Below are 72,089 nucleotides of genomic sequence, written 5' to 3' on the forward strand. Positions count from 1 at the left end.
CAGGATGCCTCTAAATCATCATAGCAGTGAGGATGTCCCTAAGGGCTAGGCTTGGGAGGACCTTTTCAAAGATCAGAAGGCAAAGTGTTATGTAGGCATAGAGCAGCAATTCCCCTCAGGACCTTGCAAAGGAGCAAGGTTTAGATAACAAACAAACGGAGCATTTTAGGTCTGTAAGAAAATGTGAAAAGTCAAAGAAGCAGGAGCCCAGCTTTACCTGTGTTGGACGAGTTGATGTTGTCATCTGTAACCTTTCCAGAGACAGCTTATTTCAAACCTTCCCTTACAGATGCTGTTCCACAGCTACCTAGTCCCTGTATTTGTTTTCCATTTGTTATACAAAGTGCAGTAGCAAATTACACATGAAGTGTATTAAACCTGGCCTCTTTCCTATCAATTGTAGGACTTGTCGATTTCAGCCAGAGAGGGACTTGGCTCAACTTTCAAAATGAAAAATCACTTTATTAAAAAAAGGGAAAGCATCTGAGTTTCTTAAAAACACAGAAATGTTGTGGGAAATGCTGCAATTTCTATGAATGGCCGAGTTTCTAATACCAAATGTCCAAAGTTAGTTGATATTTAGAAACTATTTGCAAGGCAGGCAAATGAAATCTAGGTACATTTTTAATCCACAGAAGTTCTTATAGTATATTTTAAGTACCAACATTGGTTTTATTAATAGCATAGACTGTAATGAGGAGTTCTGGCTAACATGGAGAGTTATTTACTTTGCAGAGTAACTAAACCTAATGATAGCGCAGAGCAAAAAGAAGATGTTTACATATGGGAATGACCGCCCTGTAGAGAAAGGAAAAGATGAGGGAAAGTGCTATTAAAGCACATTTCTGTGCTTTGAAAACTAGCAACAGGAAAGATGTGCACTTCTGATGTGGGGCCCGTATGTAAGAGGGTGCATATCAAAGACACCCCATGTCCTGAAAGTTATGGTCTGCATGTGACCAAAGTGAATACATTTAGGAAATTCAGAGGAATATTTGTGGGAAATTTCTTGCCTGTGATCACCTCGCTGACAACTAGAGTAGATGGGCCACTGGCCTGTCCATATGTAATATTTCCCAAACCTCTATTCAACACTGAAAGGAATCCTAGAAGACTGAGTGTGTATTCACACTGTATCTTACATGATGGTCCTGCAGCAGTGTGTATATGTAATCACTGACTAAAGGTGATCTCTGCTGGGCTGAACTAAGATGAAGTGGGGCCCACATCAACCAAAACATTCCAGCCCCCCAACATCTCACACCTCTCACTTCAAGCTACCTCCTCCCTTCCAGTCTCACTCCATTCTGTGTCCTATCGCTCAACATGGGAAGGGGTGGCAGGGCTTTCCTGGTCTACTGCTTTGCGTGGATTAAGTGGCCTCCTTGCAGGTCCTCTTGTTGTCTCTGACCTGCTCTGCTGGCATGCTGGCTCACCCGCCCCTGGCGTGTGCTGTGAGCTCATCAGACAGAAGCAACAAAGAGTTCAACACTCCCCCATCTCCCAGTTTAGCTGGCCTGTAAGTATGTCAGGACAGACACTGTCTTCTGCAGCAGCAAACCGGCTGTCAGCGGGGCTGGATTAGCACAGGCAAAGTAGGCACGTGCCTGGGGCCCAAATTCATGGGGGAGGGCCCCAAACTTTGCATTTTCTTTAACCGATGCACAAACAGAAAGAACTTCACTTCCCTGCGTGAGTAGTGTTGCGACGTGGCGCACGGGGCCGCAGTGCCACTCAGATCTGGTCCGGCTGCCCCTGCGTCATGACTCAGTCTCTGACCACTCATGACGGAGGGGCAGCTGGGCCAGATTTGAGCGGCATTGCAACCCCGGGCGTGCCAGGTCACAATGCCACCCACTCCAGTGAGCGAAGCTCTTTTCGTCGGTGCACAAATCTGCCCCTGTGGATGAGGGAGCGGAGCTAGTCCTCATACACCTGAGATTCACCTTGCCAGTCCCAACAGAGCCAAGGGGAGAAGAGCCCACCCCCCCCACCCCCCAAAGTGTGTGTTTCCCTAGGGCCCAGTGATGGGTTAATCCAGCCCTGGCTATCGGCGCTTCATAAATGCTGATAGCTGGTGAAGAAGCTGTGCTGCGTTGCAGACAGGCAGGTGGGGGGAGTGTGTCGAAGAGTGGCAGGGCCTGCGGTCTGGCTGGGCTGAAGATGGAGGGATCCCTCCAGAGTGAGAGAGGAGGGCTCCAGGCTGTGTGTGTGATGGGGGGGAGGGGATTCTGCAGCCAGCAGCTGGAACTGGCTCGGCTAGAGGCTGTTGGCACCATCCTCTGCATGCGAGAGCCCCCTGCTGCAGTAGGGCCTTGGATCTCTGTGTTTAAGAGGATCCAGTTTTAATCTGCCACTGAGTCTGCTTTATTCGGAAAGCCTGTTAGAGGCAGATGATAGGTTTGTTAGCTAAAGTGCCCGGCTTGTTGCGCTTTGATTGTCATCCCTTAAAAATATATATCGCAAAGCACTGCCTAATGAAAGAGTGGGTAAGGCAGGGGACTAGGACTCCTGGGTTCTCTTCCTGGCCTTGCCACTGACTCACTGTGTGTCCTTGGCTAACTCTCGTAAGACCCCATTTTCAGCAGGTGTGTGTCCAAATCAAGGTACCTAAATAAATGTCCTATCTCTTCCATAGTTGCTGAGCACCAGCAACTCCTAGTCCCTTTGACCTCAATCGAGTTGTTCTTGACCAGGATAAATCCTGTGGCTGATAAGCTGCTTGCTAAAACAGCTTCAGTAGGTTAGCTCTGTTGCCTTAGCTTCCCCCTACATAGAAGAGGAACTTGGTACAGACCGATACCTGTGTCTTTCCCTATGGGACATTATTAGCACTCTTTTCAAGGAAAATAATGTTTATTAATAAATCGTGACATCAGACCAGCAAACTACTAAATAAGGTGCCCTTGGCTGGTGAAGAAAAGGCACCTAATGATGGGAAAAGGGAACTGAGCTTAATGAAAATATTTCATTAGAATTCCTTTTTGGGTTTTAGCAGGGTATGCTGTCTAATATCTCTGTTTCAAGGGAGGTCTTTTCCCTTTTTCTTTGTGATCAGGTCGTTCCTGCTGTGAAGCTGAATACAACATCTTTAAACCTAGTGCACGGCCTAAAACCTTTAGTCTGGAAAGGGGCAGGGGCAAGAGTATTGAAAAGAAGGTCATGTGGCGAGAACATTCCCTTTGTTAACAAGATCCCATTGACGCTGTAACCCTCAAAATAAGGCCGTGGCCCAGATTCAGCTCTCTGGGTAAATCTGAAGTAAACCCACTGACTTCACTAGTTACCCCAGATCTACTCTTGCATAACTGAGGTCTGAATTGGGCCCTCTATATCTGAAGACGTCTATGATACCTGGGTGCGTAGCTGTTTCTGATCCCACATGGCGACGCAATGTCTATTTTAGTTCTGACTGTATCCAGATTTTAAAATAGCCACGATCCCAGAGCGTGTCTGAATGAGATGCTGACAATGCAATGATGTCTCCTCCTCCTCTGAGAGTCGACCGTAGTGTTCTGAAGGCTCCAGCGAGGTTAGTTTGGAGTGTCTTCCCCACGCCCATTTGCTCTCTTGAAGCACAGTCCCACCCCTTTTGGAATGAGTGTGAGCAGACCCGGAAAATGATGTTCTTTCATCACACTGAAACAATCAAGAGGCTCAAAACATATTTACAGCTTGCTCCCGACATTGGCAGCCACGGCACATCGCCGCTTTCAATCCAATTTACTGTCCCCGACGTGACTTGGTGTTTCAGTGAGAACTTTCTCACCTCCCTCTGATCGAATTCATTTAGGAGGCTGGCTGCCTTGCGGGTTCTAGCCGGTTCATGTTCAGCAGAGATGGTGGCATGCTCGTGATGAGATTGGGGAGGGAAGGCCCCACCCTTATTTACACCTCAGGGCAAAGCGTGGATGTATGTCCTACAGACCACACAACACAGAGGTCCAAATTCAGAAGTGGATGAGTGGAAGTTAAACACCAAAGGCACAGACAGAGGCAGATAAAATGAAGGGCTGGGGCTACTTTATTTTCCATCCTCCTGTTAGTTAGGGATGCTGGCACACATTCAATGGATTAAAATCTGGCTAACCGATAGGTCTCCAAATGTAATTGTAAATGAGGAATCAGGATCAAACGGGTGTGTGTCTGTGGGGCCCTGCAGGGATTGGTTCTTGACCCTATGCTATTTAACATTTTCATTAATGACCTGGAAGAAAACATAACATCATCACTGATAAAGTCTACAGGTGACCCAAAAAACAGGGTGTGTGTGTGTCTGGCTAATAATGAAGAAGGCAGGTCACTGACACAGAGCAATCTGGATTGCTTGGTAAACTGGGCACAAGCAAACAATATGCATTCTAATATGGCTAAATGTGAATCTCTACATCTAGAAACAAAGAATGCACGCCATACTTGCAGGAAGAGGGAACTCTGATAAAGATCTGGGGATCATGGGGGATACTCAGATGAATGTGAGCTCCCATTATAAGACTGTGTCGAAATGGCTAATGCAATCCAAGGATGCATAAACCAGGGAATCTCAAGTAGGAGTGGAGAGGATATTTTACATCTGTACTTGGCACTGGTGCGACAGCTGCTGGAATACTGTGTCCAGTTCTGGTGTCTTGTCCATTCAAGAGGGATGTTGATAAATTGGAGTGGGTTCAGAGAAGAGCCCTGAGAATGATTAAAGGATTGGAAAACTTGTCTTATAGTGATAGACTCAAGGAGCTCAATCTATTTAGCTTAACAAAAAGAAGGTTACGGGGTAACTTGATTACAGTCTATAAGAACCTACATGGGGAACAAATATTTAATAATGGACTCTTCAATCTAGCAGAGAAAGGTACAACACAACACAACGGCTGGAAATTGAAGCTAGACAAATTCAGACCAGAAATAAATCATACATTTTTAACAATGAGCATAATTAACCACTAGAACAACTTACCAAAGGTTGTAGTGGATTCTCCATCACTGACAATTTTTAAATCAAGATGGGATGTTTTTCTGAGAGATCTGCTCTAGGAATTATTTTGGAGAAGTTCTCTGGCCTGTGCTATACAGGAGGTCAGACTAGATGATCGCAATGGCCCCTTCTGGCCTTGGAACCGATGAATGGGAACACTGGAGAGAGAAGCTGCTATGAAGAAAAAGGGAAGGGAGATGTTAAGACAAGAGTGAGGCTAGCTCAGGACTATGAAAGGAAAGGAAACCACACAGATGGGTGCCTCAGAGATGGCATCTCATGTGATGTCTTGCAGTAAAGTTACTGAATAAAAGAGCCATTGGCAACATCTCCTGCCATCCTTCTGCCTATTTCAATCTTCCACATCTACCGACTGGGCAAAGGCCTCTCCAGAACTTCTCTCACTCTAGACTTTGGAAAGAAATTAGGACTCCAGCATCCTTGTGGTTGATCAAGAGACTACTACTGTAGCTCAGTGTGTCTTTCCCACTAATCTTGCTACCACAGATGAACCTGATGGGGACTTTTTGTTCTCCTCAGTGTCAATCCAAAACTGGTTGCTAGACCTGTTGACCCAGCAACAATGCTGACATAATCTCCAATAAAGGGACATTCCCCTCCCGCTTCCCTTTGGTGCCTTGCCACAGATTTGAGAACAACCAAAATAAAGACAGGTCCTGAAAAAAACATTCCAGGCAATACATGAGACCCACAGCATGTTGGATCAGGACTCTGAGAGGTTTTTGGTGTATTGCTGACATTCAGCACAAGTGATGGTCCCCAATGAAACTGGGAGCTTTTTTCATTGGTACTTGGCCAAGGCTTAAAAGGCAGCAGAAGGCTCCCAATAGCTGCAGACCTAAGTGACAATTGAGTCTAACCTTTGGTGTCTGGTGTAACGGTGACACAAGTAGCAACTTGGAAATAGAAATGGGACTTGAACAAAACCAGATCCCAAGATCACCAAACTCTGGAGAACTGGGGATCTGCGTCTGAATCCCAACTCTACAAAGGGCTCAGGCTGCAGCTGTGGAAGCTGGCTTGCTTCAAGATTCCAAAGAGCTAAACACTGCAGTCCTAACAGCGCCATTAGGTTGGGATCCACACCAGTGAAGCCACGTGGAGATTCACCCATTTGTGAGGGAACACACAGTCTGCGAGTGGATGGTCTCCACCTCAGGATTGAGGTGCACTAGTCAGCCCAGTTCTGAATGAACATTGAGCAGGTATATCCACCCTTCGTAGAGATTCCTCCAGGGCAGACACAGTGGTATAACAGAAGTTTCATATTGTGCCTGCAGTAGCTGGTATGTGGCCCTTCAGAGAGCTTAAATCTCAGATTCACTGAGTCCATAATCTCCCTAAACACTCAGGGCCAAATCCTGCCCTGATTTGCACCTTCTGCCGCTCCATTGACTTCAGCAGAGTAGCACATGGTATAAGAGCAAAATCTGGCTCCTCCTCTTGAGCTGGCGTTAACTTGTTGGCAAGCTGCTGCATAAATGAATTGGAAGCAGTTTGAAGTCCTTCAGGTACTGGAAGTGGTTCAAGGGAAACCTCATGCAGAGCAGCAGCAGCGAGGAGTTAACTGTGGAACCAGGATGCTTGAAAACTCAGAGTGCTCGAAAGCTGCCTCCAGCCAGGGTGAGAAGAACATGTGTGTGTGCGCCTGCGTGTATTCAAGGGGGCATGGAGAAAATGGTAGAACGTTCTCCGAGAAAGAGGAAGGGGAGAGAGGCAAGGAAGGGAGAGGGTAGAAAAGACAATGAAGAAGGAAGTGATGGGGAGAGTCACAGGTTCCTCCATCATCTTTTCATGTTCCTCCCTTTCCCCAAGTATGGTAATCGGCTCACTGCTTCTATCTCCCAAATCCTCTTACAATCCTCCCATTTCACAGCTCTTATAGGTCCCACCATGTGTGTTAGCAGAGATAAAGCTCCGCTCCCACACTGGGCTCTTTCCCTCAGCATAGTTACTGTGGCAAACAGTCTTATTGGGAGATGCCCTGAATTTGGCTTTCTTCTCTCCCTAGGTGGCTCCTGTCTTTTTTTCGTCTCTTGCTTCCTCTCTGCCCCTTTCCCTCACTCTCTTTCCTGCAGGCTACACGGCAGTCACATGGCTGTGATAAATGAGCTTAATCTGCACTGCAAATTAATCACATTGTCATGCTGGCAGAGGGAGAGGCAGCTGCATGAAATGCCTGAATCTCTGGCTAATTTATCACAAGGCCGAATGCAGAACCACTCCAAGGTTTAACACTTCTTCAGCCACCCTCTGGGTCTGGGCATGCTTAGTAGAGCAAGCTGCAGCAAAAGACACAGAAAAACTAACTCAAGACTGGGCCTTGAGAGTTAAACACCTTGAAATGGGAGTTCCCTCTTGCAAGTGGCCTGGAAGGACCTTTTGTGTCTTGCCATGGTTTGCAACAGGGAGCAACTAGGCATGCTGGGAACCTCTTGCTTAAACCTGAGGATTGGAATTCATGGGCCCTGGTGCATGTCAATGAAATATATTGCCTGAAAACCATGACTGTGGTCTCTTGATGGGGCTATGTATATAAAGGTACTTCGGGTTGTGCCTATCTAGAGGATTAGCACATCCCAGGCATTTAAAAATACAGATAGACGCTTCTGACAATAAAACCTTCCCAGCTGTTAATACGGTCTTCACTGCTGCTTCCAGTATAAGGTCCAAAACCAACCTTGCTGTTTCTACTACTCATCCCACTGCCCAGAAAAGCCTGGGCCAACAGGGGAGGCTTTCAGGGTTAGCCGAGATGTTTGCATGCAGCTCTAGTTATGCTTACCATGAAATCCATCCTGCTGAACCCTGCACTTCACCGCTGTGCAGCAAACGGCCCCCTAAGGTTGTGGGTCTGAAAAGTATTTTCTCTGCAAGGAATATCCCACAGGCAGAACTATCTATGGCACTTGCTGAATTAACTGCTGTGGGGTGTGTAATGGGCTAACGAGAAAAACAGCTGTAGTGACAAGGATTCTAAGACTTCCAAAACTATGGATATCTGCTAATGGTGTAACCTGGCGTTGTCTAGCTAGATTGATGTATCGTAACCTTGCCCCTTAGCTGGGATGCCATTTAGCTGAAGATGTGCTCATTATCCAATATAGTCTTCAGCATACTTGCAAGGCTCTGAGACACTAGATAATTAAACCCTTATGACCAGATCCTCAGCTTATGTAGTTCGGCTGCAGCTCCATTGACTTTACCAGCTGAAGATCTAAGATACTAGAAATTTGAGCTCACAGTTCCTTTGGTTGCTCCTGGAGGTGCATCGAGGCTTGTGCTTAGCTTATAGGTCCAAGTTGTCGGTTCTAAAAATCTAGTTTGTTCAATGCCAACCGTTTCCCTCCTTTTTAACATAGATCTAGTTGGATGGGTCTCCCTATGTTTCCCGTGTGATTTAAATTCCTCATGCCAGATTCTCTGCTTGGGAGTGTGTGCTCACAGGAACAATTGCTTTAGCTTATTTCTTGCTGATGTCTCTCTGTGACAGGAGGATCTAGGATTGCTATCAAGAAGCTTCTCTGTCTGATCAAAAGGATTTGTGCTGATGAATCTGCTGATGAAGCAATTCAGCCCAGCATAGTGATTGGCCAGCCAGTGTAGATGTCTGTTTGATGTGTGTGAATTTCCAAAGATCTAATCTCTGTCTCCTAGAGGTCTGAGTCTCTAGCTAACAAGACTGTAACTGATATTAACCAGATCCTCCCAAAGGTTTGGATTCTTCTGAGGGCTGGCAGCCCATCCTTAGCACCGGCTGCCTTGGAACATGGTCAGTGGAAATGTCAGTCATACACTTAGGCCCACATCCTGAAAGATATTTAGGTGTTTAAGTCCCATTGATTTCAGTGGGAGTTAGGTGTCTAAATACCTCTGTGAATCTGGGCCCTGTAGTCCCCTAAAATAAATACATAAATTTAAATGTTTTAAAAAGTGGTTTGAGAGAGCTCTGTTGTCTGGTCTCTTTCCAGCGAAAGGGTTTGAGTCTCAGGATGTTAAATAGAGCTGGGCAAACAGCAAATAATTAGAGCCTTGCGTGGATACAAGATTTTTTATCCGCATCCTATCTGCAAACGTGGCCTGTGGATATAAAGTGGATATCTGCAGATTTGCAGGGCTCCACAAATAATTTGTTTGACTAATTTAGTCCCTTTCGTTCTTTTCATAGCCTACAAACGGAAGTTAGATAAAACATAAACTTACTCTGTCTGGAAGGTTTCAGCGTAACATTATTTCTTGAAATCCAGAACCTTAGCACAAAAGTATCAAACACAGAGAGAGAAAACAGGCTGCTCACAAAGGCAGAGAGAAACAACTCAACCCACCTTGCTGTGTTAGGCTTGTTCTTTGCAGACTGACTGCTGAAAGAGCCTGATTGCAGACTTTGCTACAGAGCCCCCTAGTTTGCAAGCAGAACCAGGATACCCCTCACATTTAAAGTGACAGCTTGTAATTTTAACACAAGTTTTCAATACACCACACCTTTTCCTCTTTGATCTATCCACCAAGGAGCCATGATTTTCTCAGATTTGTTCATTGTTACTAATTGTTCAGTGAATCATTTTGTCACAAACTAATTGGTTCAAGTAACTCTGTGGTGACCAAGTCATATGATCATTGTTTTCTGATTGGATTGCCCAAGTTTATAAATAGGAGGAGTTTCTGAGGAAATCACTGGGGCTTGATTATCTCAGGGAGAGCATAGATTGTGGAATGGGAATGTTTGCAAATGAGAGAGCAGGAGATAGAAGCCTGATGAATGTTAAGCCACTTGGAATCTTTTCTAGCTCTCTCTTGAAGAGGCAAGGGCATTATATTTGGGTATATGCAGATTGTAAAATGCCTGGGTTCCTTCCTGAGCGAGGACAAGGTGTGTGTGTGTGTGTGTGTAAGCAAGCCAGACTTCTTTGCATGTAAAGACTGCTAGACAGCAATTTCCACTTGTCACAGCTTGCATCATCGATCATGTGTGCACATACATGCATGGTCCTGATGGTAAAGGTTATGACCAGATCCTTGACTGGCTCATTTAATTGTCTCCGCCAGGGCTCTGCCCAAAGGAGTATTTTACCTATGACATGCAACACAATACTGTTTTATGTATATTGTCCAGTTAGGGTGACCAGATGTCCCGATTTTATAGGGACAGTACCGATATTTGTATTATATAGGTGCCTATTACCCCCCAGGCCCTGTCCCGATTTTTCACACTTCCTGTCTGGTCACCCTATGTCCAGTGTATGGATTGAGTATGTTGGCCTCCATTTTGTCACACAACTATCAACTTTTCACCCGGTCATTAATCTTATGTATTTGTACAATGCTATGTGCAAAGGGTGCCTGTGCCTACCTTTGTCAGTCTTATTATCTGCATTATGCCCAGGTCCCTGGACTGGGGTTTTGCAGAACACTGTTTCATTGCTGTGTTTTGTTAAATATGGCTCCATATACGGCGGGACACTTATCTACCAAGTTTCAGAGTAGCAGCCGTGTAAGTCTGTATCCGCAAAAAGAACAGGAGTACTTGTGGCACCTTAGAGACTAACAAATTTATTAGAGCATAAGCTTTCGTGGGCTACAGCCCACTTCTTCGGATGCATATAGAGTGAAACATAAGCTTATGCTCTAATAAATTTGTTAGTCTCTAAGGTGCCACAAGTACTCCTGTTCTTTTTATCTACCAAGTACACTCATTTCACTTACTGGCCTTGCACTTTCTGTCCTCATTCAGTACAGTCACTGTCAGCCACCGAGTAACTGTGTTTGTGCTCAGCCCTAGTCACTTAACATTGTGCATCTTGTCTGCTTGATTGCCAGGATAGTTTTGGAAGAGTCGTCTTAACTGTGTCCCATTCCCAACTTGTGTGTGTGTGTGTGTGTGCTTGTGTAACAGCACCCTGCATGTATTTTCCAAGTGCAGTTATTCAGAATACTGGTGTCCACCTTCTGTCACATGTGCATACTCCTCTGCGAAGACTACTGTCAGATGACTATGTTGACCTGTTCTCCACAAATCACCGACAAGTCCTCTGGACCGCTGCTGGTTCGCAGACTGCAGTTTGGACCAATTGATCTAATGGAACCTTCTTTCCACTCTGTCGTTTCCTGTCCAGAGACTCGTGCCAACTAAATCTGGAAGGAGCTAAAACCATATACTTGGGAGCTTACACGAATTCCACCTACAGTGGGGAGATGGCTTAACTCTCTCTGCGTCATGCAAGAGCTAGCATGATTTCTAGTGAGAGTTTATACCAAACTGTGAGGGCTGCAAGAGGGCATTTCCTGTAGGATGCAAAGTAATGGAAAACCCAAAGTGTTGTGGTGGGTGGTTCAGTATGTGGCATTTCTCTGAGCCATTGCCTCAGCATGGTGCTAAGAGGAAGTGTGCCACTGGAGGCGTCATCTCTTGGAGGAGATGGAAGACTGAGGTTCTGGCAGTTTGTCACTGGCCATCAATAAGTTTAGGCTTGAAATTAGAGGAAGGTTTTTAACCATCAGGAGTGAAATTCTGGAACAGCTGTCCAAGGGGAGCAATAGGAGCCAAAAACCTAACTGGCTTCAAGACTGAGCTTGATGAGTTTCTGGAGGGGATGGCATGATAAGGTTGCCTACAATGCCATATGGCACATCTGTGACTGCTTTTAGTAAATATCTCCAACGCCTGGAGGTGGCACATTTAGATGGGGAGGGCTCTGAGTTACTACACAGAATTCTTTCCCAGGTGTCTGGCTGGTGGGTCTTGCCCATATGCTCAGGGTCTAACTGGTCACCATATTTGGGATTGGGTAGGAATTTTTCCCCAGGTCGAATAAGCAAAAAGTCACCAGGGTGTCTGCTATCCTCTGCAGAGTAGGGTATGGGTCACTTGCTGGTATGAACTAGAATAAATGGTGGATAGGCTGTGACTGGACACCTTTAAATTAAGACTTGAGGACTTTAGTAACACAGCCAGAGGTTACGGGCCTATTACAAGAGAGGACGGGTGAGCTTCTGTGGCCTGCAATGTGCAGGAAGTCAGACTAGATGATCACTATGGTCCCATCTGGCCTTAAAGTCTAAGGGTCTGAGTCACCAAAGAACCCATGGCACTTTTTCAAGATTTATTTGTACTTGATGTGTTTTGTCAGCACCCAGAATTGTGCTAGGTGCTCTGCAGAACCAAGTTAGAACAGCCCTTACTTGGGAGTTTGCAACCTAATGTCTGGTATGACAGAATGAGTGTGTGTAACACCTACAGCTAGTCAAAAACTTTCAGAGGGTAGGTGTTTTTCATCAAAAAATGGGCTTTTTACAAAATGAAGCATTTCATACAAAACAGTCAATTCTTTTGTTTTTCAAAATAAAAAAAAAAACTCAAAACAAACCCAAACCTTATTTTACTTGTTTGTGTTTTTTTTTTATTGAACTTTAACTACATATGGCTACCAAAATCTTGTTTACTCTCAAGCAGCACAGCAAACTGATTTTGGTAAACCGAAAAACGTTAACATGTTTTGGGGGAAAGCTCAAAATTCTAGAAAAACCACAAAGGGTCCATTTTGAACATTTGGAAGCGAAAACAATTTGGAATCTCTGTGAAAAGAGGCTTTCATTTTTGACAGGTTCTAGTTCAGTGGGTCTCAAACTTTTTTACTGGCGACCCCTTTCACACAGCAAGCCTCTGAGTGTGACCCCCCTAATAAGTTAAACACCCTCTCTAATATATTTAACACCATTATAAATGCTGGAAGCAAGCAGGGTTTAGGATGGAGGTTGACAGCTCGCGACCCCCCCATGTAATAACCTCGCGACCCCCTGAGGGGTCCCCACCCCTAGTTTGAGAACCCTTGTTCTAGTTATAACTGAGGAAGGGAGAAGTAAACGTCTGACTTCCAGGGTTCTAGTCCAATTCTAATCTAGATGATTGCATTCTATCTAGGAGTATGCATTTTCCCCATGCAGTCTCAGCTGAATATAGTGTCCTCTTCACTTCCTGACCCTTGTGCTGTGTAGTGCTGCTGCGTGCTATGCAACAGCCACCATGTGCTATTCTGTGGCTTCATTGCTGTGGTGGGTAAAGTGATTCTAATAGATAAAGTGTCATTTTTAAAGTCCTTTGGGATAAAAGACTCTTGACTAAATTTACCATTCAGAGAAACAGGACTAGCTTGATCTATGTTAATGTAAATGGGAGCCCTAGGCACAACATTCTTCAAACTAGACCCATTAAATGCCCCCACCGATAACCTTCCTGCCCAGGGCATTTCTCAAGGATTTACTAATCCAAATGGTGCCCTGGCTCAGAAATCTTTTCCAACAGAGAGGAAAGGGATGAAATGTTAAAGTCCATGGAAGCGTGTGTGTGGGTCAGAAGCAACCTTCATAAATTGCTTTTAATCCATACATTGCACCATCATCTTCCCTTGGACCCTGCAATGTGTCTGTTTAAATAGTGGACTAGTTATATTTCACAGCACCCAGGAGAAAGCTATTGGTGTTGGGAGAGGAAGTCTCTGTATTCTGTGGAGTCCTGTGAACTGTAGTTGACTACTTGAGGGAGACGCTGGGACCAACAAATTAATTTTCATTAAGGTCTCTCCTGGGACTTCAGGCGAACTAGCTGATAGCTCCTTCTTGCATTCCCATGTGCCCTCCACACTGGGTGGAGGTACTTCAGAGCCCCTCATTAACCTTTCTGTGCCACAAGCTATGATGCAGCCTGCAATAATGTAGAATAGTGCAAATACTCAGTTGTAGACCAAGCCTCATTCTAAGATCCAGGTCTCTGTTGCAGAGAGAGCACGACTTCCAGTAGTGTCATTGTCACAGCTGGCACACAAGGGTAGAATATTAATGGGCGCCAGTGTCTACTGGTGTACAGCCTCCTAGGGTAAGTCCCATGTAAGGCCCCCTGTTGTGTTCTATTTAATTTTTGTAATAGCATGTCAGGATCAGAGCTGGTTGAAGTTTTTTTTATTAAAAAAAAAAAAAAATTCTGCAGAAAACTTCAGTGCAAATGAAAGAAAAAATAGATAAAAAATCAAAACCTGAAGCATTTTGATTCTGAGAGGTCACTGCGGTTCCTCATGGGAGTTGTCATTTGGGTGTCTCATATTCCCATTCTCCTCTATGGTCTGGGGCTTCCTGGCTATGCTACATCTCCCAAGATGTATCACAGTCTCATCTCTTCATTAGGGGAACATGGCAGTTGCATGGCTGCAGTGCATCATGGGATATGACATCGATCTGGGGCCACATACCATGAAAAATGTTGTTCAGGTGAACACACAGCTTTCTGTCAAAATTGTTTAAGAACATGAGAACATAAGAACAGCTGTACCGGGTCAGACCAAAGGTCCATCTAGCCCAGTATCCTGTCTACCGACAGTGGCCAATGCCAGGTGCCCCAGAGGGAGTGGACCTAACAAGCAATGATCAAATGATCTCTCTCCTGCCATCCATCTCCATCCTCTGACAAACAGAGGCTAGGGACACCATTCCTTACCCATCCTGGCTAATAGCCATTAATGGACTTAACCATCATGAATTTATCCAGTTCTCTTTTAAACGTTGTTATAGTCCTAGCCTTCACAACCTCCTCAGGTAAGGAGTTCCACAAGTTGACTGTGTCCTGCGTGAAGAAGAACTTCCTTGTATTTGTTTTAAACCTGCTGCTTATTAATTTCATTTGGTGACCCCTAGTTCTTGTATTATGGGAATAAATAAATAACTTTTCCTTATCCACTTTCTCCACATCACTCATGATTTTATATACCTCTATCATATCCCCCCTTAGTCTCCTCTTTTCCAAGCTGAAGAGTCCTAGCCTCTTTAATCTCTCCTCATATGGGACCCGTTCCAAACCCCTAATCATTTTAGTTGCCCTTTTCTGAACCTTTTCTAGTGCCAGTATATCTTTTTTTAGATGAGGAGACCACATCTGTATGCAGTATTCGAGATGTGGGCGTACCATCGATTTATATAAGGGCAATAATATATTCTCAATCTTATTCTCTATCCCCTTTTTAATGATCCCTAACACCTTGTTTGCTTTTTTGACCGCCTCTGCACACTGCGCGGACATCTTCAGAGAACTATCCACGATGACTCCAAGATCTTTTTCCTGACTTGTTGTAGCTAAATTAGCCCCATCATATTGTATGTATAGTTGGGGTTATTTTTTCCAATGTGCATTACTTTACATTTATCCACATTAAATTTCATTTGCCATTTTGTTGCCCAATCACTTAGTTTTGTGAGATCTTTTTGAAGTTCATCACAGTCTGCTTTGGTCTTAACTATATTGAGCAGTTTAGTATCATCTGCAAATTTTGCCACCTCACTGTTTACCCCTTTCTCCAGATCATTTATAAATAAGTTGAATAGGATTGGTCCGAGGACTGACCCTTGGGGAACATCACTAGTTACCCCTCTCCATTCTGAGAATTTACCATTAATTCCTACCCTTTGTTCCCGGTCTTTTAACCAGTTCTCAATCCATGAAAGGGCCTTCCCTTTTATCCCATGACAACTTACTTTACTTAAGAGCCTTTTGTGAGGGACCTTGTCAAAGGCTTTCTGGAAATCTAAGTACACTATGTCCACTGGATCCCCCTTGTCCACATGTTTGTTGACCCCTTCAAAGAACTCTAATAGATTAGTAAGACACGATTTCCCTTTACAGAAACCATGTTGACTATTGCTCAACAGTTTGTTTTTCTATGTGTCTGACAATTTCATTCTTAACTATTGTTTCGACTAATTTGCCCGGTACCGACGTTAGACTTACCGGTCTGTAATTGCCGGGATCACCTCTAGAGCCCTTTTTAAATATTGGCGTTACATTAGCTAACTTCCAGTCATTGGGTACAGAAGCCGATTTAAAGGACAGGTTACAAACCTTAGTTAATAGTTCCGCAACTTCACATTTGAGTTCTTTCAGAACTCTTGGGTGAATGCCATCTGGTCCCGGTGACTTGTTAATGTTAAGTTTATCAATTAATTCCAAAACCTCCTCTAGTGACACTTCAATCTGTGACAGTTCCTCAGATTTGTCACCTACAAAAGCCGGCTCAGGTTTGGGAATCTTCCTAACATCCTCAGCCGTGAAGACTGAAGCAAAGAATCCATTTAGTTTCTCCACAATGACTTTATCGTCTTTAAGCACTCCTTTTGTATCTCGATCATCAAGGGGCTCCACTGGTTGTTTAGCAGGCTTCCTGCTTCTGATATACTTAAAAAACATTTTGTTATTACCTTTGGAGTTTTTGGCTAGCCGTTCTTCAAACTCCTCTTTGTCTTTTCTTATTACATTCTTGCACTTAATTTGGCAGCGTTTATGCTCCTTTCTATTTGCCTCACTAGGATTTTACTTACACTTTTTAAAGGAAGTCTTTTTATCTCTCACTGCTTCTTTTACATGGTTGTTAAGCCACGGTGGCTCTTTTTTAGTTCTTTTACTGTGTTTCTTAATTTGGGGTATACATTGAAGTTGGGCCTCTATTATGGTGTCTTTAAAAAGCGCCCATGCAGCTTGCAGGGATTTCACTTTAGTCACTGTACTTTTTAACTTCTGTTTAACTAACCCCCTCATTTTTGCTTAGTTCCCCCTTTTGAAATTAAATGCCACAGTGTTGGGCTGTTGAGATGTTCTTCCCACCACAGGGATGTTGAATGCTATTGTATTATGGTCACTATTTCCAAGCGGTCCTGTTATAGTTACCTCTTGGACCAGCTCCTGCGCTCCACTCAGGACTAAATCTAGAGTTGCCTCTCCCCTTGTGGGTTCCCGTACCAGCTGCTCCATAAAGCAGTCATTTAAAGTATCGAGAAATTTTATCTCTGCATTTCGTCCTGAAGTGAAATGTTCCCATTTAGCTGGAAAATGTTTGGCCGGCCCCAGTTGCAAGACTGATACTTGCTGGCATGTGTCTTTATGTATGTGCTTCTGCTGAAATATAATGGACTCGTTCATGCTGAAAATTTAGGAGAAGTGCTCCTTCTACTACAGCTGAGTAGGACCAAGCTATGTGGTGAAGCTTAGAGTAGTGTGTCTGTATCATGTGATACTGCCTGTATGGGAAATGATTAGGAAATGATTAGATAACTGTGTCTGAGTAACCACACAAATTGCTACAATGGACACAGAGAGAATAATGAGTGGTGCTACTTTGCGTGATTGCAGGCACAGAAAGTTGTGCTCCTCCCCCCCTTCCCCCAACTCTCTGAGGTGTGTTTGAAACTTGGTTTCACTTTAGGTGGAAGTTTAGATCAATCCTTATTCCGTCCAGAGTAGTTTTTCCAGTCCTATCATGGGAGCAGTTCTGAGACTTGAACTCAAGACAGGAGGCTGACTGCAAAAACTCCATTTGGGTGCCATCTTTTCAAAGCACACAGGAGGGCAGGAGAGTTTGTGTCCATACTTAGCTCCTCTGAGCACTGATACAGCATGGAAATTCCCTGCCAATACAGGCAGAACCAGATCTCAGCTCTATCAAGCTTTCAAATAAAAAGCAGTACATAAAAGTAAATCCCACTCATCAGCTATCTCGTAGTCCCACTCCTCAACCGCCTTTAAGGTTCCCCTGTAATGCTCTCTTCCTTCCACTATTAAAAAAGTTCACAAGCTGGATTTGCCATTCTGGTGTCCAAATGTAAAGCAGGTTCTCCCTTCCATTCTCATGCTCTGTACTGTAATAGATGTGCATGCATGTATCACAATTGCTCCCCACTGCAAGGAACACCAGACCGTTTCATGTTATGCCACTCTGTCATTTTTCATGGCTGGAGGCCCACAGATGATATAAGCTCTAAAATGGAGGAGCGCAAACAAATCCCCCTTTAGCTGAGGTGGTTGATGTTTCTTAAACAGGAGCCGAAGATCACTTAGTTCAAGTTTCCACCATTCACAACAGTGAAGTAAGTGCGGCATGAGGTTTCACTGACAGTCCTGATGTCTGGGCACCATGGGCCTGATTCTCCATCTACTCTGGTGTAAGTCAAGAGTAAACTCCATTGAAAGCAATGGGCTCACACCAATGCAATTGAGGGGAGAATCTGGGGCCATAGATGCAGCATGGCAAGGTGCAAATTCTTCCTGCCTGGGTAACAGAGCATGAACTCCTGCTGTCTTTCCTGACAGTAAGGCCTCAGCCCAGGTTTCAGCCTCCCCGTCACTTCCTGTTCTGTGGAGCTGAGCATGGATTACGTCCCCAGGAAGGCGAGGGCATTGACGATGCCGGTTTCTAGTGGGGGTGTCAAGTGGCTGGGGTCTGTCCCAAGATGTTCTCCCTTGCTGGGTAAGTGCCCTCCAGCGTTAAGGGCTAATGGAGATGGCAGGGGCCGTGCAGTGTGTGCACAGGTGCAGCATGCTGTGAGAGCACTGATTGATCTCTTCAGAGGGCCCAGCAGCCTGCTTACCCCACAGAGAGAGTGTTTTCAAACGTCTGTCAGAGCCTCTCCAGCTGCCGGAGCTTGGGAAAAGCCAGCTAATTGTAGCTATTTTCAGCCACTTTGCTGCAATCTCCTGTGATTGCTGCTGCGGCTCTCAGGCCTTTTAGGATTCAGAATTAAGTTTCCATAAGGACATGCACTCTAGGAATTCATTTGTTTAAATCATCTCTTTGCAGCGGCGTGTAGATATGCATACACTGGGGTACGGAGCAACATGGCATCCTGCTAATATAACAGAGCTTGCAAGCCTGACAGCTAGAAGCCACCTCTTAATCTGCCACTTGTGTTATTCTAGGTGCAAGTAATTGTGGCCACAAATAATGTGATTTTTGATGTTTAACTGCCTATTTGCACATGCACATCAGAGTTCGGGGTCTAAATGATCCCAGTAGAACCTGTAATTATCTGGGTCGATAAAACCAGAGGCCCATTTGAGGCCTTTTGTGTAAATATAGAGTTGAGGGAAATTTAGAATTTCTGTCCCATGGGAAATTTCAACGTTTGTTTCATCCCAGAGAGGACGAACAATTGAAAGGTTTTCGGAACAGGAATTCCCCCCCAAAATCTCGATTTTTTGGAAATATCCAAGTTTCATTTTGTCATTTTCAATCTAAATGAAACGTTTTGACATTTTTGAAATCAAAATATTGTCACCCACTGGCGGTCTCCTGGGCAGTGCATGGGGGGCTGAGAGGTTGACTCAGAAGACTGTATAGCAGCTGCTTTTAAGGTGGCTGCTTTTCTGAACCAAACTCTAAATTCTGAGGCATGTCCATCACTAGCTGTAATATACAGTGAGTTAAACTGTCACTTAAAAAATTTATGAAGAAGCTGTCTTACTAGTCTCCTTTTAAGGTTATACTAAAATTTAAACTCCTTTCCCCCCCCCCAAGGGGAAACTGCAGACTGTCATAGTAAAAAATGTCCCTGTGTATCAAACACCCACATCTATATATATAGCACTGGGATTGAAACGCAGGCCACCACAAATGGCACCACTCACGTAGCTGTTGATCAGAGGGAAGTCTTTATTTCTATGTTTTATTTGTCATAATTTCCTGGTAGCATAAAAGTCAGATAGTTACCCAGGCTGAGAACAGACGTCCTGGTATCAGCCTACAAGCCTGGTGCATGACTTATTTAAGCTGCAGTGAATAAACTGTTCCCCTCTCCCCACATCTCCAGCCATTTTGAAGTATAATTTGATTATGATGCATGACATTCGGGAGAGGGCTTTCCGCCTGCTGCAGGCAGCCTGGCTTCCTGACGGAGGTCTCTGCAGACCAGCTTCTCATCTCGCCTGCATGGTCCAACCTTCCTGTTCTTTCACGTTGTTAGGAGCCTGCTTCTTCACATTGCCCCATTCCAAAAGCTTAGGTCTGGATTTCTCCCACCAGACGAGTGGGGAGAAGCTCAACGTGCTCTGAAGGTTCAGCGTCAGATGAGCATCCAAACATGTACTGGTGAGAGGAGAACACTCGCATCTCCCCCGCCCTTGAAGCTTTGGTTCAGTTTAGTTACACACCCTAATGTCTGGCTGATCATCCAAACTACCTGAACCCCTTGGCTCTGCAAAATGGGCCAGGAAGCCTCCCAAGGAAAGACTTTTTCACAGTACATCCTGCTTCTGATCTGGCCAGATAGATCAAGAGACCTTCCAGTTCTTGGCAGAACCAGTCATTTAGGAGCCTATGGCCCTAAAGAAGTGTTCAGTTTTGGCTGAAGTCTGGAGCACAGGTTCAGGTTGATTCTGACTTTATCCAGAGCTGGATCTTTTCCCTCCCCCCTCCCCTCCCTGAATCCCAGCTATCATGGAAGCTAGAGATGGATCAGAACTATTAAATCGTTCTCCCATCACCTGGGGCCAGCGCAGGACTGTTCCCTGCATAGTCTTGTCCAAGCTAGCGTTAAATGTCCTAAGCAAGCTGTTCTCAACCAGGGGTCCGGGGCCTCCTGGAAGGCCATGAGCAGGTTTCAGGGGGTCTGCCAAGCAGGGCCAGCATTAGACTCACTGGGGCCCAGGGCAGAAAGTTGAACCCCTCCACGCAGGGCTGAAGCCTGGGGCCCTGAGCCCCACCACCCTGGGCTGAAGCAAAAGTCTGAGCAACTTAGCTTTGCAGAGACGCATGGGTGTGGGGCCCGGGCAACTATCCTGCTTGCTACCTCCTAACTCTGGCCCTGGCTTTTATATGCAGAAATACAGTTGTTGTGGTACAGGTGGGCTCTGGAGATTTTATAGCATATTGGGGGGCCTCATAAAGAAAAAGGTTGAGAACCCCTGTCCTAAGCCATAGGGTATCTAGCTCTTCCCTTGGGCAGCTGCCCTGGAGCCTAATGAATCCCATTTTGGGGAAGAGGCTTCCTGGTATTCAGCCTAAACTTCCCCTTTCTTAATTTTTTCACATTACTAGAGCCTTGCATGGATACACAAATGTGTATCCACATCCGATCTGCGATCCGCAAAAATTATCTGCAGATATCCGTGGATTTGCAGGACTCTACACTGGGGGCTGGGCTGAGGCATCCCCTTGCCAGAGCCCGATTGAGGAGAGCTGCAGGCAGCTGTGGGGAGCCCGCGCAGAGTCGTGGACCCTCCACCTGTCCTCGGCCAGACGTGGAGCCTGGGGGGGTGGGGACACAGCTGAGGGCTGCTCTCATACCCCCCCCCACACCAGGGGCAGGAGGAGGGGCCGCCACAGCTCCCCAGGTAGGCTCCACACTGGCCTGGCCGGGGGTGGGTAGAGATCTGTGGGGCTGCCTGGGGGCTGCTCAGGCCCTCCGCCAAGGGCAGGTGGAGGGTCCGCTGTGGCTCCCCACAGCTGCCCGCCCGGCTCTTACCGTGGCCGGGCTGCGGCTCTGAGCCGCCCCCTCCCTGGGGGGCCCGAGCATCCCCCAGCCTGTGTCCCTGCCGCCCCGCCCAGTGTCCCTGCCCCCAGCCCCCTGCCAAATATCTCAGCCCCCTTGCCCAGAGTCCCTGCCCCCCAGACCCTGCGCCCAATGTCCCTGCCCCCAGGGCAGGTGGAGGGACCCAGGCTCCCTACAGCTGCCAGTGTGGCTCTCCCCAAAGCCCAGGCTGTGTGGAGCCACAGCAGACCCTCCACCTGCCCTGGCATGGGACCCAAGCAGCCCCCCGCCCAGTGCTCCTGCCCCCCAGGCCTCCCGCCCAGGGCAGGTGGAGGACCCGTGCCATGGTTCCTCACAGCTGCCCACCCGGCTCTTACCGTCAGAGCCCTGCGCGGATACAAAATTTGTATCTGCATCCGCCTGCTATCTGCAGAAATGGTCCACGGATAGCCACATCTGCGGATATAAAGCGGATACCCGCGGATTTGCAGGGCTCTACCCATTACACCCTCCCTTGCACAGCACCGCCCTAAATAACTCCCCACCATCTTTAAGACTTCCGCTCTTCAGATAGCTGGAGACTTGCGTCACCCTCGCAGATGTCCTTTAGTCCTCAGATTTCCAATCTCCAGTGCTATCTTCCTAGGATGTCCCTGCTATTGTACAGGCAGATGAGATTGCTCTTGGCCCAGGCAGGGGAACTAGGTTATTGTCTGACTATCCTACGGGATCCAGCTGTGGTGTTTTACAGTGATGGATTTAGAGAACTGCTTCCCCAGTCCTCCTGTCCTCTGGGGGCCAGGCTGGGAGGAGCTCAGGTGACATCACTTAGCTCTGTGGGAAGGACAGCTGGTCCCTTATGGAGCCTGAGAGAAGGAATTTGGTATCTCTCTCAAGCCAGGGAAAGATCCTACATGAGCTGTGCCATTACCCTGTGCTGTCGTTGTAACCTCCCCACATCCTGGGAAGTCTCACTATAGGGATGAAGGGAAGGCAGGGAAAGAGGCTTAGCAGAGGGTCCAGCAGCAAGTTCCAGGCATGGTAGCCACTCGATTGGGCTGTGATATGGGGTCTGGGGGTGTTCGCCAGCTCTCGCAGTGTAAATAATGCGATGAAGGGCTTTTCTCACCTTCCACTCATTCCTGTCTTAAGCAGTGCTATCATTTCTGCCTTGCTGAGGTGAGAGCACCTGGACTGTCTTTGTGGGGAAATGGTTTCTCTGAAGGAGACTGGGGAGCCCCAGTGCTGCTGCTGGATTTGACAGTGGCGGGAGGAAGAGAGGCTGGAGGAATAGCCATTGTCTGGTATGTAATGTTATCAACCTGGATGTCTCTTTCCAGGAAAGAGACGGGTTTATGATGGGGATTAAAGAGCTAGTGGAATTGCAATGCCCTGGATGAAATGAGACAGACACAGATTTATATATAGAACAGACATGAAGGAGACTGCACAGCCCATGCCACATTTCTGTCCTGAGTGGGGAAAGCACCAGGTGAACAGAAACCAAGCCCAATCTCTATGTAGCTGTTCCCCCACAGTGTCTTGCCCCTGTCCTGGGCAAGACAGAATGGGTGAAACAGGCCTCAGGAGCCTCCTCACCAAGGCCAAATCCTGGTCCTGACCAAGTCTTGCTATTTGGTCCCATTTAATTAAAAAGACCGCCTATTATCCCACACATGCCGGTAAAATCCCCTCACACACCATGCAGCCCCGCTTGCCTCCGCTGAAAGAGAGGATGTGCGCTACTTACACATGCTCTCAGCTCCAGAGTACTGTACTCTGGTCCATCGCCAACAGACTCCATAACCTTCACTTCACACACACACAACCCCCACCCTGCCCTGCACATACTGCACACAACCCCTTCTCACATACTGCACACAACCCCTTCTCACACGCACACGCAAATCCAGCACACCAGACACTCTGTGTTATCCACCCCCCATCTCTCTCACTCACGCATTTGGTCCTGAAGCTGAAGAGCAGTAAAGGTATCTTTCCCTCAGTGGGATGGTGTCTGTGTGAGGGCAGTTGAAGGTGTAAAGAATAAGGTGTATTAACTAGAGATGGGCCAAAGAGGTCCATGTTCAGATGTGGGTCTGAATAGGTTTTGGTGCGGGTTGAGAGTTTGGATTCAAGGTTGAATGAGACCAAAGGCTAGCATTTATGTTCAGTGGTATCAAAATCTTGCTAGCTGATCTTAGGGTATTTCCACCATCTTGGGCTGGATCCAGACATTGGACACTGGGGTGTTTGTAGCAATTAATTTGCAGTGCCTTTGTTTTCTCTTTCACCAATAAGAACTTCTCTCTGCCATCCCCACTGCATCGCAGCCTCTTCCCAGCAGTCTCTCACTCCCTTGGACAAGCCAGTATCAGGCAATCTTGTAAGAGTGTGCATGAGAGAGGGAGACAGTCTGCAGAGCACGTTATTTGATATCCAGAGATTCCCCTACAGACCCTCTCAAACGGAGCTGGTTGAAAATTGGAATTTCCATCTCATGAGAAATACTGACGTTTTGACGTTTGGTTTTGTCCCAGTTTTGGGATGAAAAGTCAAAATAGCAACATTTTTCATGGAATGGAAAGTTTAAAAACTTTTGCTTGAGAAATGTCAAAGTTTCATTTTGGTTTGACTTTGTCCAACTGAGCTGCCATGATGACTCAGACCCCCATTGTCCTTTATGGTCTGGGCTCCCTGGCCAGACTACATCTCCTATGCGGCACCTTAGTAGGAGGATTCCCATGATGCAGTGCCATGGTTCAACCTGAGAGGAGACTGTGGGGCATCATGGGAAATGTAGTCCTCCTAAAGAACCCAGACCTTACAGGGGAATGCAAATATGAGGCAACACAGCAGCTTGGAGGATGGGGACAGTTCAGTGTCCAGCTGACCCAAAACCAAATGTTGTTGTGATCTGGCCAAACAAAGCAAAGTGTTTTGGGGTGACTCAGCCTAAAACAAAATATTTCATTTAGATTTTTCCCACTGAAAAACCAAATAAATTCAGCAATATTAATTTCCCCCAGAAACTGCATTTTCCATTTAAAAACCATTTCTTTGGAAAATTCCCAACCAGCTCTACCCACAGAGACTTGGAGTCGCGTTTTCCTTGACATTTTATTTGTGGGGGAAGGTAGGTGGGAGTAGAGCATGAATCCCAGCTCACTTCTGTAAGGCCACGATCTCTGACATCTGCCAAGCTAGTGTCATGGTTTGTATACATGCACAATACTGTTAATCACCATGGAAGCTAACCATATTGTACCCTGCAATCAGCCCAGTCTGCCACCTGGCTGCCTGCCTCTTTTCCCCAGGCATAGGGCTGTTGCTCTGCTGTGTGGCCAGGACTCCCTGAGCATGTCGCTTTATCCTCCGTCTTCCCAGCAGTCTGTGTGGTAGAACATGCCAGAATACATTGCAGCATGACTTTGTGACACTTGTGTTGTGACATTGCATCATCATTAATAAAATTTCATGAGCATTTTTAATGGCGCTTCACAATGCAGGATGGACCCATCAAATCAGAACCATCCTTTAAAAACAAAGGAGTTTTTAATGACAAGCACTATCAATTAACAGTCTATTATATCGCTGTCATAACTATAAAGGGAAGGGTAACAGCTCTCTGTGTACAGAGACTCCAAATCCTTTTACCTGTAAAGGGTTAAGAAGCTCGGGTAACCTGGCTGACACCTGACCCAAGGACCAATAAGGAGACAAGATACTTTCAAATCTTGAGGGGGGAAAGGCTTTTGTGTGTGCTCTTTGTTTAAGGGGTGGTTCGCTCTTGGGACTGAGAGGGACCAGACATCAATCCAGGTTCTCCCCATCTTTCTAAACAAGTCTCTCCTATTTCAAACTAGTAAGTAAAAGACAGGCAAGGCGTCTTAGATTTACTTTGTTTTCTCAACTTGTAAATGTACCTTTTTACCAGAGTGTGTATCTTTGTTTGCTGTACTTTGAACCTAAGACAGAGGGGGGTCCTCTGAGCTCTTTAAGTTTGATTACCCTGTAAAGTTATTCTCCATACTGATTTTACAGAGATGATTTTTACCTTTTTCTTTAATTAAAAGCCTTCTTTTTTAAGAACCAGATTGATTTCTCCTTGTTTTAAGATCCAAGGGGGTTTGGATCTGCATTCACCAGGAGTTGGTGAAAGGAGGGTGGGAGCAAGGAAGGGGGATGGTCAATTTCTCCTTGTTTTAAGATCCAAGGGGGTTTGGATCTGTGTTCACCAGGGAATTGGTGAAAGGTTTCTCAAGGCTTCCCAGGGAGGGAATTCTTGTGATGGTGGCAGCGGACCAAAGCTAAGCTGGTAGATAAGCTTAGAAGTTTTCATGCAGGCCCCTACATTTGAACCCTAAAGTTCAAAGTGGGGATCCAGCCTTGACAATCGCACATTAAGTTGTGATATTAACAGTGTAACATAATACTCATTCAGATTTCGCATTAAAATACTAAAACTGGATACTTGCAGACCTTAAACTAACTTAAATTCCCAGCATCCTGTCCCAACATGCACTGGGGAAGGATGGTCTTGTGGATAAAGCACCAGATTAGGACTTCGGAGATGAGTGTTCATTTCCTAACTCTGCTGTGAGGGGAGACCTTGGACAAATCTCCTAGTCTCTGTGCCTCCATTCCCTATCTGTAAAATAGGGATGATACTTCCCAACATCTTGGAGGGGTTATTAGGAATAATTAATTAATGGTTATGAGGTCATCAGATACTATAGTGATGGGAGCCAGAGAAGAAGGGAGAGAGGTGAACCCTAAAACAAGAAATGGGCTTCAGTTTGGATCCAGATCAAGCTATTAAAGCTCTGCAAAGCTTGGATGTGTTTGGTCCAGGGTTTTGGTTCAGCTCTGTATGGAGATAGGAGCTGGCTGTGACATTTGCGTCTAAATCTGGATTGTAAATTCCTTCTCCGTCATCACTGGTGTGGGGTGGATGTAAACAGACCTGGGGCATTGGTTTGGCCCCATGTTTATGTAAAACCTGGGATGGATACTTCAGGGCCTGCCCCTGTTTAATTTCCAGGCCTTAGCCAGGGAAATAGCGTAGGCCTTCCAGGACACCGAAAGAGGCAGGGTGTGTCTGGACATGAGATCTTTTCCCAGGCCACAGCATTGGGCATTCCAGAGAGTCAGACCAAGATGGAAAGTGCATTTGGGCATGGGCAGCAAGAATGGATTGGTGCCTCCTCCATGCTTGGTGCCTTATCTCCAGCAGGGAGAGCAACATACTCTGCAGTTGCCAACAGCAGCACTGGACCAGGCAGCAGCTAGGGCTGACTGCTGTGAGTTGGATGCTTGCTTTGAGCTCCATCCCCAGATGCGGCTCTATCCCAAAGGGGTCCTGAGCATTCTAGCAAATTTGAATCTTCCAGGTGACAACATTCCATTCTGCCCTGTATGGCTGACTGGTGGTCACACAAATTCCAACCCTGACCTGCACCTTTATGGAAAATCCCTATAGAATTTCGCAGAGAACCCTGTCCCTGCTATAGAATTCCCTGAGTGATGGGCATTCAGAAAAGGTTCTAGGCTAATTTCTATAGAACTCGGTCTTAATTCTGTTGGACTCAGTTCAGACTGTCCTGCGAGAATTCAGCCTCCATGTTAATTCAGGTTTGGGCTTCCCGTTACTGCTCCAGCAATTAAATCTAATCAGGGTGTAGAGGGTCTGCCTTCTCTTAACAGAGTAGGTGTGGGAAAGGAAACCCCTATGTGTTCATTCACTTTTGGGCTTTCCAATCAAACTGCTCCACCGGTGGACATAAACCCTACCATGGAAGGACCAGTCTTACCTGGACGAGAAGGGAATTTGGCTGTTATGTTGATTCAATTCTGGATAGTTTCTATCCATATCCTCTCTGGAGAGATTTCCCTCCCCTGAAACTGAAGGGGGATAAGGCTCAATGGTCTTTGTTCTGGATTTCTTGTCATTGCACCAATGCCTTGAATGAGTGATTTTTTTTTTATTGTTTTCCCCTGGGTGAGAGGGAAATTCATTCTTCTTGTTGATTTTCTTCTGGCCTCTTTTCTGCAGGTCATATCCTCAGCTGGTGTAAATCAGTGTAATCGGTGCAGCTGTACAGACTTACATCTGGCTCTGAGAGCATAAACCTATCCACTCCACTTAAAACTGACCATCCTTCAGTTTGTCCTGCAGGCTTCCAAGGTACAGAGAGGCTCCGCTCCAACATTTGCCCTTTTAAAATCAAGTGCTCTCCCCTACCAATCTGCATCCTCGGGCCATGTTGAATAGGGGAGGGAATGGCAACAGGTTGGCTTAATCCCAGCGGTAACAGCCATAGCAAGGCACCGTCTGTTGCCTCCCCGCTTAGCACTTATGTAATGCCTCACACTGCAAATAGCATAAGGCAGGTAGCGAAGGCAAATTGGAAGTAGGAGTCCGTCAGCAGCAGACTGCAGCATCCCCAGCGGGCTCTCTGACCTTACGGAAAGTGGCTGAGGCCTGTGACGCTCAGAGAAACCCAGACACAAACACAGCTGCCTCCTCTCTCGCATGCTTGTTGCCACTTATTTTTCCTCCTCTCTCTGGCTAGTGGCCCAGAGCAAGGATTTTTTTGGTCTTTTTCAGAGGGAATAAATCTTTTATCTGTTGACTACAATATCATATTGGCAGCAACGGCCTATAAATCATGTGCTTTTTCTGGGCACTCCGGGCTCCTTGCTGCAGCCTGCCTCTGCCCCACATGGACCCAGCTCAGCCAGCCAGGCAGGAGTTTAACCCCCAAAGGGAAACCTGGACCCAGAAACACGGTGAGAGACTAGTGCTAACAGCCCCAGGTGTCTGTGGGAGAAGGAAGCACCGGTGGGTTTGCACTTAGTGCTGGAGAATCAGGGAGAATCGTGGAAGCTCTATTGCTCTTGAAGCTTTTCATAAAGCTGGTGTTGAGACCGGTCAGTGGGTGCTGAGTAGAGAGCAGCACAATGTCCAGCAATGTAAGGGGCAGAGCCCTGGAGAGTGGGGGCATGGCAGGAGCTGGAAGCGGCTGACAGAATACTGGGGATACTGGAACAGCTGACAGAACCCTGCAGGGTAGGGATGCTGTAATGGGCATGGTGGAGGTGCTTGCCCAGGGTCCCGTGTGAGGCGATGTCTTGGACCATGAAGGTCCCAGCTTGTGCCAGCTCTGCAGGGAGTGTTGTGGGTGAGAGCAGATCTCTGTTTCAGTCGGGGACCCTGTTAATCATTGCCTGTAGCCTGGCAGGTGGGTTCACGAGACACCCACCCATCTGAGCAGTTCTGAGGCCATGCAGTAGAGGGCAGTGGTGTGCATTGTGGTTGTTAGTTCATATGATGCCGTCGCACCTGAGTTCTGGTGTCTTCTTGGAGTTGCTTGTGATTTTCACACTCTCCCCATAGCCATCTCCCATGTCGAGGGGGAGGGCTGGGAGAGCCACCCTACACCCCTCAAATAATATAGACGCTCTGCAGCAGAAGGGGGCGTCCTGGTGCAGCAGAAGGGAACTTTGTTTGAGAAGGAGGAGAGGAGACTCTGGATGAGCGGACGTAAGGTCAGGGTATGGCATCTCACAGGCAGAGGAGCCAGACAGATGGACATGGGGAGTGGTCTGGCTCTGTGCCTCTGAAAGAGAAGGAGGGAGTGTGTGTGAGGGAGGGGAGGACGTGGCAGCCACGTGTATGGGAAATGTACCCTGTGGTGCTGTAGCATTGCCAAGGCCCAAGCCCACTGCTCAACGCTAATGCCCGCCTGCTAACAATCCATCATGTGGAAAGCCTCCTTGCAATTTATGGCATCTGGCTTTGTTCGGTTTCCTGCGTTAGTTTGGGAGAAGAAGGGAAAAAGCATGGGGGGGGGGAGAGGAAAATGGCTCGCTTTACTTAATTATGACTGATTGTGACAGCTTGCATCTTTAGTCTGAGAAGTATCTATGAGGTGAGGGCTGCTTCTCTCGATCGGGATAATTATGTTAATTAAAATGCTTTCTTTACAGCGGTTCTGATTAATAAAAACAGTTCCAGTGCTCTCTTTAAACACTCTAACCTTCTGCTGCGCAAGAAAAGTGGCTTTTCTCAGCAATTTATGACTTTTAAAACAGATTACAGTGGGACAGCCTGCTGCTTTCACGAGGCAACGCTTCCTACGCCACGGAAAGCACAGCCCTTCTCCGTAGAAAATGGGGGGGAACTCAGCTATCAGAGCTGGAGCGGGTGGGAGCATGTGTGCATGTGGGCTGTACGGAGGGGAGGTGTCGGGGAGTCAGGCATTGCTGCTCTGCTGTGAGATTGCCAGGGAATAAAAATACCACTTATTTCTCTAATTGCTGTTTATTTCCTCTGCAAAGTATTGGGATAATTAACAAGCTCCCAATTAAGAAAAATTACATATGGGGGGAAAAACAGGTATCTGTGCCAAGCGAGCCTGTTCTCCCCGTGCTGGAGTAGGGATAGTGGGAGGAGGCGGCTTCTCTGAAGGCTCGCCTGGTTAGGGCAAATGGAGAACCAAAGCTGCGGTGGGTTGGGTGGGGTTAGTACCTGTAGATCTCCATAGCTTCTTGACTGCTAGAGTCCCCAGAATAACGATACCCTTCATGGGTTATCTCAACAGCTCAGAGGAGTCTATGAAGGTGGATAAGCTTTGTTGTCTCTGGTTTAGAGATGGGGAAACTGAGGCATCACTTTTAAGGGCAGCATTTTCAGCAGTAACCATGAATTTTGAGGGCCTCACCTCTCGGTTGCCTAACCTTGGAGGCCTGGAGCCTGGCTTTCAGAGGGGCTGAGCATCTGCAGCTCTCACCCAAGCCTAGGAATTGTGAGCACTTGGCGTCTCTTTGAATCGGGCCCAGGATGGGCATGCAGAATCCAAGGCACCCAGAATCAGTGACTGTTCTTGGGAAAACTTGCCCCTTCCCACTTTGTCTACACAGTGATTCAGTGGCAGAATGGGGAATCCCAAGCCCTAGTCCCCGGCTCTACAGTGCAGCCTCCCTTGGGGAGAGTGGGGAGTTCTTGACCTGCTTTCCAATTACTGAAACCTCTTCAGTTAGTCTGGGAATTTCCTGGTCATGGGGTTCCTCCTGAGAGTCCAGCACTCCCACTGAACGCCCGAGTGCATACAAACAAGTTAACCAGCCGTGGCTGGATAAGTAAGGAATCAGTCTGATTTGTTCACCTCACCCTAGTTTGCTGCTTGTCACACACAGGGCAGTCCTAGCCCTCACTGACCTATGCTCTCCCACAAGTCTCTCTTTGGCAGAGCAAGGAAGAATCATGTCTGTATTAATGGCCCTATCACCCTAATGCCTTTGGGCCCTGTAACATCTATGCAAGTTAATGCAACACTGACATGGAGGCATCTACACCTCAGCAACTGTCACGGAGGTACCATGCGGTATGAACAGTACAACCCTATTTACGGGAGGAGGAACATCTGCTACCATGAGTGGAGCCAATCGGTGGTAAAGGGATCATGATACAGTCAGAGCTGTAACATCAGTCTCCATCTTGCTGCACTGGACCCTAGAGCTTGTTGGGGAGTTTTTTGATCTCTTTCCCTCCCTCTCTTTCTCTCTCTCTCTCTAGACCGAAAAATGCCGCTTCATCAAAACCAAACCGGTGGTGGGAAATGGTTGGTTTTTATGAATTTCCCATCTAAAAAAAATTAAAAGTTTGAAAATTCTTGAAATGTCTCATTCTGATATTTTTTAATGAGAAATTTCTATTCAAAATGACTTTTCATTTTGAAATTTAACTTAATCTGCACTAAAAAAATGATTTAAAAAAAGAACGAAAAAGATCAAAAATAAAGAAAAAAAATTTTTTTTGACTGACCCGAACTGAATTTGTTGGTTGGTTGGTTGAAATTTTTTGAGATTTCTGTCTTTTTGTCTTGACTCAGGATTGGAAAATTTATGAATTCTTGCTGGACAAGAAAATCATTTCCTGCCCTACTGTGTCCAGAACCAGCCCCTCTCCATGCTGGGAAGCTGGCCTGGCACCATCTGCAGTTGGTGGGTATGGATGGGGCAAGGATTTCTCCTCCCCACCCTCCATGTTTAGGGGATCTGAGGCGTAGTGACTGGCCCAGCCCAGCCCTGAGGAGATGGGCCTGCTTGCCGACTCAGCAGGGTTGTGATGTCTTTGCCCACGGCACGGTGGAAAGGAGAGGCGTGTGTGCCAACCCTGGGGAATGGGAAGAGGGTCCTCACCCAAAACTGCCCAAGATGCATCCCTTTGGAAGCCCCACCCAGATGCAGCCTGGAGAAGCTTGGGGGCTTTACCCCGGTAGCCCCTTTCCTATCACAGCAAAGCCCACTCTGTAATTCCAGGCAGTGCCCCTGCTGGCCTCTACTCCTCTGGTGAAGCAGGGCTCAGTGCCCACTCCTCTGGGCACAGCCTGCAAGACAGGCCTTGGGCCTCTCTTCCCTGCCTCGGTGGACTTTCATCCCTTTGCTGCAGTTAACTGCCTGCTCGCCTGCCCTTATCTCTCTCTCTCCATCTGGTTTGCTGTTTAACCGATCTGTCAGTCTCCTTCCACTATCTCTGCGTTTGCAATTATCGGTTCATATTTTGCACTTGCTTGCTCTCTCCTGCCTGTCTTCTTCTGTCTCTCTCCACTTCCAAGCTGCTGCGTCAGATGCTTCATGGTAGGAATCTAGCTGGTGCAGGGAACTGGCGTGGTCGCTCTGTGCTAGGGCTGGGCAAATAATGGATTCTTCAGCTCTCTGGCAATGTCAAAAAGTGGGGGGGAAACATCAGTTTCTGGTCAAACCAACCGTTTTGCTTGGACACAATCAAAAAGTTTGGTTGGATCTCAAGCATTTGTTTACTGCTTTTAAATTTTTTGTGTGTAAAAAACCAACTTTCTGTGAAAAGTCACTTCGCCCTGAAAAATCGAAACATTTTGGTTTGAAAATGTGACAGTAAAACATTTTGATTTCCCCCTTCCCTGAATTTTTAGGGTTTTTTCAACTCTAACAATTGGGTGGTATCACCATGAATTCGAAACACTGCCGTGTTGTGGTATCTGTAGTGTTCACTGAAAAAGATTGTGTGTGAAAACATCTCTCCCAGCTCTATTGTTCACCTGCAGGGCAAATCAATTATAAGAAGAGGGGAAGGAAGGATGGCCATGAGGGTAAGGAACTCACCCGAGACACAGGAGATCTGAACTTAGCTCCCACCGCTGCTACCGACTCCCTGTGTGACCTTGGTCTAGTCCCTTAATCTGTCTATGTCTCAGGTCCCCATCTGTGAAGTGGGGATTATCCTGGCAATGCCCCAGAGGGATGTTGTGAGGTCACATTTGTCGGTGTTTGGGGGGCTCTTGCTTAGATTGTGTTGTTGGGGTTGTCAGAGTACCTAGATGGTACAGGCCGAAGCCCAGCTACCTCGTCTGAGAACACTCATGTCAGCAGGTGCCAGTGCAAGCCACTGCGGGGCAGGAGAGGTAAGTCAGTCTCCCCTCACTGTCAGGTTTCGCCTGGTTCCCTGCCCCGGCTGCAGGTTAGGTTTCATGCTGGGCATGATGCTTGGTGCCATGTGCATGGATCGCTCAGCAACGCTGCGACTCAGGATGCAGAAAGCCTGCAACAGTGAGGTTGCCCAGGAGAGTGGTGTGCTCTGAAAGCAGCGTGGAGGGCACACAAGTCTGACTCTGGCTGCCTCAGGCAGTGAGTTCAGCCAGTTATTGCCCCCTCCTCTTTCTTTCTCTTCCTGCTGCTTCCCCTCTCCCTCCTTCATCCCATCTTTCTTGTCCTGTATCCCTGATCCCTGCACTGTATTTCTGTCCACCAGCCTCCCTGCAATGTGGACATAACTCAAACGGTGGAAGACACCAGTAATTTATCTTCCCTTAGTGAAACTGAGCACCAGCATCTTTGCCTGAAGGCAGGAGCACTGTGCAATGCTGGTTGCTTCTAATAAAGATACGAGCACCATAGATTTGTCCCCAGACACCGCTCCACAGCCTGCTGTAATGAAAAGACACTTGGAAATGCTGCTGTTGATACAGCCGGTCCCCTCTGCCCACCTAATCCAGGGAAGCAGCTGTGGGTCTCCAGCAGGCTTTCAGTCATACCTTAGCAAACATGCTGTCTCTCCCCTCCTGGTCTCTCCCCTCCCCCGGGATTCTTTATCCATGTCGACCTAGTGAACAGACCTTCCCGAAGATGGATGACCCCAAAGGCAGTTGCAGTCAGATGCCCATGGCGTGTTCTCCATCCTCCCTCTCTGACACGGCTTGTCAAGCAGCATGGTCCGGCAAGCCACGGGATGGCTGTATACAGTGGGCAGAGACAACCAGTGAAGTGTCAGACTCCCTTGTGCTACTTAGACTGCACCTACTCACACCCATTTCCCCATGGGGGGCTGAGGTCTGAGCCAGACAGAGGAGTATGTTAGAGCAGAGTAGAAGCTACCTTCACCTAGGGTATGTCTACACTACGAGAGTAGTTCGATTTTAGTTAAATCGAATATGTGCAATCGATATTAGAAAGTCGAACGTGTGTGTCTACACTAAGGACAGTAATTCGACTTTGTCAGTCCACAGTACCAGGGAAAGCGTCGACATTGGAAGCAGTGCACTGTGGGCAGCTATCCCACAGTTCCCGCAGTCCCCGCTGCCCATTGGAATTCTGGGTCGAGCCCCCAATGCCTTCTGGGTAAAAAAATGTGGCGAGGGTGCTTTTGGGTAACTGTCGTCATCCGTCAGTCACTACCGCCCTGCCTCCCTCCCTGAAAGCGCCGGCGGGAAATCAGTTCGCGCACTTTTTGATCAGTGACAGCGCGGACGCCACAGCACTGCGATCATGGATCCCGCTGCGACCATCGCTGCAGTTGTGGCCGTTCTCAACGCCTCGCACCTTATCATACACCTTACCCTGAGGCAGATGCAGAGTAATCAGGCGAGGAGGCTACGGCACCGCCGTGAGGGCCTGAAGTCGGAGAGTAGCACAGAGCTGTCAGAAACCACGAGCCCCAGCGCCCAGGACATCACGGTGGCAATGGGGCATGTGGATTTTGTTGAACGGCGATTCTGGGCCCGGGAAACAAGCACGGACTGGTGGGACCGCATAGTGCTTCAGGTCTGGGATGAATCCCAGTGGCTGCGAAACTTTCGCATGCGGAAGGGCACTTTCCTGGAACTTTGTGACTTGCTGTCCCCTGCCCTGAAGCGCAAGGACACCCGCATGCGAGCAGCCCTGACTGTCCAGAAGCGAGTGGCCATAGCCCTCTGGAAGCTTGCAACGCCGGACAGCTACCGGTCAGTCGCGAACCACTTTGGCGTGGGCAAATCTACCGTGGGGGTTGTTGTCATGCAAGTAGCCAAGGCAATCGTCAAGGTACTGCTGTCAAAGGTAGTGACCCTGGGAAACGCGCAGGCCATCATAGATGGCTTCGCTGCGATGGGATTCCCAAACTGCGGTGGGGCTATAGATGGGACTCACATCCCTATCCTGGGACCGGGCCACCAGGCCAGCCAGTACATCAATAGAAAGGGCTACTTTTCAATGGTGCTGCAAGCACTGGTGGACCATCGGGGACGGTTTACAAACATCTATGTCGGATGGCCGGGCAAGGTTCATGACGCTCGCGTGTTCAGGAACTCTGGTCTGTTTAGACGGCTGCAGGAAGGTATTTACTTCCCGGACCACAAGATAACTGTTGGGGATGTGGAGATGCCTACAGTGATCCTCGGGGACCCAGCCTACCCACTAATGCCCTGGCTCATGAAGCCCTATACTGGCGCCCTGGACACAGAAAAAGAACTGTTTAACTACCGGCTGAGCAAGTGCAGAATGGTGGTGGAGTGTGCTTTTGGCCGTCTCAAGGGGAGATGGAGAAGCTTACTCACTCGCTGTGATCTCAGCGAAACCAATATCCCCATCATTATTGCAGCTTGCTGTGTGCTCCACAATCTCTGTGAGAGCAAGGGGGAGACCTTTATGGCGGGGTGGGAGGTTGAGGCAAATAGCCTGGCTGCTGATTACGCCCAGCCAGACAGCCGGGCGATTAGAAGAGCCCAGCGGGACGCGCTGTGCATCCGGGAGGCTTTGAAAGCCAGTTTCAAGGCTGAGCAGGGTACCCAGTGACTTTTAAGTTTGTGGACACAGAGGCAGAACTTGCCCCCCTTTCTTTACCCAGTTGCCGTCGACTATCCTCTCCACTTACATACCCCCTTCACCCCCTTCCCAAAAAATAAAGTCTGTTCTGTTTTGTTAATGGACACCGTTGTCTTTATTACTGTTTTCGCGGGAATGTTTTAAACCTGGGACACAGACTGTGGCGGGGGGCGGGTTTAGGGTTGTGATGCAAATGATGCCTCTAAACTCCAGGAATGACAGGCTCCGCGGTGGTGGACTGGTTGTTTCAACGGAGCCTGCCAGCCCTCCTGGCCGGGACTGCGTGTATGTGTCGGCTATGTGACTGTCTTGCAGGGGGAGGAGGGTTACAGATCCCCTGCTGCGCGGCTCTGTGATGCAGGGTAAGGACCGCTGCATAAGATCTGTAACTGCCCTCCCCCGCCACCAAGTCACAGAGCAACACCACCGCCCCCACCACACAAAACATGAAAACCACCTCCCAGACTGACCAGGATAACTAGTCACTGCACTGTATATGTGCCCTGCTGCTGCACCTGCCCCCTGCTAAAGATGACTGTCCTGTCCAATGACCAAGCCCCTTCCCCCCCCCTTCAGACAGACTCCCCTCCAAAAGAAGAGGATGGAAACAGAAATGAACAGAAACGTATTCTTTATTAACAACCGCACATGGAACGGGGGGGTGAAACTTGGACGGGGTCTTGTGTGAGGCGGGTAGGAAAGGACTTTTCAAATTTTGGGGAATGAGAGCCTTCTAGTGGTAGAGCAGTCCGCAGGGGTGGAGTGAAATTTTTCACGGCCCCTTCCACCCCTCCGTGTTTGGACTTTGGGTGAGGGGGGTATGGGACTTGGTGGCGGGGCAGGGCAGTTACAGAGAGACTGCAGCGGGGCTCTCTCCTCCTGCCTCCGGTCCTGCAGAACATCCACAAGGCGGCGGAGCGTGTCCGTTTGCTCCCTCATTAGTCCAAGCAGCGTTTGAGTATCCTGCCTGTCCTCCTGTCGCCACCTCTCCTCCCGTTCCATGTTTGCCCGGTGCATTTGGGACAAGTTCTCCCTCCACTGTGTCTGCTGGGCTGCCTGTGCTCGGGAGCATCCCATTAGTTCAGCAAACATGTCTTCCCGTGTCCTCTTCTTCCTCCTCCTAATGTGCGCTAGCCTCTGGGCAGATGTGGCTGTGGGAATTGGAAAAAGGGAGTGAATTCCTGAGACAGAGCAATGTATCTGTGAACAGAGAACATAGTCTTTCTCTGTGAACAAGACCATGCAGAGCACCTATCACACGCGCACTGAGGACAAGGTCGAATTTTCGGCCCTCGCCTACAGTGCCTGCGGTCTTGCTGTGGCGAGCTGAGGAGCAGGGCAGGACACCGGACTTTGTCTAGATGGCAAACATGGTAAGCCGTAGACTTGTGGCCGCTTAAAACTTTAAGAGTGGCACTGGCCTCCTTTCAAATAGAAAGCAATGCGAGTCTCTGCTGGCAGCAATCCTGCAAGCATGAACTCTGCCCCTGTCCCACCCCCTCGCGGCTGTAAACCGCGTGGCTGTAAACCGGCGGTTGCAGTTCTATAAAGGGACGGGCAAGCAGTCCCAATACTAACTTTCCCATACCTAATTCACAGCAGGGAGCCATGCCAGACATCACCCTCCTGAAGGTCTCCGAGAGCCAGAAGGAGAAGATGCTCCGGGACAGCCTGCAGAAACCGGGGCCATTTGCTGCACTGCTCTGCAAGGCCATGATCCCGGAGTACCTGCTGGCGTTGTGGCAGGGAAACGTGTCCTACCACGGGGGGCCTAATAAGCTCTCCCTGCCCAGGAACCTGCTGATGAGGCTGGAAAAACACCTGCAGGAGGTGTATGAGGAGTTCTCCCCGGAGGATCTCGCCTCTATCCCCGGTTACATTGACCAGTTCCTGGCTTAGGTGCCCTTGGAGGGACAAATGACTGCAGGGTTTTGGGCATTATAATCATGAAGCGGACATTGTGCAATTTTTTGAAAATGGTTCGGACTATATATTGAGGCGCCCAAAAAAAGACAAATCATGATACACTTTGCACTGATTCCCCTTTTGTTTGACTTTACTGTTTACATGTTTTGAAGCACTTTACCCACTGTTCATATTTTCAATCTTCCTGTTTTGTTGCAAATAAATGTTTACATGTTTTAAAGCACTTTAGCTAATGTTAATATTTTAAATACGCCAGTTATGTTGTAAATAAATGTTTAGATATTTAAAACACTTACTGCTTGATCCGTCCCCTGAATCTGTGTCTGGGGTAACGGCTGGGGAGGGTTGGTAGGGGATCTCTGTCAGGGTGATGAAGAGCTCCTGGCTGTCGGGCAAATCAGCGTTGTAAGCGCTGTCTACTGCCTCGTCCTCCTCATCTCCTTCCTCCTCTTCCCCGTCCGCTGAGGAACCGGCCGCGGACAATATCCCATCCTCAGAGTCCACGGTCAGGGGTGGGGTGGTGGTGGCGGCCGCACCTAGGATGGAATGCAGTGCCTCGTAGAAACGGGATGTGTGGGGCTGGGATCCAGAGCGTCCGTTTGCCTCTTTGGTCTTCTGGTAGCCTTGTCTCAGCTCCTTGATTTTCACGCGGCACTGCGTTGCATCCCGGCTGTAGCCTCTCTCTGCCATGGCTTTAGAGATCTTCTCATAGATCTTTGCATTCCGTCTTTTGGAGCGCAGCTCCGAAAGCACGGACTCATCGCCCCACACTGCGATGAGATCCAAGACTTCCCGATCCGTCCATGCTGGGGCCCTCTTTCTATTGGATTGCACGGCCATCTCTGCTGGAGAGCTCTGCATCGTTGCCACTGCTGCTGAGCTCACCACGGTGTCCAAACAGAAACTGCGATTCAAACTGCCCAGACAGGAAAAGGAATTCAAATTTTCCCGGGGGAGTGGCTGGTCAGAGCATCCGAGCTCGGACTGCTGTCCAGAGCGTCAACAGAGTGGTGCACTGTGGGATAGCTCCCGGAGCTATTAGCGTCGATTTCCATCCACACCTAGCCTAATTCGACATGGCCATGTCGAATTTAGCGCTACTCCTCTCGTTGGGGAGGATTACAGAAATCGATTTAAAGAGAGCTCTATGTCGAACTAAATGGCTTCCTGGTGTGGACGGGTGCAGGGTTAATTCGATATAACGGCGCTAAATTCGACATAAAAGCCTAGTGTAGACCAGGCCCTAGCTCCTTGGGATTAAATGTACCCATTCCCTGGGGAACCAAAGCACTGGGATTTTTCTCTTGGCTCTTGATTCCCACGTGCCACCCTTAACCCGGAGTTCCAGCATAGAGACCATCTGGCCAGTTCTGTGTGCCTCTCTCAGATACCAGTCCTGTTCCCGTGCGTGTGGACAGCAGCCCGCAGAGGAAGCCGCTTGGCTGAAGAAATGAACTCACTCATTAAAGGTGAAAGATCTCAGGCAGCAGAGTGGAAGTCCCCAATGCCCGAGGGCTGGATCTCAGATGGTTTGGGGGAGATTGATGTGGTTTTACCTCCACTTGTTTTCATCAGAGTTGAGCCATGAACTCACCCCCAACCCCAATCTGGCCACTCTCAAACTTTGGATCCGGGTCCAGACTTGGCAGCTGTCCCCTTCTGTGTAAAGGGCCAAAGCAGATCCCTGGCTGCACACGGGCTGAGACTCAGACTTGGAGCGCTGTCCCTCAGGCCCATTTCTAGCAGAGCTGGGTGAAACCCGGAAACACTCTATTGCAAAACACACAGGCCATTTGTGTCCTGCAGCATTTGGAAAAGACAGTTTTCATGGACTCAGAATATTTCACACACTTCTACTGAAAGCGCCTAGAGGCTTTTCTTCCTCCTTGGCCGCTGGAAAAAGGGAGGGGGAAAAAGGAAAAACAATCAACCCCAAATGGACTAATCTTTGTTTCTCAATCTTGTCAAACAGAACCTTAAAAACTCTGTAATGTTTGAGTTTGGAAAAAGGTGGGGTTTTTATAATTATTTGTTGCTTGAAATTTTTTTGACCAGTTTTAATTTCTGATTTTAATCAGAGGAAAGTTACCAGAACCCCTGCCAGGAACTGAGAGAGCTACCAGGCAATGTGTCTTCCAGGTGCTTAAACTGAGCCTCTGTTGGTAATGACTTTCCAATGGAGCTGGATCTGACCCCACATGCCAGTCTGAGCCTTTCTGAACTTTGGGGTTGTTTCAACTCCAGATCTAGATCCCAGTTTTTGCGATTTGCCCCCTACTTTATGACGGGCCAAGTCAAACCTGGGCTCCAAACACCCCTGAACTCTGAGCTGTTTGGAAGAAGCTGGAGCCCCCTCTGCTTTCCACTCTCCTGTTGCTGTCTCTTATTCCCTGCTGCGTTCCTTGTTGCATCTGTGTGTTTCTTCCTCCATCATTTGATTCCTGCTGCCCTTTCTGTCTACTCTGCCTGTTCTGTGACGTGTGCTTAGGGTCACTTGAGGCTGAACGAAGCTCAGCACAGCTCCTGCTGGCTCAATGGAGGAGAAGATGGCATCTCTGGAGCTCGCCCGCAAACCATAGGCGCTGTGCGTATGTAGCGGAAGGGAACTAGTGACTGTGATGTTGGGGCTCATTGATGCATACAGGTCAAACAGTGGGTCCAGTTCAGGTCTGGTGTGAGTGAGTGGACTTCTCCACACTCTGGATTTGACCCACCACTTGCAGCTACAGCTGCTAGAGGATCCTCCAGCTGTTCATGTCCACTCGGAAAGCTTGTGCATCAGTTTCTCTCTTTCTCTGACTTCCTTCATCCTCTTTCATTCCTCTTTCTCCTTGCTCAGTCAACACCTCTCTTCTTCCCTTTGATGCCTCTCCGGCACTTCAGTTGTAAACCCAAGGGATGCTCCCCATCCCTGGCTTAGTCAGGAGGCTCCAGTTGCTCTGAGAAGCTACTTATAGCTTCTCCTCAGCCCCCTAGTGAGATGCGAGGTCCACGTCACCATTCTCCTGCTGCCTGGAGCTGCCACCCATCCGGCCCTGTAGCCAGGTTCCAGCCCTGTAATGCACTGCCGTCTTCATGTCCTGCAAGCCCGGCTGCGATTGGCTGGCTCCCTCTTTTCTCCTCGCTACCCCACTTGCCTCCACTGTATTTACATGTCTATTTTATAATTTCAATTTTTAATGCTTCTGCTCTTTGAAAACGCTGAGTGCTTTGGAGTGGAACACCAAGTCCTGAGCGCCGATTGAGGACAGAGCAATAAATCAACTAATAACTGGAACCTCGTTTTCTGCTCCTGTGGTTCAGAGTTAACCCTCCCCGTGCTGCCTGGCTTCTCCCATGTGCTCAGCCAGTATCCACAAGCAGGAGTGGGTCCCAGTTAATGCTGGGGAAAGCACTGACCGTAGTTGGAATTGCCAGGTGGGAGGATTTGATTAAAACATGTGTGTAATGGAATCCTAGAAGTCAGTGTCCCAGGATTTGTATTCAACCTGCTGTAAAAACGGGACATTTGCAAACTTCCCTTCCAGGTTTTGAGCAACCCCAGAGCCTCCAGAGGTGGGTTTGGGGGTCGATGGTCTTTAATCTGGATCCCCTTCTAATCTATGTGGGTACAGCACAGGGCAGGGTACTCCGAACTTTTTCATGTGGGGGTGGGGATCCGCATCTTAATAGAGAGATGATCTCCTGAGCCATCTCCCCTCTTGGCACAATCACAGGACCCACCTGCCCTCCATACTGCCACTTTCCACCTTCCTTCCCAGACTAATGGCCCTGTGGCAACTACACCAATTGCTGACATGGAGAAATAATACTAGGAGAGTAGTATCAGGTGGGAACAAGGAGGAGGAGCCAGCACCTTGTGACCAGCTAGCTCTTTCTAGGCCACCAACAAGTTGTCCATGGACCAGAGATGGAGACTCCTGGTGAGGCAGGGTCACATAGCCTGGTTCTGCACTACTGCCCTGCTTGGACAGGCAGTAGTTTGTAAGCTGTTGGCTGGTTGTCACCTGGCTGAGACATGGTCTCTTCTGGCTTTGCGAGGAGCATGGAAAGCTTTGGCTGCATGCGCCATGTCTGGCTCCCCGAGGCCCTCCTGCTGTTAGTAAAAGCACTCAAATGTCCCAATATGGCAGCACTGCAAACACAGCGTAGCTGCATTTGAAACTCTCTCTCAAATACTCACTTGTCACATGGAGCCTTTGCTGACAAAGCAGGAGATCTTCCTCTGGGGCATTTCCCTTTGACTGACACCGAAAGAAAGCACAGGAATTGCCATCTTGCAGCAGATCGCTGGGCCAGCCAGTCTTTGTCAGTGGTCAGTCCTAGGTTTTAATACCCAACGGGACCACAGTGACCATGTAGTCTCACCTGCAGAACACAGCCCACAGAACATCGCCCAGTGAAGGGAACTCCACTTCCTGCTGTGTACGTGAACGCTACTGAGTCCCAACCTGTGGTTGAACTAGAGCCAATCTTTTAGAAATGCCTCTAGCCTCGATTTAAAGATTAAGAGTTGGCCCAGGGGGGATTCTATACCCTGTGCCTCCATTGCGGGATGGTATACTATGGTGGAGGTGCCAGGCATCGAGATTATTTCGTTCTGCCCACCAGCTGGCACTTTGCTTTTGTTGTGAAATGTGAGGACTAAGAACCCTCAGTGCTGACCTTCTCTTTTGTGTGGCGGCGTGTGCCATTCTTATTCAGATGTGTCTAATCCTTTAACAAAAAATACCTGCCTCAAATACATTTTGTGGCAGGGAGTTCCACAGACCAGTCATGTTGCATGAGTGTTTCCTTTCATTGCCTTTTAGTTTTATCAAGTGTCCAGGCACAACTCATTTAAGCACGCGGACAGCACTCCTGCTGCTATATTCCTTTCTTAAGGGTTCCCCAAGGTGCACAGTAGGTAGACTGCTGGTTTTAAGTTACAATGGAAATCCATTGCCCCTTGAATTGTAAAAGTAACCCTTATATTAGCTTCCAATAATGCCCACAGTCTACATCACAGTTGCTTTTCGACTAGCAGGTGGCAATGATTTTCATCTATTAGCCTCCGCTCCATTAAACAAAGAATATAAATCCATGCCACCTTGGGCTGTGATCTTGTCTCCGAACAGGTCTAGCAAGCTAAGCCGGGTTAGGCATGGTTGTTTTTGTGAGGCCTACAAGAAAATCCACATGCTGTAGAAAAGGATGCTAGTGATTACAGTTTCAGTTACCTAGGCTGTCCTCCACTCCCTGCCTTACATAGTGGTGCTGTGTGCCGCTAAACAGCTGCAGCATTCCAAGCCAGCGGTGGCTGCAGTTTGATGGTGAATAAAGCAATTCGTGTATATAAGGCCCTTTGTCATGAAAGATGCTATGTAAATGTACGATGATGATGATATTCATACTCATGACACGAACACAACAGACGGCCAAAACCACACAGACATCGGCCTGTGCTCATATTCTCACACACAGCCGTCTAGTGGCCCGTCAGACTCCTGACACTATCCAGTGTGCATACCCTCTTAGGGGCAACTAGAAGAGAATAGACCATTTTGCTGTGTAGATGTCCATTGGGCAGCTAGAACTGTAGAGAGAGCAGCTGGAGGAGGTATGGCATGCAAGCGGTGTGTGCAAAAGGGCAATGCATGTACACTGGACTGAACACAGATCACATGGTCCATTCTTTGACACTGGGCCTTCAGTGCTACTCACCCCTGTGCAGAAGGCCAGCAAAAACCTGTTCACTGGGACTTTTGGGGGTTTATGTGGTACATGAGCTTTGTGCAGGCCCTCTGCATGAAGTGAATTTAACCCCTTGCGCCTCCATTTTCCCCCACCTTAGGATAGCAATTCACACTGGCCTTTGCAAAGTGCTTTGGGATCTGCAAGGAATGATGCTGCTGTCTTATTTTTTAGCACTACCACCACATTCGGGAGAGAAAGTATGTTTGTGAATCTCAGAGAGTATTGAATGCAGTGCTGAGGCTTCATTAAATGGTCCCTGAGACAGACCCGTGCTCCCCTGATACCGTTCTGCTGCTATGAAAATACCAGGCCGCAGAATAATAATAGGAGTCCACTGCAAGATTTTTTTTGTATGCTCATCTGAAGGCTGTATTTTGTACGTCGATGCGATAGAGACTGGAGCCCTATAAATATTTCTGGATCGATAGAGACTAATGAGGCAGGTAGTGCCATTGCTTCAGGTACTTTTCCCTATTGGGTCACTTAGTTCAATCAGTGCTGGTTTCACACCTTGGCGGTCAGAAAGAATTACACGTTGCTCTCCTTCTCTGGGCTCCAGCCCGCTAGGTGTTGAGCATTCGGGTCCTGACCCCACAACACATGCAGAAGTTTGAGCATGCACATAGTCCCTTTGTCTTCAGTGGAACTGCTCTTGGGCTTAAAAGCTAAGCAAGTGCTTGGGTGCTTTGCTGGATCAGGGGCTGGAGTGCTCAGCACCTTGCAGGGTGAAGCCCGCTGGCTGAAATGTCGCCACCATTTCGCTAAGAGCTGGAGGAGGAAGGGTGAGCTGAGTCCACTCTTCTTCACAGCCTCCTTCCTCCTGCTTCAGTGCGCTCCAATGGGCCGCGTTGCGTTTATCCATAATTATAATGGGGCGACTTGGTTATGCTTACTGAGCCTGTACACAAATGCTTAATAACCCACAGTAATGCTTTCCCACTCATTAAGTGACACAGACGGGAGCTTCCCTGCCTCCGTCTTGCCCCTTGACAAACCAACTAGCAGCAGAGCTAGCGCTTCACGGTGCTCATCTGAGTCTCTCTATTGGCATCTTAAATTTCACTGGAGGAATGAGCTACCGCTCACACATCTGACCTCCAGGGCCATCACCTCTTTCCACAGAGAACACTCTGTTACAAGGCAAGGGAGTGTCCCCAACATTCAAACAGCATATTTAACTAGTAATTGTTTAGTTATTCCAAAGTGGTATAACACCAACCAGAGCCAGCTGCAGTCTGCCATTCCCCAGTCTATCCCAGCTGTCCTGCCTTCCAAGACAGGATAACTTTTGGTCTCTCCGGCTACATCCTGGCAACAACCGGTGCTCCACACACTCCTTTCTTCCCTGGGAATCTGGGCTAGAGGAACTTGGTATCGGATCAAAAAGGAGCTGATTGAAAAAGTGTCAGTGGAACAGTTTTCCACTGGAAAATGCAGCTTTGTCACAATCAGAATGTTGCACGGGAACATAGCAATGATGGTGAAAGTTTTCAGGGAAAAGTGTTAGAACAAATCATTTCAGCTTTCCCGGTATTTGTTTTGATGATGTCAAAATGTTTCAATTTTTTTGTTTTGGTTCATTTTGTTTAGACTTATGTTATATTAATTTGAATATATTTATCTAGATAAATGTATATTTTGACCATATCACTGTGAAATGTTGCAATGTTTCCTAACTGAAATTTTTTTGGAATTTCTTTTCTCCAACAAATTTCTTCTTTTTGTTCCGATTCACAATGAAAACAATTTTCAGAATGCCAGAATTTCTCCTGGAACGAGAAGTCCAGTTTCTGAGCAGCTCTTTTGAGGATCTTGCTCTTTGATTATGCCAGCTACGTAGAGAGTTGCCATACATCTCCAGTCATCAGACATAATCTTAGCCAGTGTGGAGCCAGGCTAACTCTGAGAACTATGAATGGGGTACAAAACCTTCCCCCTCTAGGCCAGTGTCAGAGGGGTCAATCCAATGCCCATTGGAGTCAATAGGAGTCTTTCCATTGGGCATCAGTGCTCAATGGATCAGGCCCTAGGTGCATGAATACACAACAGGATGATAATGATGTCATATGAACGGACCCCTTGGTGCAGTAATGCAGAGGGGGGTTCATGGCGCTGGTCTTCTCACCATGCAAGGCTACTGGACTTCACGGTGTGTAGCTACACTGTCCCACACACTGCAGTCATTGCAGGTTGTCGAGTGTGTTCTCGGACTCATTACACCAAGCCCCCAAATCCGCCTCACACAGTCCGATAGCTCCACTCAAGCCAAATAAAAGGAAGCGAAATAAACCCAAACTGCGGGGCCATTATTCCCGGAGGGACACAGTTCAAAGGAGTGACCCTTCCTCCCACAGCCACTCAGCTCAGCATCTGAGCTTGGAGAATTATAGGCCATCAAATTCCTCCTATAAAAACAACAAGAGCCATAGAAACCTTGAAACCCAGTAAAAATACATGAGAGCAGTAGCAATAAAAGTACCACTGGGGGCTGCCACAGCCCAGGCCTGTGCAAACCAAAGCAGCAAGGAGAATGTGTGTGTGAAGGTGAGTCCCTGGCCAAGGGAGGGGGAGTTCCAGCTTTGGTACCATTCATTCCAAACCTCCGGAGTGGAGCAGGACTACCCTGCCTCCAGGGGCAAACTCTGAACCAGGGATGGGCAGCTCCAAAGGCCTGAAGGCTGAGCAGTGGGCCTGATTCTTCTCTCACACCATTGTCACTGCTGTCATGCCATTGACTCCAGGAAGCTATTCCTGATTTACACGAGTCTGGATGAGATCAGAGGGAGCCCCCTGCTGCATCTGAGTCTGCTCAGCTGAGCTGGGAATGGCACAAGAATCTGCGTTGTTGTTAAACGTACGGCCCCAGATCCTTAGCTGGTATGCGTTGGCATCGCTCCATTGACTCCAATACCTATGGTGTTTGTTCTTCTGTTGGGGCTGGGAATAGCACAGAGATGACTCTCCCCCAGTATTTCTGGGAGGTGCTTGGAGGAGCAGTTAGCCAGGTCTTTCCTTGGCAGACATAGCACCAATAGACAATGTAGCTATGTCCTAGTAGCTGTTGTATATTGCAGAGTGTACACAGGAGTTCAGAGCCAGGGATTTGGCTCTTCTTCAGTATTATAACCAGCTTCTTGGAGCAGCCACTGTAGCTAAAGATTCAAATGTAGTTTAAATTGCATCCTCTTTTCACACAGTCAGAGCTCGACTTATCAATCAAATTTGGGACTGAAATTTTCCGTCGGTGAAAAGGTGATTACTTTGATAGAGTTTCAGCAAAAGCTCTGAAACTCTTGAGTAATACTAACGTGAAATTACTGGCAGAACTGGTAGTGACACCTTTCGTTAAGGTTGCCTAATGCTTTCTGTTAGAAGACCCTGTTTTTGGTGGTGTGGAGGTGAGAGAAACAACACACCAAATTCCTAACTCCAAGAATGCAGCGAAATCTGGCAGGGTCTGAGGAGTAGAAGTTCTGCTTGAGGTATGGAGGATGCAGAGAGTGAAAAACCTAATAAATACATTGCTAACAGTATAAATCCATCGTGTTTTCCAGCTTCCTCTTGCAGGTGGGGAAAGAGGCATCTTACTGTATGTATGTATGTTTCAGCCCCAATTATCCAAGCCTTATTTACACTAGATTCCCAAGACCATGTCCCATGAGATCTATTAATTACATTAAAAATTCTCTCATTATCCCAAACCTCCGGGACAGGATATGGGTCAATCCCAGATTTACAGAAGTGTGTGTGCATACAGCCATCCCTCCCTACAGGTTGTCAGTGGGACCTGAACCCAGGGCCTGTAGCACCAAAGTAGGGTTACCATACATCCAGGTTTTCCCGAACATGACCTCTTTTTTGGTCCTCGAATCTCTGTCTGGGCGGATTTTTTAAATAAGAACAAATTCCGTGATTTTGAGCTGGGCATCTGGAGAGTAGCCCTAGCTGCTGGCCAGGTGCCCATCTCTGAAGGCCTGGTATGGTATTGCCACCCTCACTTGTGTGCTGCTTTTGGCAATGGCGCTGCCTTCAGAGATGGGTGGCTGAATACTGCCCTTCTGGCAGCTTCCTTCCCCCCATCTCCTCCTCTCCTCGGCAGTGTCCTCTGTCTGGGAACTTGAGATATGGTAACTCTAAAACCCAGCAGCGGAGTCTAGTGCTAAACTAGTTGAGATTCCTGCCCATTTTCTAGAGTAGGTCTCGGTGTATTCCCTATATGTGGGAGTAATCGGGGTCCTACTGTCCTCTTACCATGGATACATGCTTTCAGTGGCCCCACTGCAGGTTAATATGAAGAGCCAGGGGAGAAGGGGTTTCAGGAGGCTGGAGGTCAGAAACAAGCGGAGTGTGTTGGATTTCGGCACGTTGCTCTCCAGGGCTGGTTTACAGCAGGCTCTGTGCTAGAGAACTCCGGGCCCTGGTGGTTCCAGCAGATTGCAGTAGGGTGGGGAGCTCGTACTGAAGCAGCCAAGGAGGAGGGGTAGCGGTGGGGGGGCCCTGCAGGGACAGGAAGAGGGGAGCTCTGCCTCTGTGTTTTGCTATGCCCCTCCCCCCCCCTTCCTTTAATTCCTGAGCCTTTCCCAGGTGCCAAGGCCCAGTTCATTCAGGACAGGGCAGCATGGAATAACCAGAAATTAGCCCATTCTGCACTTGCTCAGCCAGGCAGGTCTCTTCCCACAACCTCCTACTGGGCACAATGTGACCCAGCTGCTCTCTGCCTGGGCCCACACCCTGTGAACACAGCCCAGCGGTGGAGGCAGCTGTGCCTGGGTAACCCCTTCTGGCAGCTTCCTTCCCCCACACCTTTGCTAGCACGGCCAGTGACAAGGGCAGGGTACCTTTAGTGCCTTCCCAAAGGGCCTGCACCCCCATCATCAGGGTCCTGTGGGGGTGGCTCCCTCGCTCTCCCTGACGGTCTGATTCTGCTCCCAGTGAAGCTAGTGGCAAAACTTCAGTTGGCTTTAATGGAGCAGGATCAGGTCCTTGCAGGGGCAATGCCCTCTTGCTGGCTAAATAATGAGAGACCTGATATGTGCTCAGAGATTCTGGTCCCTATGGGCCTGGGCAGCAGGGGGACTTGCCGAGCTTGCTGGCGGAGCTGGTGTTCCTGTCTGAGGCAGTGAGCTCTGGTTTACATCCTTCCTGGAAGTAGCCCTGTGCTTCTCGGGACAGGCTCTCTGGCCTCCAAACGCAAGGTGGCAGGTGCTGTGCCCTACAAGGGCTGCTGTATATTTCTCTGCCCCTTTTCCAGAGGCCGCACTAGCAGTCAGGACTCCTGGGTTCTATTCCTGACTGTCACTAAATAGCTCTGTGACCACTGGGGCAGGACGCATCACCATCTCTGTATCCTCCCCATTCTCACAACGGCAGCGTGGTAGCATTCTTTATCCCGCAAGGGGCATCCTGACGCTCGATTCACCCGATCTCCGCAAAGCGCTTTGAGATCTTGGCTGGAAGGCACCAGCAGCGGACGCAGTCTGACCCTTTCTGCAGCGAAGCAAGCCGGTCGCACCCGGCACCAACACTTCCGGAGTTACCTGTGGCAGCCTGTCTTTGTCACAGACCTCTCTGCCCCTCTTCCAGCTGCTCAGCATTAGCAAGCATGCACAGCACACTTTGTGTAGGCAGGGAAGATGGAAGGGGGGGGAGATACAAGCAAAGTCCCTCTCCCTCTCCCAGCAGCAAAGTGAACCACATCAATTACAAATGCAGCTGCACACGTAGCTAATGTGTATTTAAAATCCCCCGGGTAGCTGAATGAAAAGCAGGCCGTGTGCTGGGCAAGAGCTTTTCTCCCAGTGCTCTCCGCCTGCCTGTCACCCTGGCACGGCAATGTCAGGCCGGCAAGCTCCCCTCGTTAATGTCAGGCTGTTAATTGTGAGTGAGGCTGTCACCGCAGCATGTCATATTCCACTGAGCGGGTCATTTGCATTCTCCCCGCCAAACTCTCGTTGTTACAGCTTTGAACTTTCCAAAGGAGCTATTTGTCCCAACCCAGACATGAATCTTTAATTATTTCCTGATTATTTTTTTAATGGGGAGTGCGGGGGAAGAGTGAGTGAGATCTTGGTGCAGCAGAAGTAAGGTGTATCCAGAGCTGTTTCACCTTCATTTGTCAGGAAGGTGTGGCGGGCAGCGTGCTTTCCACATGCTTTCCGCGCAGAGAATAGAGTGCGTAATGACTTCCGGACTGATTTTCACTGCTGCCGTGGTGTTCCTGTGCATAGGTGTTATGAGACATCATGTGCTGCTGAGAAGGTGGTAGCCAGAGTTTGTTCCAGATGGGCATGGAAATCCAGCACTGGGTTTTACTCTTCCCAGGTAGCATCCCCATATTAATAACATGACCTAGCTCTTTCATAGCACTTTTCATCTGTCAATCTCAATGCACTTTACCAAGGAGGGCAGTATCATTATCCCCATTCTACAGATGGGGAAACTGAGGAACAGAGTGGGGTCGCAACTTGTCCAAGGTCGCCTAGCAGATCAGTTGGCAGACCCTACTTCTCCTATCTCCCACTCCAGTGCTTATCCACTAGGGCAAACTGCCTCCATCTAGCAGCAAAAGGCCGCCATTGGGGGCAAAGCCTCATTTTGTGCTAGGTGCTGTACATCCACATATAACAAAACAAAGAGCTTACAATCCATAACATTAATAACCCCTTAACCAGGTGTTGCTAGCCAGGTAGTTCCTATCCACCCCATCATGGCTACGGATGACACATGCTCTGCTAAAAGCCTCACTTCACCCCTAGGAACTGTGTAACACAGAGCAGCTCCTGAACTGCTGAAGCTTCACCAAAATGGCTCTGGTTCTGCTGAACAATGGAATGTAATTCCCAGGGGCTCCCCCTACAGCCCTGCACTCAAACTGCATTCCCATCAAACTCTTCTCTCTTCATTTAGATGCTCTCCCAATGCTCCCCACCTCTTTTGTGTTCCTAGCTACTGTACATAGGTTGCCCTGTGCCAGTGGTCCATCTCCTCAGGTATCCTCAGCATTGCCAGCTCTGGCGCTCTTTGGTGCTGTTTTAAAAGTCCTGACTCCTGGAGTCAAGTGATTCCATGAGACTCTCCACTTCCATTTAAACATAAATACAGAGGCAGAATCTAGATGGCAAATAAAAGGACCCCCAAATGTATAATATTTAAAGAATCTCATTACTTTTAAGCCAATTTCAGGAGGGCTGGGGTTGGCAATACTCTTGTCTCTGTCTGTGACCTTTCTGGAGATGTCAGAGCAGGACAATCCCAGTCCCTGCCCCAGGATTTTGCAGTGGGCCAGTTGTGAGTGCTTATTAGAGGGGTGGAGGGAGGTGCCATTCTGTCCCTGAGAGTGATCAGCTGACTTCTAAGGTTTGCTTTCCTTTACAATCAGTCTGAGCTTGGCCAGCCAGATCCTCAGCGGTGTAAATCAGTAAAGCTCCATTGACTTTGCACTAGCTGAAGGATCTGTCCCACAACACCTTCTAGCTGTGTGTAACAGTGCTGCATCTCTGTCTTCTGTGTGTGTGTGTTCACGCATGCACGCACATCTCTCTGTCTGCTCCCTTGGGTATGAGAAACATAGAGGCACGGGGCTGGCAGGATCAGCATATGCATGTTAATGAAGTTATGATTTATTTAAATAGCATATGCCATGTTAGTCCAACTAGAGCCCCAATCAAGGTGAATTAATGAAAATAATGAACACAGCTGGGAAGACTCCATAGCAGCCTGCGAGGAGCAGAGTGGAGGCACACCAGGGCATGGCCCCACAGTACCTGCCAGTCGTACCTGTCCTTGTGAAGGAGCCCAGCATCACCAAATGGAATTGTGTGGGGCACTGGTGGGTCTCTACTAGGAACCCCCAAAGCATGTTGGGAGAGAAGCTGGCCACTTCTCCTGTGTGTCGCTGCGCCCCCTGCAGGAGGAAGGCAATCCAACATGAGCATAGAAAGTCTCTTTGCTGACTGAGCTACACTCCTGCACTTCATGGGGAGCTGTGGGTCTTTAATCCAGATCCCAGTCGGGTAGTTGAATCCAGGCAGCATGTGAAGGGCTAACAGTAGGACCTTTATACAAAAGGGTTACAGTATCCTCGGGTTTAAAACTGTAGAGCTTCCAATAGTGCTCCTGGGGCAACTGCTCGGGTAGCCTTTTAATAAGGTGATTGTATTAAGAACACTGCTACTGCTTAGCACCTCTCCTGAGTTTGTACCAGCCAGACTTGCCAATGTCCTGTGCCTCATGCGGTCGTTTACACTGGAGCAAAGTGGGCATCACCACTCTGACCTGCACAGACAGACTCAAGGTGGCAGGCGAGAGCACCCCTCCAGATCAACCCTTTGCACTGCCTCCAGCTCCAGCCATTCCCTCCCTCTATGCCCTGTCTCTTAGCTCTGGATATTGTTTATCCAGGAGCCACTTGTCAGCACAGCCAAGAGCAGTAGGTTTTAGCAGGCTGCTCAGCTCAACACCGTGTGCACCGGGGGGGAGGAGTGTGTGTGTGTGTGCAGGGGAGGATGGTTCCAGCCATGAGGAAATGGTGCACTGCTCAGACACTCCCTGGGAAGACAGACAGCAGCCATGTAACCCCTGATGCAAGGACTCTGGGTACCGGCGAAGATGAGAAGGAGCAATACTACAGTGTTACTGAGCCGTGGTGCACCTGCAAGTGGTGGAAGGTGACCCCAGTTTACACCCCTTCCCTCCCTCTCCCTGCACAGATGCTGGATGTGTGTTTCCAGTCATACCCACAAGATAACACAGGCCACCCCCCAAAGAGCAGTAGGGCTACCGTGCACTAGGAAGGGTCTGCTATGTCCCAAGTGCGTCTTCAGGAGGGCACACATGGATTTCAAGTTGATCAAAGAAACTCTGGAAAGCAAAAGTTAAACTTTGAATTGGATCCATTTGGAACAAATTGTCTAGCGGCATGGTGGGGCCTCCATCACTTGAAGTCTTGAAATCATGACCAGATATCTTCTGTAAGACCTGCTCTAGCCCGGCCAGAACTTACAGTGGTAAATCTCTTGGTGAGGATGCAGGAGGTCAGACTATGGTCTCTTCTGGCCTTAAAATTCACAACACTTCTGGGGAGGGAATCCAACATGGCCACCGGCATGGAGGCTGGGCTGCAAGCGGAGGTGCCAGGGACTCTCTGCCTCCAGCAGACAAAGAGCCAGATTCTGGTACTTCACTCATGTGCACTGGAACTGTTCAAAGAGTAAGGCAGTACTCTGGTGTGGGGCAGGGGGGCAGGCTGGCTGGCCCATTAGCCCAGATTCTGCCCATGTAGTCCTGCTGAGAGGTACCTTCTAGAGGGAGGAATAAACTACCTCCCATTTCATGGAGCCACCAACTCCTGCCTGGGCCGTTGGCTGGCTATTCTGCCCAGAGAGTAGGAGGGATGGAACCAGGGCTCCTACCGCTTACCTGCAGTGGGCAGGATCAGGTGAGTAGCCCCCCTGTGGTCCTCACTGCAGCTGGAGTACAATCGGAGCAGGGCCGAGCCGGGGAGTAATGGGGGTCAGGGCTCACACCCCTGCACAGAGGGCCAGTGAGCCCAGAGTGAGCACAATTCAGCATGAATAAGCACCCACAGTTCCCATGGACTTCAGTGGGAGTTCGAGGCACTCAGCCCCTCTGCAAGCCAAGCCCTTCGTTGTTAGCACTTGGCATTTGTACTTTCTCGCTCCCTTTTTTTTACTAACTTGTTCTTTATTGACATTTTTCTTCAGAACACAGGAAAAAATGCCAGTACAGTAATTGCAGTGCATGTAAAGCAAAGCACTGTGCCGTGTCGGTCAAATCATCTCCTTCCCTTTCTGGAGCTTGTACGGAACTATCTCAAGTGACAAACGGATCATGCCAGGTTTCATTCGGTGTCAGGGGAAGGGTGGGGGTTGGGACGTCATAAAGCCATTCCCATTTATACGGTGGGGAAACTGAAGCCCAGAGCAGTTTAATGGCTTGATTTTTACAGCAGATGCCACGCACCCGGATCTCACATTGACTGCATTGAGAACTGTAGGTGCTGAGCCTCTGAATATCAATAACTTGCTTAACGTTACCCAGAAAGATGGTGGCAGAGTTGGGAATAGAACCCAGGTCTAATTGCTACTTTACCCACTAGACACGCTGCCTCCAAGAATACTTATATCTGTGACTATCTTAGGGTTTCTAATACCGTCAAAAATCCATCTTGCTCTCATGTCTAGCAGCATGCAATCACAACCCCTTGATGTCGGCATAACAGCCTTCTGTCTCCCCGGTTCCCTGTGAAGAACGACACAGCTATAGCAAGCTTGAAACCGGCAAACAAGCAAAACACACTGCATTCCAGGGGATAATCTGGATTCCACAAGATGCAGATCAGTCATAAAAAATTGAACATCCCCCCCAAAGTACCCAATAAACAGATAATGTCAGAGATTTATAATTTTGCAAGGCCATAGCATCCACCTTTCATCAGGCAGTAAACCAGAAAATGTTTACTACGTGTGCAAGGCAGAAAGTGTAATGCTGCAAAACGATAATACTGTAATAGAGAGGAATAGTCTGTTTATTGGCTAATGGCTGGAGGAATGTGTGTGTACACTATAGTAGAAAGTATGTACATGTGCATGTATTTGTGTCTGTAATATATACTGCATTTTGTGTGTGTGTGTGTGTGTGCGCGCGCGTAAAACCAGATTGACAATCTTACACACACTGAGCAGTGCCTCCAATGGGACTGCTTGTGGAGTAAGGTGCTACTCAACATAAGGACAACAAATCTGGCCCACTGCCACACACAAAACTTTGGTGCACCCATTGGGCTCTTCTTGTGACTAGCTTTTCACCATTGTGAGTACAGGGTTCACAATCCGACCCTTTGTTAATGTAGGTCTAGTGTGTGCAACCCTTACTCATGTTGGTGAGCACTTACACAGGTAGTCCTACCGACGTCATCAGGGCCACTCGTGTGCGTAACTACTACTCAGGGTGAGTAGGGGTTGCAGAATCTGCCTCCTAGAGGTTAGGCTGCAAGACTGCAGAGCTCACCAATGCAAATGCTAGAAAGCAAATGGAGTAAGCTGTTAATTCATTCATCACCTCTTCTATGCTTCACTCATCAGTTCTCCTTCCCAACCTCAGCTGCCTCTCAGTCCCGCATATTTCCACTCTCACCTGGACTAATTAACTCAAACCCTTGAGCTCTGCCCAGGTTTGTTGTTTATTTCTGTCTTTTGATTATTAATAGAGGAATGTTGTGGCTCTCGTAAATTATATCATGTGTAATTCTGTGCGGGGCTTTGGCTTGGGGGGGGGGGTGTAAGTGACCAGGAGGCAGTGTGAGATTGCAAATGCTGATGAGAGTGTTTTTCTGTAATGTTTAGGAAAACATGTCCGGATGGGCAATCTATGCCGTTAGCGATCATTCTAAATTCAGCACAACTGATATCTGCATATGTTTGTGCATTACCGTCTTGTGTTTAATGACTGGAGTTAAGGCTGCACATTGGTTGGAGATATGTGGGCTATGGATGAGAGGTAGCTGAGGTCAAACAGTTGCATTTTTTTTCTCTGCCTCAGAGTCGTAGCAGGTACAAGGACTGCTGGTTTTACAGGAAATGGACCCAATAAAACATAAATATCCTAAACCATTCTTTATATAGATTTTCAGTAACATGCAGCATGAGCAGAAGTCTTGCTGGTATGGTGAGATATAAAGATATTATCAATGTGACACTCACATGATCTGCTTAACCCATTCATGGGTTTGCTGCTTGTGCAACCATCCCAAACGCCTTCAGATGAAATCTGTACAACACATCCGAGTGCATACTCCTGTATTTAATTTGGGGATTATGTATGTATGAATGGTTGGCTCTGAACTCCTAAACTCTTCAGATCAGTTTCTGCCCTGGAGTATGTGGGCATGAGTCTTATTGAGGTCAATGGGATTTGTGGCTGCTTACCACAGGGCTGAAGCTGCCTGTTCTCCTCTTGCTGAAGGTCATGCCAGTGTCTCTGGATCAGTAGCATTCCCTAGTAGAGTTTCAGTAAAATCTTGGATTTAACCAACGGTCTCAGTGCTAAAATAATCTAGCTGGTCTCAGGATACCTATTCATAGATACTCATATATCTCTCTCTAGTTGTGAGTCTTATTCACCACTGCACTCCTGGTTCATATTGCTGTACCTCCATTGAAATTAATGGTATTTAACAGGAGTAAGAACAACAGTGAATCAGGACCTAGGTACATATACATCAGTGTTGAAAGCGCAGCTCCATAGAAATCAATTTGTGTATTTCCATTGCAGCGAATTTTGTCCATAGTACAGCTTTTGTTTTGATGACAGAAGTGGTAAAATATCACCCAGGAGTTAGAAACGATACCAAAATTATGATAGTGCCCTTTGGAATTGTTTCATAGTCAAGGTGGCTGTTCGGTCCTCTTGGTGATATTTTACCCAGGCGGCGCTAAAAGCATCAGTGTCTTGAATTTACCCATTTCCATTGATGCATTGAGTAAAATGCTATATTCCCCCTAGCACTGGTGCTGACCATTTAGTTTCCAAGCAGCATGCTGCCTCTGATCATGGGTAGCAATCTGTCTGCCTGCTGCTGTGAATTATAGCCTGATATTGCAGAATATGAATGGTCACATGGGGCAGTTTCAATCAATCATCCGCTGTCACAGACCTATTATTATTTCATGATTGATAATCCAAAGGGAAATTATTATTATATATATAAATATTCTGTGTATAAATAGAATTTGAATTTAATATTATGATTACTATGAAATTCAGCTCTGGCTTATTCTTGTCATTATTATTATTAGCACTTAGAAGTCCCGGCTGAGATTGGGTTCCCATTGTGCTAGGCGCTGCATAAACCTATAGTAAGAGGCAGTCTCTGTCTCAGAAATGCTCACGCTCTGGATCCATATCAGAAGGGTGGAATTTGGGCCCAACTCCAGATAACAGACAGGCTGTGGCTGCCAATCTTATCCCCCTGGGCGTGCGTGTGTCTATCATATACGATACGCGGAATGTGTACGTATATGATCAATGCCACACAAACACATGCACACACAGGACTTTGGCTTGTCTCCCTTGTCTTCAGACAAGCTGCACTGTTTATACTTGCTAAAAGGGGCACGGCAAGTCTGAGCACCTGATGAAGTTGTGTGGAGCTGTCAGGATGTGACTGAAACACAGTGTCCCTGGGTGTGGTTATTTATTCATTATAAGTCAAGCAAAGACTTGGGCTGGTTACTGCAGCAGTTAGAGGCTGCTGTTTGGTTTCTGAAGATGTGTGTGTGTGAAGGAAGGGAGGCAGAGAACAAGGCAGGATCTGTCTGTGAACTGACACGTAGAACAAAATGCCTGACTCAGTTCCTCACCTTTGAGACCTCTCCCTGTCTGATTTTGTCTTTGAATCACAGTGCGTAGCTCTCGCTCACTCTCTCTGCTTGTCTGCACCCATCCTGCATGCTCTCTCCTCCCCTCCCTTCCTCTCTGTTCCTTTTTGACCACACTTGTAGAATTCCAGATGCTAGCCCCGTTTGGGCAGAGATGCCAGGGCATCACATTTCAGAGGGGTCACCTAATGATGGATTGTGCTTATTCTGGCTTGTTGAGTGCAGTAAACACTAGACGGGTTGTGGCTATTCAGGATGGTCATGTACAATGGACAGCCATGATTTTCAAAGCTGGGGGCCTCGGTTTTGATACCTTTAAAATAGTCCTGATTTTCAGAAAGTGGTTGCTCAGCACTTTGCGCTTGATCCCGCACAAGTTGATGTCCATGACAAAGCTTCTATGGATTTTAACGGTGCACAAATAGAGTCTTTTTGAAAATCAAGCCCCTTAAGGTGTCTTATCAAACTGTGAGTCTCCCAAAATCACTAGTCACTTTTGGTCAGACATTGTGACTTTGCAGATTGCAGGGTGCATTGGTAGGCATCTCTCCAAGGCATTTTCAGAGATTCCAGCTGAGCCTATAAGAAGAGTCCTGAGAAGGGGCAATAGGGAAAAATGCCTGTTCTCTGTTTATTTTAGATTTAAAATAAAAAATTATATAATAATTTTCAGAGTTTAGATCCTGAACGAGTGTATTCCACAAATTGCCAGAGCAATTAAATTAACATAACTTCACAGCCAGCTCTTCTAAACACGTTGAAAAATATGTACCCATTAGACAGGTTAATAATAGAGTTCACAGATTGAATAGATTTTAGCCTATGATCATCTAGACTGAGCTCCTCCATAACAGCCCATCACATTTCATCCTACACTGAGCCCAACAAGTTGTGGTTGAGCTGTAGTGGTCATTGAGAAAGACTAGGAATATGACCAACTTTTATGCCAGCACATACACATTTTACACACACTATAGAACTAAGTCAAAAATACATTTTTAATCAATCTTATTTCCAGTTCAATTGGAGACTTAGGGACAGATTTTTAAAGGTATTTAGGCACCTAAAGGGGCCGTGGGAGTTCAGCATCTGGGCACTTTTGAAAATCTCACTAAACACCTATCCGCATCTTTAAGCATCTAAATACCTTTAAATATTTGGCTTTCAGAGTCCAAACCCTCCAAGAGACACAGGAGTAACATTACTTGTGTGTGTGATCCCATGGACTTCAAAGTTACTCCTGTAAGTGTTTGCAGGATCAAGCCCCTAGTTATTCAGTATGAAAAGCTGACAATAAGGAAATACAGATTGGTCTTCAGACCATAGCAATTTAATACCCCCCAAACTCAATAAAGAGCTAAACCAAAACTGCTTTTTAGATTCAACAGATTATTCACTAAAAAGCCAAAGACAATTAGGCCTCTCTTGGCATGATAATAAGTAAACATAAATGTATTGCTTTTCAGATCACAAAGTCTCAATACAAAAGATCAGTAGAAAACTAAGTAGAAACTGCTTTTTATAGGATTCAAATTCCAATTAAATTATAGCAGATTATTCAACAAGTAAAGCCTACAGAAGGAAGCCTTGCTTATGTATTAGAATGTAAAATGCAAATATGTTGCTTTCCAGGTCACAGAGTTTCAAACCAAAAGACAAACTTACCATAAGTAAAAGTGATTTCATTCAAATTCTAGGCAAATCGATTAAAGTAACTGATCCTCAGCTGAATTATTCATTTTTTCATCAACAGACTTATTTCTTCCTTTCTTTTTCCGTAATTTGTGTATTTGGAAATATCACTGCTTTGTCAGTCATGAGAAATACTTTTTAGTATCCTTGACGAAGCAAAATTTATCAGGGAAAAGAACTAACAGAGAAACTCTGAGCAGAGAAATATTTTCTTGCAATGTTAGATTTTTTTTTCCATCATAAAATAATATATTTTAAAGCCAGAAGGGACCTTTGTGATAATCTAATCTGACATCCTGCATCAAACCCATTTTTTGCATCAAGCCTGTTAACTTGTGGTAGAGCTAGAACATATCTTTTAGAAAGACACCCAATTTTGATGTAAAGATTTCAAGTAATGGAGAATCCACCACATCCCTCCATTGCTTAATTACCCTTGATGTTAATTGGCATCTTACTTCATTTGAATTTGTCTAGCTTCAATTTCTAGCCACTGGATCTGATTGTGCCAGCCCATGTAGGTCTGGAGATTTCTGGGCAAAAGACCCTTATAATAAATCTTTCCTTTTGATGTCTCAGCATCTATCTTTACTGATCTAAAGAAGACTCAAAGGTCATGAAAATAATTCGAGTCGGTGGATTTGAACTAGCTAGAAATACTGATACTGAAATTTTGTGATGAATCTTGAAATGTTTTAATAGTAGGATTAAATACCTATAGATACAGAACTTAAAAAGAGAGGACTCTGTTCAGTCTACACACAAATTATAGTACCTTGGAAATTATAGTACCTTGGAAACAATTTGTAAAACCTCAACGTTTAAAAAAAGTGGTTCCATGAATTCATCCATCCTTCTGTACTAATGAATTTTAACTTTCTTCCTTAGGTTGTAATTGGAGGATATTTTCTCTTGCAGCTGTTAAATAACCACCTCCAATTACAACCTTTTCTACCTTAGATTAGGGACATTGGACCCAATCCTGCAAACATTACCAGATTGTGATGCCAGGAGTTGTCCAATCTACTTCAGGGAGCCTACACATAGCAAGAGGCACTATAGGCAGTAGTAAAGGTTTGCAGAATTGAGCCCCTTCATTTGTAACTGAACCTATCTCAGGATCAAACTAGTCAAATGTCCCACCTAGTGAGTGAGCTGCTGCTAGAGCAGCCTTTGGTAACCCAATAACATGAGATGGGCGGAGGAGGGAAAGAGATTCATTAGCTAGTGGTGGGGATTACGATGGGGATGGGAGAGAAGAGGTTTTCTTCTTGTCAGACCTCCCTGCCCTATCAACGTTGCTGGAGTGGTCACTGCTACATATCTCCAGTGCTTCTTGCTCTTTCATTGTCTCTTTGGAGACAACCTGAAAAAACATGAGAGAAAGTTATGTTATCCCGTTCTTCCTTATCTAGAGCACGAGTCTGGGGAAGAGGAAGGTCAGAAGAATGATGGTGCTACAGTCGTGGGGATAAAGGGGATATGGGGAAGAAAAGAGGTCTAGGAGTAGATCTGCTTGGGACCACACTGTGAATGGGGACTAGCTTGGGGGTAAAAGTGTGCTGGAGACACTAGGCAGCTTAGTCTTTAAGGAGTCATGAATCATGCCAGCCACAGCATTATCTGGGAGATAACCCCACTGCAAGAAACACAGCAGCAATGGAATGAAATGCAAGGAGCCTGTAACCCTGGGAGCATCTCCGACCTCAGCAGAGAGACTTTGACTTGAACCATTCTGGGTCTGGACTGGACAATGAAACTCAGGTTGGCTGTGTGTGAGCGAGGGCTAATCTCCTTCCAATCTGCCTGCTCTACCCCAGAGGTCTCCTAGTGATTGATGCTTTGTGACTAAGGGCTAAACTCTTTGAAATGTACCCACCTGTCCTTCTGAAATTCCTATCCTGTCTTGTTGTAACTGTGAGTGTGACAGGGAGGCTATATTGGGCCTGAAACCTGCCCTTTCCACCCTCTGATGCTGTCATTCTGGGGCAGGATGGTCCATTATTAGTTTTCACTCTCTCCCGAATCCACCTCTACTTTTGCACCACCCGTGTGCCCTGTCAGACCCTCTGGCGTAGCATGTGCATTCAGGAAAGAAGTTTGATCCTTACTTCCACGTGCCAGGCTAATGCACCTTGTCATTTCACATCAGAGCCAGGTTGCAGGAGACCAGCTCACACAGCCCCAAACCTTCCCCCTCTACCTTCCTTCCCCCTGCCACCCATCAGAAAACGCCAAAGCCATCAGGCTTTATGGAGAAGGTCAAGCATAATTCTTGCTTTAATAGCCTTCTTTGCCGGAGCATGCTGAATCTTAAAAGGATGGTCCACCAGGGAGGCTAAATATGTCACTGAGATGCTGGAATCATAGGCTGTCACGCTGTTAAATGGCATGTTAGGCACAGCAGATTCGGACAGTTTCTGTGTGTTGCTATTTCTTCGTGGCTGTTCTGATCAGTCGCAACAGTGCAGCCGAGTGTTGGCAAGATCAGACCCAAGGGAGACGAGGAGAAACATGCTGAATAGGGCTGTCCCCCCTCGACACACACACACATTTTGCAGCTCAGTTACTGCACATTAACCAGAGTCAGATTACGGGAACATGTTCAGTCCGGTTATACCCAAGGCCCCGTGTTCAGTGCAGTGCATTAGACCCAAATTAGGCAGGAGGGATCCTATATTTATGTACTGCAGACCCTTATGGGGAGGCCCTGCCACAGCTGTCAATCTCAGCCTTGTCCCCTGTCCTAGCACACTGCAATCAGGACACACACCCCGTTTTGTTGGTTATTTGGATATTCTTTCAGTTTGTGCTATGCGGGCCCCAAATGGTCCGTGTGCTGGAGATTTTTGTATAACTGCTTCCGGGGAGTAGTCGGGGGAAGCTGGAAGTTTTGGCAACTGCCTGAAGAACAGCTGGGGTTTCTATCACCCAGGAAGATATTGGACATGGCTTTGGTGTTTAGGAGACTGCTGCAGCTTTTGTGCCAGGGAGGAAATGCATCTTGTCTTTCCTCCCCTCGTTCTTCCCATGGGCAGAGTCATTACTGTGTATTATTTGTACGGCAGTTCAAGGGTTTCTTGTGCCCTGGTGCAGGGAGGTTATATCTATGCTGCCAAAAACAAAACCAAACCCAAGATGTGGGTTTAACGCAGGTTAAAATAGTGAAGACACAGCAACGCGGCTTTTTTTGGCAGTGTAGTTACACCCTCAGATCTGCTGGTGGGATGTGCCCTGTTCTGCTTTTCCAGCTACTATTCTGCCTTGTCACACTGTGCCCTTCTCTCCATCCTGCTGTGAGACGATGCTCGGTCTTCCCTCATCTCCAGTCGGGGCATCCCTGGACATGTCATGCTATTGCCGTTCACATTAATTGGCAGCTGCGTCAGGAGCTGGTATGAAAGATGAGAGCCCAGGGCAGAACTGCCTCCCAGCTCCTCCGTGCCTCTTCAGCTGCTCCTGCGGGGGTGTCCACTCTGCAGGCTGGATGGGGGGCTAAAGGGAAGAGACGCACGTTTGCATCTATGACACTGCTTATGCAGGCCCCGTCTAGGAATCTAAATACACTCCATTGCTCTGGATTGGGGCTGGCTGCCCTCATGAAATGGGTGTTCCCCTCCAGTGGGCAGAGTCAGCACTATGGGCATTCCACATGCACAGACCCCTCCCCACCCCAAGCAAACAGACTGTGTGAGGGGAGGGAGAGCCGCTGCTTCCTGCTGGGGAAGCAGCTGGAATAAGTGGGAGCAGACCAGCTGATGTGAGGGAAGTAGGGCTCAGCCCCTTGGCGAAGGAGGAGCAGCCGCTGCGGGAGGCTGGTGAAGAAGAGAGTCGAGGAGTTGTGGGGTGCAGTGGGGAGTGGAGAGCAGGCAAGTAGCCAGCCCTTGCACAGAGGAGGGGAAGCAGCCCAGATCAGTGCAACCGAGGGGGGAGGAGAGAGGCTTTCCCCTCTTGTGGCAATGGCTGAGCTTGCAGCGCGAGCTGCCCCCTCCCGGGTACCGTGCTGTCCGTGGAGCTCTGCACTCCACCAGGAGGGAAAGGGAGATCAATGTCACATACATGTCGGAAGGGTCAGCGGAAGGGGCTGTCAGATTCACTGCGGTCTTGTGAAATACTGATTTCTCTCTCTCTCCTGATGAAGACAGCCGTTGGCCTGGATGAAACATTTATGCCTCACACACGCACACGGAGGATGGGGTGGGGCAGGGGCTCTCTTGCCACCTACCCCTCGAAGAGTGCCTATTCCAGCTGTCTGCCTGTTCCTCATCTCTGAAAGGTGGCTGCCGGTTCATTATCTCAGCCTCGTTTATTTCCATTGGCATATTTCCTCTGTCTGGTGCCTTTATATCTACCTGGATCTCCCTCATCGAGTGCCTGCCTGGCTGGCTGTTGGCGCAGCCAGCGGTGAGACATGCCACCGGCCCGGCAGCATGGAATCTAGGCCACTGCCGAGGCTGTCTCCAGCAGGTCTGGGCATGGGAGGCCAGAGCTGTTTGGGGCAGGAGAGAGGTGCCCTCTGTAAGATTTCAGCGTGCAGCAAAGACACCAGTGGAGGGCTGGCAGTGAGGGGCTGGCATGTGGGGGGCCAGGGGCATGTGGGTGACTTTGTGCAGAAGCCCCAGAATGGGAGAATCGTTTCATGTCTTGGTGAAACCGATGCTTGGGCTGGTGCAGGTGGGCTCTGAGGGAAGCTTCGTGCAGCCCTCCTCGGCCAGGAGAAGGGTTACTGCCATGGGCCCCAGGGAGAGGGGGTATTGATGAGGCGCACCAGTGAAGTGATGCTGGAGGAAGGCCTGCCCCAGAGTACCTGTAATGCCAGCAGACGCACATCTGTCCCCATGGGCACTCAGCGGAGGGTGCGTCATTATTCTGTATGTGCAGAGAGCAGGAGGTGGGGACTCTGCCTCCGTGCAGGGAGCTATGCCGCGGGCACTGGCTGTGACACACAGGCACAGAAGGGAGAGGTGACTCCTCGGTAGGAGTCAAATGAGCCCACTGCTCTCCTGTGCCCTCGAGTGCCCCATGGAGCTACTTGCAGGTGTTAAAGAGACAGCATTGCACTGCTCTCCCCGATCAGCCCAGTAAGGAAACATATGGATGGTTTCTCCTCCTGGAGGCCTATGAAATGTCCTCCCCACAGGATTTCTGTCCTCTCGATGGTGGGAGGGACAGCTCATGCCAGCTCTTAGACCAGGAATTTTCCCTCTCCCCCCAGACCCTGGATTGGAAGCATTCCCGATCTGATCGCTGGACTTGGGGCTACCTGGATAAGTAGGATTCCCTCTTTCCTCTATGGACAGAAAGTTATTGGCCACACCAACACATGGGGCATCAGAGCAGGGGACTATAGCTTTCCCTCTCAGTGATGGTCCAAGAGCATACATGTGGGAGCACCTATCTGGCAGGAAATGAATGGGAAGGTACGTCCCACAGCTACCAGCCAGGTCCTACTTCTTCCTGACTCTTCTGACCTCCATCTTACCAATTGTTCAGGAAAAGGGAATGCAAGGAAACTTCATTCGTTACCTCTTCTCAGAGACTCAAACAGCATCCAGACCCATTCACTGTCCTTGCTATCTGTCCATCTGCTATGGTGTGCTGAATGAGGGGCCTATGAATAAACAGCTTCACACACCAAGGGAATCAATCTGGTACCTTGTGCCACGTCTGTATTTAAAATGTAGAAGGCTCACCATGGATTGAAATGTCCACAAGCCAACTCTGCCCTTTTTTGGCATCACATCACGCCCATCGGGATTGGTGTTATGAATCTGCTTCATCAAAGGGTATTGGACTTATTTAGTAAAAATACACTGGGTATCTGTAAAAATGAGGTGGAGATCATCCTGATTGTGCTGCAAAGCTCTGGTGCCAGAGAGCTTGGGTGTAACACTGAAGGAATGGGGTAATGACTGACGGTATTCTGATGGAGAAACATGGAGGAGGCAAATTGCCAGCCTAGTGGACAAATGTATTAAAAAGCTTAGGTTGTAGGGCTTATGGAAGAGCTGGTATTGAGAGAACATGAGTGGAAATCAGTCTAATTTGAACTGGGATGTGGAATGGTTGGGCCTGGTTCTTCTTGTTCTTAAAATGTGTGGGTGAGGCAGATAGATCGCTGTTGGTTATCTTGCCCTGACCCAGTTCTACAAAGGCGGAGGTTTGTGAAGGTACATGGAGAGGGGAGCAACTGAGGATATGACTGACACTAGACTGTGATGGTGCCGTGCATTGAAATTTCTGAATTCCCTCTGTGTGGTGTTGTGATGTCATATTCCTGGTCAGGCTAATCAGGGAGCACTCCAGGCAGTGCATAGGGAATGAGGAACGTGGCATTGAAATGGCCAGCCATACCACCTCATTCTGGGCCATGTTCCAATACCTTTACTCATGTTGGGCAGTAACTTATTCTGGGGATATGGCCATTGAGAGGCAGTATGATCTAATGGATAGGGGGCTGGACTGGCAGTCAGGGGACCTGGATTCTGTTCTGTCCTACTGACCTACTGTATGACCTTGAGTGAGCCACTGCACCTCTTTGCACCTTTGTCTCCTCTCCCGCTCTTTGTCTTGTCTCTTTGGGGTAAGTAATGTATCTTACCATCAAACCTCCTAGCACAATGGGGCCTTGATCTCAGCTTGAGCCTATAGGTTCTTGGTGTGAGGCAAGGACATCAGAATCTGGTTCTCTGCGTGATCTCAGACGGTCAGAGTTAAGCAGATCCAGGGTTGGTACTTGGATGGGAATTTAGGATTGTGTAACAAGTGTTAGTGATTCAGTAGGTGGCACTCTCCCCGGTGAGAAATCACTGACTTAGTGTCCCAGCCCGGCGCTGCGGTGTCCAATGCAAGGTGAGACCATGTTCTCAGTGGCAGCACACCGAGGTAGAGTCCAGCACAGTGATTCATCTGTCCCTGTGGGGATAGTTTAAATGTGTGTGTATTTAGGTGGCCTGCTTGACGGAGATGATCTCCCTGTTTGCTCACTCATCTGTTGTCTTCTTTGGGTTGTTTTTCATAAACATCGTTTTCGTGCCGTGTTGCTGAACCATTGTGGGTCCTGTGGCTCTGCTGGCATTGGTTACAGGTACTCCTTTAGTGCCAGGGGTCTCACCTGCGAATGCTGGGGGTCCAGGTTCTGTTTCCCACTCCTGGCTTCTCCCTGCAAGTTAACGGATCTTCTCTTGTTTGTTTGAACTGGTTTTAGGGTCACTGGAAGGTACCAGGTTGATACTGACGGATGGCAAAGGCCTCTCTTTACACACCAAATAGATACAGTTCAGGCAGTGGCAAACGCAGCTTCCTTTTGTGCTCGCTCAGCAATCCTCCATCCTCAGTCAGCAACCTCGAGAGAAGGGGCTAATTCAGTCTCCGCGGCCTAGTCAGCCATTGGCCTTCTGGCGAGACGGCCAACAACAGTGGCCCTTAATGATGCTGATCCCTGTCCGCTGGAAACAGCACAGATCATACAGGGCCACAGAGCAGCCATCAGATGATAAAGACTTTCAGTCGCTGTCTCCCTGGGCCAGATCTGAAGAAGTGACCTAGAGTTTTATATCCCATTTCCCAGTCCTCTGAGCCATTCTCTGCCTTGTCTTGTTCTGTGTAATGAGGTGGCTGGCGCAGGTGTGCGTAATAAAGCAACACATGGCAACCCACAAGTGTGCGGCTCCCTCCGGGAGACAGCACTCTGGGCACTGCCTCCCCTTCCGAAACCACACACGTTCGCGTCACAGACATCCGAGCTGCTCTGCTTGCTGCAGCGTTAAACCTTGATAAATGCCTTTAATATTTAATTGGTCTTTAAAAAACATAAATAGCTGGGATATTAAATGCAGCTCCTCCAACCGAGTGAGGCAGATAATGTATGTTAGCTAACCACCAACGGCGATCTTGCAAATACAGGTAGTGTGGCTTGAAAGCTAGGATCTGGGAGGGGATTTTTATTTTGTTGTTTACACTCATGAAAGCGGGGAACTGACAGCCCTGACCTGACTCTGCCAAAGCTTCCCCCACCTCCTTGCTCTTGACCTGCAACACCCCAGTGCTATTACAGGTGTGCCACCCATCCCGGAATGCAGCACCCCAGATCTATTACAGTTGTTCCCTCCCTCCCTATCCTGCACTGCAGCACCCCATGCTGGGCCTTGCATACACCTAGTAAGAGAAGGTCCCCCAAAGAGCTTGTAATCTAAATAAACAGGCTGTCATAAGGGGAGCTGATCTTTAAAGGGGTTGGGGCTCAGCTGCACCTTAGCTCACCTCCCCAGGGGGAAGAGATGCACGACAATGGGTCAGATGACTAAGAGCAGCTTGTGACTAGAGAGACAAGGGAAAACTCCCAGGAGAGCAGATCTTGGGGAGGCAGAGCTCTGCCAAGAGAGGATTGGAAGTGCATAGGAAGAGGCCCTGGGAAGAAGCAGGGCAGTTTTGCATTATGAAGGCAGAGAGCCCAGTCATTCAGGGTTCCCAGGTCTGGGGACACATAGTGGAGGTTGGGGAAGGGGGTGCTGCCACCCCTTGAGGGGGTGCAACACCCCCACCTATTATAAGGAGAGGACCAAGAGACTGTTCATGCTGCCATCTAGCAGGGGAAGGGGGTGCAGGGACCCCTGCGAACAATGGGAGGCTGAAGGGACTGATAAGAACCCAGGTGGCTTGAAGGCCAGAGAAAGCAGACAGACCCTCAGGGGAAAAGGGTTGCACCCTGTGTGAGACTGGGAAAAGGCTTGTGTGTTTGGACTCATTGGGCGACAGCCTGGCCCTTTTGGACATTAACCGAGAGGCTAGTTCGCAGCAGACACAGGACAGTGCTGGGAGCCAGGATTGCTGGGAGATAGGGAACAGCTGAAACTAAAGGGAAACTGAGTCAGGGTGTGATGTCAAGTCTGGAGGGGCCTTGCTATAGAGCAAAGCATGAGGGGGGATCACTAGAGATCGCTGCCTATCACGCTGACAATTATTGCTGTCTTTTTCCTGTGCTCCCACATCTGTGTGTAGCCACCTGTCGTCTCTTGGCTTATCCAGTACTTAGCCTAGCAGCTCTTTGGGGCAGAAGCTGTCTTTTTGTTCTTTGTCTGTACAGTCCCTAGCACAATGGGGTCCTGGCCCATGACTGGGGCTCCGTGGCACTAGCACAGTACAAATAATAATGGGGAACAAAGGCACAGGGAGGTGAAGTGACTTGCCCAAGACCTGGGATTGAACCTAGGGCTCTTGAGTTCTATCCAGGGCCCTCTTTGTTGGACTACACTGCCTCCCCAAGCTGCCTGTGCTTTGAATGTGCCTCAGTGGTGTGAATGACCCTTTTTACTTGTGTTCCACAAACACTCCTACAAGCAGTGATGTTGTTTGCAGAAAGCCTCGTCCAGGAGACTCCTCCCTGGAACCTGTATCTTGCTGGAAGTGTTCGTGCAGCTGTCTCGACCTTTCTTTGATTTCCTTCCTTCCTGTTCACAAAAGCTCCAGTCCAATGCCACGTGACATAGCTAATAGTTGGAGCGGATCAAAAACAACCTGTAGGCTGATCGCTTTTCATAGGTAGTATTTGGACTGTGAGTTTGTGGATAATTCATGGACAGAAAAAGGCCACATTGATTGAACAGACTGACAGCATTCCTATGGCAAGAAGTCTGGTGTCCTCTGCCTTCCAGGAGCATGAGGGTTATAGCAGGTATTTGCAAGAAGAGGGGCTGGGAATGGAAGACTTATGGAAGATGTATGCTGAGGTGTTCTTAAACCCTGGCATTCTCATTGGAGAGCTGGTGCAAATTTGCTGCTGTTAGGGTAGAGGCTTTAATGATTCAGTTATAGAAGTAATTGTCTCAAACTCACTTTGAGGATTGGAATCTCTATCAATTAAACTCCCCCCCCCACATGCCTGACTTCACAGATGCCAAAACGTGGGCATCATGCTGTCTCCATAAATAAAATCTGGACATAATCCATGCATCCTCCACTACGCTTCTGAAACTCTGATGCCTGCAAATGAGATCACCACACTCACTTGTGCTCAGGCCGCCAACGTGAAAGGCTAAAGCACTTAGCCCCGTGATGCCTTGACTGACCATCTGGCTGTTAATCCTTAGGAAACAGTTTTTGGGGTTTTTTTAACAATCATTATGTAATTTACCTGAACCTCCCAGGCACAGGTAGAGATGAGACATGGGTCTGACATGTGGCTGTAACCAAAGACAGTGTCGCACATCACTGAGGACTGCCTTCTGACCAGATTTGATGGTGGTCTGAGGGCTCTGCACTTTGATGATAAGGCTACCCTACATATTGGCTTGGCAAACTCCTCATCCAGTAAGCAGTAGACCGAAATCCTGTATTGAAACACTCCAGAAAATGCAGGTGTATATCCAGCTCCAGATCTGAACATCAAAGCTAGTGCTTCTGGGCCAGATCCTCAGTGGGTGTAAATCAGTGTAGCTCCTCTGACTTCAGTGCAACAGTGCTAATTTGCACCAGTTGAGAATTTGACTCAAAGTGTACAACAGGAAATCCTAGATCCAAACACGCCAGGAGAGCTATGTGAATAACTGATTATTTTCTCCCCGTTCTTTGGCAGTTCCAAAATATCTGGGGGGGGGAAATTCATAGAATCATAGACGATTAGGGCTGGAAGAGACCTCAGGAGGTCATCTAGTCCAACCCCCTGCTCAAAGCAGGACCAACCCCAACTAAATCATCCCAGCCAGGGCTTTGTTAAGCTGGGCCTTAAAAACCTCTAAGGATGGAGATTCTACAACCTCCCTGGGTGACCCATTCCAGTGCTTCACCACTCTCGTAGTGAAACATTTTTTCCTAATATCCAACCTAGACCTCCCCCACTGCAACTTGAGACCATTGCTCCTTGTTCTGTCATCTGCCACCACTGTTTGGGTCAACCTGAAACCAAAATTTCTGGAATGTTTGGTGAATTTAAAGATCGGGAAATTGTTCATTTTGGGTTGAACAAATCATTTGGCTAATTTTCAGGCAATTTTAACTATTTGTTTAATAAAAGCAAAGGAAATTTGGAAATGAAGGGTAGGTTCAGAAGGTGAGTCAGGTGCTATTAAACAAAACAAGGTGGTGTCTCCCAGTGGCTAGGGCACTTACCTGGGGACATGGGAGACCCAGGGCTGAATCTGTACTGTGGAGTTGGTGCTGCTAGCGGGAAGATCTGGGTTCATGTCCCTGCTCTAGATCAGGGATTCAACCCTGTGTCTCTCGCATCCCACAGTGAGTACCTTACCCACTGTGCTATTGGGTACAATGGGAGACCACCACCACCTCCTCTGTTTTGTGAATGGTGCTTAAGTCCCCTTGTGACTCTAACCTACCAAAGTGAAACGTTTCATTTCAGAAATGTCAGCACGAGCCATTTAGACATTTCGTGACTTTTTTTTACTGAAATGATTTGCTGAAATCGACACAAATTTGTGAAATGTTTCAATCAACCCAAATCTGCATTTTTTGGCCAAAAAAAAAGTTGGGAAAATGTTGCCCAGCTTTACATGCCAGACTTTGAAAGAGTTCAGATCTAGCCCCAAACTTCCTGGCGCAGATCCATCTCTTGGAAAGTCAGTTACATTACACCAGTGTGATTGTGAAACTAGCAAGAGATAACAATCTAGCCCAAAGATTGTACCTCCTTATAGTTACAAAGAGAAAATTGTGGAGAATAAAACAGCTATGTGGGCAGAGGAATCTGTAGACTGAAAAAGAAAGAAAAAACTATCCAAACGTTTTGGAACTTCACATTTTAAGTGAAAGTTCCATTTAGTTTTTATTAGAGCGGCTGAGGCTCGAGTCATCACCCCAACTGCTTTGGCTGGGAATGCATCAGCAGGGCATCGTCCTCTATAATCAGCCGATATCCTCTTCTCTGATCCTTCAGTGAGGCCAGCATTAGTGTTGGGTGAACCTCAACATGTCTAGAGGTTCAACTTCAATCAAATAAGCACTTAGCACCCAAATGTTCAGGTACTTATCTATTGACCTGTGTTGCCACCTATTCAGTATGTACAAGTGTGCTGGAGATCCGGAGAGAACAGGTTTTATTATGAAATTTCTGGTATTACTTATTTTCAGGTTGAAGATGGCCTATTTTCATGCCTTCTCAGAATTCGTTGGCTGCTCATTTACCCATAGTTCCCACATAGTGGTGCCTCGGCTAATTATTTCTTATTCCAAATATGGGGAGATGCTGCAAAACCTCAGACAGCACTGATAGGATAGGAAAAGATAACTGTTAGTAAGTGCTTTGGAATAACAATCATGTCTGCTTTCAAACCTGGTCAGATCTTGGATGAATAAAGGCAACTGTATAAATGGAGAGTAACTTTTTTGAAGAAAAAAACCCCCATTATTCAAACTTTTTGAGCATTGTGGAAGGTTCAGTTCAAATCCAGTTTGGGTTTTATTAGAGATGGACTGAGGAGGGATCAGGATTTGGTGCAGCTAAATAAAAGCATTGGCCACGGTGGACAGCGCCACTTTTCAAAGTAGGCTGGTGCTCAACCACAGGTCCTGTCCACACACACATACATCTTCTCATGCCCATCCTCTTCCTTTGACAGCTACCCACAACACCCTGCAAACTGCTCATTACTTCAGCAGATGCTGGCAACTTTCAAAACTTCTCTTCCCCCCCTTTCTCCTCCCCTCTCCTTTTCAAGAGGCAAAACATTTTGGAGACTCTGCACTGGCCTATTATTCATGAAGCCTCCTATCTCCCCGCTTCAGGACGCTGCCTGGATCCGACCAATTACCAGCTCCCTTGATGTATAACACCATAAAACCCTTAACCTCATTATAGAAAATTTCTTTTGAATGGCCTTTAAAAACCATCTCATTACACAGGAAGAGCTGTAATTACCTTTAACAAGACAGAGATATTGCGTGAGCGAGTGTGTTTGGGCTGTCAAAACAGCAGCAAGGGGAGTTCATCTGGAGCTGGTTTTACCACCAGGGTAAATTCTCTACCCTCTCTGTCTCTTGCCCTCCGACTTTCTTCCTGCCTCCTTGTGAACGTATCTGCTCTGGGCTTGGCTGTTGTTTTATCTTCTGCAGGTGTTTTGCTAGCGTAGGTGCCCTATCGGTTTAAAGATGCATGCGAGGGGAGAAAAAACTGTAATTACTTAATAGCATGTGACTTAGCAGTGCAGGAGTCATTAAGATCTGGGCTGGGTAGAGGGAGGAATTGATGATAGTTTCTGATGCGTGTCCCAAATAGGCCACAGTAGCTCCGGGAGTGGAATGAGTGGGGACTGCAGAGCTGAGCTAGTAAAGTAGCTACTGAGGCCCAGTGGCAGGATGGGCTAAAGTCAGACCTGCAGGCAGAACAATGTTGGGCCTTGGGTTACATCAGCGGGGTGGCATGGGTGCCATGTGACCACTATGCCCAGTATTCTTTTGCCTACCCATAAAGGATACCAAGCCTCTGCCACGGTCTTGTCCCAGTGCGAGGAAGGGGAGCATTCTGTGGGGTACTCTGCTCACACGGAACCCCAGCTAGGAATCTTTAAATGTGAAACGAGTTGGTGTGGAGGGGTATGCGGGTGTCTCAGTTCAATCTAGTGGGCATGTGCCCATAATCACCAAAAGGTGAGAGATGGGTCCGAGCCACAACCTCTGGATTCACCCCCAAACTTCCTCGGTGTTTGGATCCAGGGTTTTATTCTGGGGATCCACTCACCACTGCCTCCATGTCTCTGCTTTCTAGGATGGGAAAAGCTCTCTCTTCCCCAGGCTTCTGCTGTCCAGGATGCAACCTCCTCTCCCCTGCTCTCTGCTCTCAAATGCAATACAACCCCCCTGCCCCAGACCCTTGCCATCTGAGATGGGCCCCTCCTAAGTCTCCACTCTGTGAAATGGTTCGTAACCCCTACTCACTAAAGGGTGTGCCCTGGGGCGCCATTGTTATTGAAATATTGGTGATGCTTGGCCATGTGATTGCA

The sequence above is a fragment of the Terrapene carolina genome, unplaced genomic scaffold, assembly GCF_002925995.2.
Source record: "Terrapene carolina triunguis isolate 2854851 unplaced genomic scaffold, T_m_triunguis-2.0 Scaffold67, whole genome shotgun sequence".
NCBI lineage: Eukaryota > Metazoa > Chordata > Testudines > Emydidae > Terrapene > Terrapene triunguis.